At 48.3% G+C, this 72,089-nt stretch overlaps 1 pseudogene; it reads left to right on the top strand.

The window, feature by feature from the left end:
• Positions 1–12,787: 12,787 nt before the first annotated feature.
• LOC112577644 lies at positions 12,788–70,142 on the top strand (annotated as a pseudogene).
• Positions 70,143–72,089: the final 1,947 nt, after the last annotated feature.

Here is a 72,089-nt window from a genome sequence, read left to right as displayed (position 1 = left end):
ATGAACTTTAAAAAATTATAAATTTAAACTGTGAAAAACCTCATTCACACAACTTAAACACAAGCCACAGAAAAATGTATTGACAAAATACATATATGATAAAGGATCGTACTCCAAATATACCAAAATATCTGGAACAAACAACCTCATTAAAAGTGTATAAATCTGAATGCCTGGCCAAAGAAAAGATACAGATAGTAAATCAGCATATCAAAAATACTCAAAATCATATATCATTAGGAAATTACAATCTAAAACAGCAGTGAAGTAGCACTGCACACCTATTAGATCCAGTAAGCTCAAAAAGGGGAAGGGGGCACGGGGCTTCTCTGGTGGGTCAGTGGTAAAGAATCTGCGTGAATGAAGGACACTCAGGTTCGATCCCTTACCCAGGAAGATCCCACCTGCCAGAGAAATTTAGCTGGATTTTTCCACAGCTAAACAAGGCTCACCTGTGACCTGAACACTACACGTCTAGCACTTACTAAACAGCTTTGAAAAAGTGTCCAGACAAAAAATATCACACAATTATACACAGCAGCTCTACTTCTAACAGTTAAAAACTTTCAAATATCAGGATGTCTTCGGGCGATGACTGTGTAAGCAAATTGGGATACATCCAAAGTGAAGGGGAGCAAATGCCACCCCAAAATATACCACTTCAGCATGAGAATTAGTTGTACCTAATTAACTTTCTTTTCTTTAAGAGGACACATGCTCATCTCTGACACCCAAGTTCAAGACGGCTCTTCTGTGAGTCACATTTACAAGAGAAATCTCATTTCAAAGGAATCCTCGGTATATACCAGATAGAAGGATGACAGTCTTGTGAAACTCTTTTTTTTTTTTTTAATCAATAGGGAAAGCTAAGATGTAAATCTGTACAACAACCATACCCTGCATTTTCTTTGGTTTTATTTTTATTAAACATAGTTTTTTTTTTTTTTTTTGTATTTGGCTGCACCAGATCGACCTTCGCTGAGGCCAGCCAGATATCGTTGTGGCATGGGAAATCTAGTTCTCGGATCAGGGATTGAATCTGGGCCTCCTTCTTTGGGAGTGTCCAATCTTAGCTACTGGACCACCAGGAAGCCCCTGATTTGGTTTAAGATGACGATGGTATCTAAGGTGATATCTTGGGCCATTTCAGTCACTGACTCAGTTTCTTGAGTTTCTTCAAAGCACGCACAAGGTACACATTATTAAACCGGTTTGCAAAACAAGGAAAGGTAGTTCATACTACAACACTGTATGCTTACAAATATCTAAATGGTAAATGGCATGTTATTTATTTTTAATTACTGTGCAGAAAAAAAAAGAATGCAGGATTCACACATTTTACAACATGAATAAACATTAAAATCATCTTTAGTGAAAAATATCCATATAGAAAAGGCCACACAGATCCCATATTCGCCGTCTGCTTTGAATTTATCAAATTTGTCCAAATCACTGAAAATCTCAGTAACATTCTTAAAAAAAAAAAGATGGGAAGAAAAGTTATATTCATACAATTGAACAATTACTGAAAGGGAAGTGGGGCTGTGGATTACATTATACTGTAGAAACCATATGATGTCCTGATTTTGGAGACTATGTGCAGGTTCTGCAGGAGAATGCACCCATTTTAGATAAAACACATAGACTGTTTTAGATGATGTGGCAAATGTGAGCACTTTTTCCCTTTGTTAGAAGTTTTCTGTACATTTTACCCGAAAGGAAATTATGTTTCAAAACAAACAAGTCAGATGAGACAGGCATGAAAATTTTCTATAGAGTTCAGACTTACCCAGGCAAAGTTCAAGGAAAGCTGTGATGCTCCACTGCCCTTGAAGGAGTCCAAATGGAATGAAGAAGTACTGTGGGAAGTCTATTAGTAACCACCATGCCTTGGGTCTGCGGGAGAAACAGATTTTATAAATAAAATTTTCCCCATAACTTCACAAAAAGTTGTTAGACTACATTCAGTAAAGTTTAAAAATTTCTGATCAATTGACAATCATATAAAGTACTACAACTTACAATCCCAATCAATATACAAAATTCACTTGCATTTGTGTACACTAATACCAATCAGAAAAAAAATAAGAAAATCCCACTTATAATTGCATCCAAAAGAATAAAACATTTATCAACAAACTTAATCAAGGACATAAAAGACCAGTAGTCAGAAAACTAGAAAGCACTGATAAAGAAACCAAAGAAAAGACAAATAACCAGAAAACTATTCCACGCTCAGGCACTGGAACAATGAGGAATTAAAATGTCCATTGCAAACAAAGCCATCAACAAATACACTGACTGAAATCAGAAAATGTTATTGAATTCCCTTTTTCACAGAAACATAAATACTCCTACTAGTAGGCTGCTAATATTGAACAGGACCTTAAAGGGCCAAGAAGACTGAGAAAGAAGAACACAGCTGGAGGCATCCTCCTCTCAGACTTCAAACTACAGCACGGCCCTGTAGTAACCGCCACAGTGAGGAACTGGCAGGAACACAGACACAGGGACTCCAGGAGAGAAGAGAGAGCCCAGGAATGAACACATATGGACGTGGTAAGTTCATGAAAATCAAACCACGAATGAGCCAAGAGGAAAGGACAGTCTTCTGAAGAAACAGGGACAGGAAAACTGGCCACCTACTCGGAAGAACATCCGTGAAGGTCATCCTCTAGGCCATCGAAAAGAAATCGAACTGAAAACCCGCCATTTGCACATGGAGCTCTCCCCCCCAGCCCCAACCCCCGAGTCTCAGAGATGGACCTCCAGTCAGCGCTCAGCTGGACCCAGGAAACGTCTACTTCGTCCTCATTTTCCCCTCTTGCAGCGCCTCCCTGCTGGCGGGCACTGAGGCAACCCCGCTCCTCTCAGCTGGGACGCAGCCCCGTGACCCTGGAGCCCGAGTCCTGAGGGGCCTGAGGAGACAGAGCTCCCGCCAGAGAAGAGCGGGCAGCCCCGTGCTCACAGACCTCAGAGGGCTCACCAACAAGCAGTTCTGCTGTGAGCACTAAGGCTGGAAGCCCAAACTGAAATGGAGCACAATGGCTCCATGACCCTCCTCAAAACACGGCTAAGGAAGAGTCAGAGCCTGGATGGAATGCAGCCATAAAAAGGAACACATTTGAGTCCATTCTACGGAAGGGGATGAACCGAGAGTGTATTAAACAGGCAAGTCAGTCAGAACGAGAAAAACATGGAATTGAGAAGGATGGGTCTGACGAATCTGTTCACATAGCAGCACCGGAGATGCAGACATAGAGGACAGACTTAGGGACAAGAGTGGTGAAAAAGAGGGAGAGGGTGAGATGAATGGAGAGAGCAGCATGGACGCCAACATTTGTAAATAGACAACCAGCGGGAATTTGCTGTTAGGACTCAGGGAACTCAAACTGGGGCTCTGAAATAACCTGGAGAGGTGGGGATGGAAGGGATGTGGGAGGGAGATTCCAGAAAGAGGGGACTTTCGTGTGGATGTATGACAAATTAAACTGATATTGTAAAGCAGTGATCAATCAACTAGAAATAAATAACTGTTTTAAAAAGAGAGAGAGATGAAATGAACAGAAGCACAAACATTGCAACTAACAACGGAGTTCCATTTAAAAAACTATACAATTTTAGAAAACAACAAAAGATCTACATGGCCTTTGGTCTGGTGATGAGTTCTAACACACAACAAAAAAGCCAACCTACCAAATTAGGAATATACATTATTTCAAACATTGACTTTTACAATTTTATACATTTACTCTGAGAAGGACCTTTTTCCAGAGAACCAAAGGACAGTCTGTTAAATGAACCAGTGACCACCCACCCTTGCCAGGCAACAGAGAAGAGAAAACACCTGCAGGAGTCATCTTACAACAGGAGGTCCTGGTAAGGAACAAGGAACTAACAAGCTCCCACAAACCAGGATTCTGGAGAGGTCAGCAAGAGGTCAACAAGAGATGGGAGACTGCAGTCCAGAGGTCCTAGCAACTTCCACCTAGCAACAAAGACCCAGCATAGTCAAAACGAATTCAATGTTACAAAAAATAAATAAATAAAAGGACAGAAGCTCTTTGAACACATGACTGAGATTAGGGGTGAGGCAGTACATGTATGTGCCAGGATAATCTTAAAGTATGAGAAAGGAAAGAAAGTAAAGACAACTATCAAGCTGTCCAAAGTGATGAAAATGAATGATTACACAGTTTTATCTGTATACACTAGCAGATAATAATCTGAAAAGGATTTAAAAAATTCCCTTTCAATAATGTCAACATGAATAAATTGCTTTGCCATGGATGTAACGAGGATGACAAGACTGGCACACTGGAAATTCTACACCATGGCTGAAAAATATCCTGAATACATGGACTGATATTCCATAATGATGGAAAGACTTAAGATGGCAATACCATGGAATGCATCTTCAATCTGAAATGAAGATTCGATATGACTTGATCGTTCAGAGCTTTTGTGTCATCAAGTGTTATTAAAGGATGAAAGACATAGAGAAAGCTGCTGACATAGACTTGCGGCGGGGTGGGGGTGGGGGGGCAGTAAGCGTACCCCCTGCTGGTCTTTAGCCAGATGTTATACAGCCACTAGCATTCTGCTAAGGAAAGAAAGGCAATGTCTCAGAGCATGGCACCAGGCCCCCTCACCCACTACATGCATTGAGATAACATGGGCAGCAGGTGAGTCATCCCAGGCAAAAAAATGATTGATATGAATCTTGAAGAAAGGCAGATTTCCAGGCAAATATATCATTTCCTTAACATAGATTAGGAGAACAAGGTAGGAGGAAAACATACTGTTTTGTTCAAGTCGCTTCTGAGCCTTTTGGGGAAACCAACCTGAAGCCAGAGTCTAGCAGAAATACATAGGATATTAACATCGCTTAAGACAAACATTTCCTTAGGAGAAAATGCATTGCTTAGCTCAAGGTTTGTCTGGGAAATTGTTAAACATCAGGAAATGGCTCCAAGCTGGATTTCCACACACAAGAACATCCATGCAAAGGACAAGCCTGCACAGCCCATCTGCCCCACCCCACAGCCAGCAGCATTTCCAAGTGACCTCCTTAGGCCTTCTCCAAACTACAGGGGCACCTCTGGGTTTCCTGTTTCCCTCATTTTTCAGACTCTTTTCTTAAAAAAAAAAAAGAAAGAAAAACAAAAAACAAATAAAAAAGCACACACATTTCTTCATATAATGCCACAGTGGAAGGAAAACAGGCCTTCAATATTTAGACCTCAATTTGCTTTATTTTTTTTTAATTACACCACCACATAATTTAAAATTTTTACAAGTTCTAATTATTCAGTTCCAAAACACCAAACTTTTATTGCACAGGGTCCCCATGAAAAGTCCCACGCAGCTGGACAGCCACAGATTCTGCCATGAAAGGGCAGCAAGGTGCCCTCCTCCCTTCTTTTCTGCCTGGGCGGCCACCGCGTTTTTAAATCCATGCAACCTACTAAGTTTCTAGGGTGCAATTCGTGGACCCTTCCCTTTCCCATCCCAGCAGGTGGTGAAGGGCCCACTGGCATACAAAATGCCTAAATGGGCGTTCCCTGCCGCAATGGCTACCCCCGAGAGCACAACTGGGGAATACCCCCACCCACTGCTGCCACGACCTGCCTCCCAGTCTCGCGCCGGCCGGGTTTGTCCGCCCCTGGCGCGCTCTTGGTGCGTTCCCAGCCACAGTGGCGACAACCGAGAGCACAACTGGGACCCCCACCCGCGCCCCGACACGACACGACCCCCGCCCCTCACCGCCCGGGGTTCGCCCCGCCCCCACGCCCAGTTCCAGGAGAGGCTTTCGGACCTATTTCACCTACTGCCGCCAGATGAAACCCAAGGACAAGTAAATCCACCCCACAGAGACAATCCAAGCTGTCTATGATTTAGGGATAAAACGATGACTACAGAAAGGATAGATGACCTGACCTAGGAGGGCCATGATATTCTACAGATCCAGACAAAATTGGTTACCAAGGAACCTTTTTTTCTTGGAACCCAGAAAGCTGGTTCTTTTCATATGCAATTACACACAATGAGCTTGTTACCAAAGCCTGCTTTGCCGCCACCCCCCACCCCCCAGGAAAACGGCTCAAAGAAATATTTTAAATCTCAGGTGGAAACCTGGAAGATCTCTTGGCTGTCTGTCTGGATTTATGTATGTCTCAGTGTGAGCCTTGTGGTTTTTGATAATATTGCTCAAGTTCTGAGTTCTTATTTAAATGGTCTCCAGAAAGGGTAGCCCTTACATATCAAACTGTTGGAAATACAAGAAAACTTTGACCCAAATGAATGTCAGAGTCCCGTGAACTGGGAAATAGTCAATATTAAATATGTAGTATTTTTGTTTTCGCTACTCTACTCTAGACATATCTAAGAGTCTTCATGACCCAGATAATCATGACGGTGTGATCACTGACCTAGAGCCAGACATCCTGGAATGTGAAGTCCAGTGGGCCTTAGAAAGCATCACTATAAACAAAGTTAGTGGAGGTGATGGAATTCCAGTTGAGCTATTTCAAATCCTGAAAGATAATGCTGTGAAAGTGCTATACTCAATATGCCAGCAAATTTGGAAAAGTCAGCAGTGGCCACAGGACTGGAAAAGGGCAGTTTTCATTCCAATCCCAAAGAAAGGCAATGCCAAAGAATGCTCAAACGACCGCACAATTGCACTCATCTCACATGCTAGTAAAGTCATGCTCAAAATTCTCCAAGCCAGGCTTCAGCAATACGTGAACCGTGAACTTCCTGATGTTCAAGCTGGTTTTAGAAAAGGCAGAGGAACCCGAGATCAAATTGCCAACATCCACTGGATCAGGGAAAAAGCAAGAGAGTTCCAGAAAAGCATCTACTTCTGCTTCATTGACTATGCCAAAGCCTTTGACTGTGTGGATCACAGTAAACTGTGGGAAATTCTGAAAGAGATGGGAATACCAGACCACCTGACCTGCCTCTTGAGAAATCTGTATGCAGGTCAGGAAGCAACAGTTAGAACTGGACATGGAACAACAGACTGGTTCCAAATAGGAAAAGGAGTACATCCAGGCTGTGTATCATCACCCTGCTTATTTAACTTATATGCAGAGTACATCATGAGAAACGCCGGACTGGAAGAAACACAAGCAGGAATCAAGATTGCCGGGAGAAATATCAATCACCTCACATATGCAGATGACACCACCCTTATTGCAGAAAATGAAGAGGAACCTAAAAGCCTCTTGATTAAAGTGACAGTGTAGAGTGAAAAAGTTGGCTTAAAGCTCAACATTCAGAAAACAAAGATCATGGCATCCGGTGCCATTACTTCATGGGTAATAGATGAGGGAACAGTGGAAACAGTGTCAGACTTTATTTGGGGGGGGGCTCCCAAATCACTGCAGATGGTGACTGCAGCCATGAAGTTCAAAGACGCTTACTCCTTGGAAGGAAAGTTATGACCAACCTAGATAGCATATTCAAAAGCAGAGATATTGCTTTGCCAACAAAGGTCTGTCTAGTCAAGGCTATGGTTTTTCCTATGGTCATGGATGGCTGTGAGAGTTGAACCGTGAAGAAGGCTGGGCGCCGAAGAATTGATGCTTTGGAACTGTGGTGTTGGAGAAGACTCTTGTGAGTCCCTTGGACTGCAAGGAGATCCAACCAGTCCTTTCTGAAGGAGATCAGCCCTGGGATTTCTTTGGAGGGAATGATGCTGAAGCTGAAACTCCAGCACTTTGGCCACCTCATGCCAAGGGTTGACTCATTGGAAAAGACTCTGATGCTGGGAGGGATTGGGGGCAGAAGGAGAAGGGGACGACAGAGGATGAGATGGCTGGATGGCATCACTGACTCGATGGACGTGAGTCTGAGTGAACTCCGGGAGTTGGTGCTGGACAGGGAGGCCTTGCATGCTGCGATTTATGGAGCCCTGAAGAGTCGGACACGACTGAGCGATGGAAATGAACTGAACTGAACTGAACTGAAGAGTCATCAACATTAAGCACAAAATGTTCATAGTGCCTAGGTTTATTCTACGTTAAAAACTGCTATATTGTTATATCTGTCACAAGCTTGTCAACAACAAAGTACCTCTAAACAACAACAAAGCTAAAAAATGTAACTGTGATATGAGCTTTTAGAGAAACCATTCACAATAATTATACTCTAAAATATCTGCCTCTCATAGTCTTGATTGAAGGCAGAGGAGAAGGGGACGACAGAGGATAGGATGGTTGGATGGCATCACTGACTCGATGGACATGAGTTTGAGCAAGCCCCTGGAGTTGGTGATGGACAAGGAAGCCTGGCGTCCTGCAGGCCACGGGGTCCCAAAGAGTCAGACACGACTGAGCAACTGAACTGAACTGAACTGACAATCGTTTCTCCAGGTGTTTTGGGTACCTGAGTTTCTATCCTTGTGCTAAACTAAGTGACGACAGTGTATTGAATAGCTAGGTCATTTCCAAATAAATTAAAGTTCTGAAACATTCAAGACCTGAAAGGACGCAGAAACAAGAGATTTTTGACTGTTCATGAATAGTGTCCGGCACCATCCTGACATGTTCAGTGTAAGAAAGCAATTTCTTTGTGTTGTTTTCTTTTGTTCTTGTGGGTGGAGGGTGGGGGGCGAGGGCGGGGTATTATCATTGATACGAATGTTCACCAATCTATAGAATGCCAATATAAAAGTCAGTTCTGGGTTGCTGAAGGGAGATGTCTGACTTGTTCTGAAAAGAAGGTATGTGGAATGAAATCGCATTTTATGAAGGAAACCGAAGTAGTTCTCTCTTACAGGCGGCAGTTTCAGGATGGGAGAAGCACAGGAATGGGTACAGAATGAGATAAGGAGGTTGTAGGGAAAGTGGACGCCCAGAAAAGAGTTTTGTGCCTAGCACAAGTTTTCTTGAGATGTTGAACTGCCTTTGCTAATGGATTTTAAGTGTCTTTACCTCTTAAGTAATCTGTTCTAGGTTGACCTTTGAAATCTTTTGTTAGCTTTGGCTAAGTGGAGAAGTATTGTGTCACGGTGATTTATGTGATCCTACCTGACTGTTGGAAATGCTTTGGATATCTATGCATAAGCCTGCCTAAATAATTGCCTTCTAGCGAACTTCTGGATGCTTCAGAGGGCCCCTGAGACTTCCCAAAGAGAGATATGAAACAACCTGAGTTCATTTGGCATGTGAAACTACATGGGAAGTGCTGCCAGAAAGAAGGATGAATCTCCCCCAAGTTATATTATACGCTGGATGTTACTGGAAGGTATAGTTGGGGCCGAGGCAGAAAAGGAGGAGAGCGAGATGGCATTTGTAGTTGGGCAGGGGGTGATAAGTCCCACTGACTGAAATCACAAAATGATATGCAATGCCCTTTTTCACAGAAACAGAAATACTCCTACTAGTAGGCTGCTAATATTGAACAGGACCTTAAAGGGCCAAGAAGACTGAAAAAGAAGAACACAGCTGGAGGCATCCTCCTCTCTGACTTCAAACTGCAGCACGGCCCTGTAGTAACCACCACAGTGAGGAACTGGCAGGAACACAGACACATGGACTCCAGGAGAGAAGAGAGAGCCCAGGAATGAACCCACATGGATGTGGTCAGTTCATGAAAATCAAACCAGGAATGAGCCAAGAGGAAAGGACAGTCTTCTGAAGAAACAGGGACAGGAAAACTGGCCACCTACTCGGAAGAACATCCGTGAAGGTCATCCTCTAGGCCATCGAAAAGAAATCGAACTGAAAACCCGCCATTTGCACATGGAGCTCTCCCCCCCAGCCCCAACCCCCGAGTACTCGGAGATGGACCTCCAGTCAGCGCTCAGCTGGACACAGGAAACGTCTACTTCGTCCTCATTTTCCCCTCTTGCAGTGCCTCCCTGCTGGCGGGCACTGAGGCAACCCCACTCCTCTCAGCTGGGACGCAGCCCCGTGACCCTGGAGCCCGAGTCCTGAGGGGCCTGAGGAGACAGAGCTCCCGCCAGAGAAGAGCGGGCAGCCCCGCGCTCGCAGACCTCAGAGGGCTCACCCACAAGCAGCTCTGCTGTGAGCACTAAGGCTGGAAGCCCAAACTGAAATGGAGCACAATGGCTCCATGATCCTCCTCAAACACGGCTAAGGAACAGTCAGAGCCTGGATGGAACACATTTGAGTCCATTCTAAGGAAGGGGATGAACCGAGAGCATATTAAACAGGCAAGTCAGTCAGAAAGAGAAAAACATGGAATCGAGAAGGATGGGTCTGACGAATCTGTTCACATATCAGCACTGGAGACGCAGACATAGTGGACAGACTTACGGACCAGGGTGGGGAACAAGAGGGAGAGGGTGACATGAATGGAGAGAGCAGCATGGAGGCATGTACACCAACATTTGTAAATAGACAACCAGTGGGAATTTGCTGTTAGGACTCAGGGAACTCAAACTCGGGCACTGTAATAACCTAGAGAGGTGGGGATGCATGGGATGTGGGAGGGAGATTCCAGAGCTGGGGACACACGTACATCTATGGTTCATTCGTGTGGATGTATGACAAATCAAACCGATATTGTAAAGCAGTGATCAATCAACTAGAAATAAATAACTTTTATTAAAAAAAAAAAAGACATGAACAGAATCACAAACTTTGCAGCTAACACCGGAATTCCATGCAAAAAACTATACAATTTTAGAAAACAACAAAAGATCTACATGGCCTTTGGTCTGGTGATGAGTTCTAACACACAACAAAAAAAGCCAACTTACCCAATTAGGAATATACATTATTTCAAACATTGACTTTTACAATTTTATACATTTACTCTGAGAAGGACCTTTTTCCAGAGAACCAAAAGACACTCTGTTAAATGGACCAGTGACCACCCACCCTTGCCAGGCAACAGAGAAGAGAAAACACCTGCAGGAGTCATCTTACAACAGGAGGTCCTGGTAAGGAACAAGGAACTAACAAGCTCCCACAAACCAGGATTCTGGAGAGGTCATCAAGAGGTCAACAAGAGATGGGAGACTGCAGTCCAGAGGTCCTAGCAACTTCCACCTAGCAACAAAGACCCAGCATAGTCAAAACGAATTCAGTGTTACAAAAAATAAATAAATAAAAGGACAGAAGTTCTTTGAATACATGACTGAGATTAGGGGTGAGGGAGTACATATATGTGCCAGGATAATCTTAAAGTACGAGAAAGAAAGAAAGTAAAGACAAATATCAAGCTGTCCAAAGTGATGAAAATGAATGATTACACAGTTTTATCTGTATACACTAGCAGATAATAATCTGAAAAGGAATTAAAAAAAATTCCCTTTCAATAATGTCAACATGAATAAAATGCTTTGCCATGGATGTAACGAGGATAACAAGACTGGCACACTGGAAATTCTACACCATGGCTGAAAAATATCCTGAATACATGGACAGATACTCCATAGCAATGGAAAGACTTAAGATGGCAATACCATGGAATGCATCTTCAATCTGAAATGAAGATTCGATATGACTTGATCACTCAGAGCTTTTGTGTCATCAAGTGTTATTAAAGGATGAAAGACATAGAGAAAGCTGCTGACATAGACTTGCGGCGGGGTGGGGGTGGGGCGGGGAGTAAGAGTACCCCCTGCTGGTCTTTAGCCAGATGTTATACAGCCACTAGCAGTCTGCTAAGGAAAGAAAGGCAGTGTCTCAGAGAATGGCACCAGGCCCCTCCCCCACGACATGCATTGAGATAACATGGGCAGCAGGTGAGTCATCCCGGGCCAAAAATTGATTGACATGGATCTTGAAGAAAGGGAGATTTCCAGGCAAATACATCGTTTCCTTAACATGGATTAGGAGAACAAGGTAGGAGGAAAACATACTGTTTTGTTCAAGTCGCTTCTGAGCCTTTTGGGGGAACCGACCTGAAGCCAGAGTCTAGCAGAAATACATAGGATATTAACATCGCTTAAGACAAAGATTTCCTTAGAAAAAAAATGCACTGCTTAGCTCAAGGTTTGTCTGTGAAATTCTTACACGTCAGGAGATGGCTCTGAGCTGGATTCCACACACAAGAACATGCATTCAAAGGACAAGCCTGCACAGCTCTGTGCCCATCTGCCTCCCCACAGCCAGCAGCATTTCCAAGTGACCTCCTAAGGCCTTTGCCAAACTACAGGGGCACCTCTGGGTTTCCTGTTTCCCTCATTTTTCAGACACTTTTCTTAAAAAAAAAGAAAAAAGAAAAAAAAAAAACAAAAAAACACACGCACATTTCTTCATAGAATGCCACAGTGGAAGGAAAACAGGCCTTGAACCTTTTGACTTCAATTTCCAAAAAATTTGGAGCTTGGTTGTTTTTTTTTTAATTAAACCACCACATAATTTAAAATTTTTACACGTTGTAATTATTCAGTTCCAAAACACCAAACTTTTATTGCACAGGGTCCCCATGGAAAGGCCCCCTCAGCAGGACAACCACAGATTCTGTCATGAAAGTGCAGCAAGGTGCCCTCCTCCCTTTTCTGCCTGGGCAGCCACCGGGTTTTTAAGTCCATGCACCCTACTAAGTTTCTAGGGTGCAATTCGTGGACCCTTCCCTTTCCCATCCCAGCAGGTGGTCAAGGGTCCCCTGGCCTACAAAGAGCCAGAAGCAGGGCTGGGCCAGCTGGCCAGAGTTCAGGGTTCTGTCCCTTGGACTTCCAGCGGACACTACACTGTTGGAAAAATCACGCAGCTCTGAGCTTTCCACAAAGGGGTGAAGCGGTAAAGGCCTTGACCCCAAAGGCAAGGCCTTTCTGCGACTGCCAGGTTGGGGAGCTCCGAGAATGGAATACGTGGTTCCCTGCTCCACGCAGTCCCAGTTCCCTTACCTGTGGTCCGCACCCCTCCGCTTCGCCCACTGGATGCCGATCCAGGGGGACCCAGGAGCACACGAAATGGGCTTTCCCAGCTACAATGGCAACCCCCGAGAGCACAACTGGGACCCCCACACCAGCCCCGACATGACACGATCCCTGCCCCTGGCGTGCTCTCTGTGAGCTCCCAGCCACAATGGCGACCGCCTAGAGCACAACAGGGAACCCCAGCCCACCCCGATTGGAACCCCGACCAGCCCCTCCTGTTTTTGCCCCGCCCTTGTCATGCTCACGGTGCATTACCAGCCACAGTGGTAACCCCCAAGAGTATAACTGGGACCCCCATCCCTGCCCCGACACGACACGACCCTCGCCCTTTGCCGCCGGGGGTTTCCCCGCCCCTGGCGCTCTCCCAGTGCCGTCCCCTCCTTCACCATAGGCGCGCAGTGAGCCCCACCCCAAAGCCCGGTTCCAGGAGAGGCTCTCGGACCTCTTTCACCTACTGCCGCCAGATGAAACCCAAGGACAAGTAAATCCACCCCACAGAGACAATCCAAGCTGTCTGTGATTTAGGGATAAAACGATGACTACAGAAAAGAAAGATGACCTAACCTAGGAGGGCCATGATATTCTATAGATCCAGACAAAATTGGTTGCCAAGGAACCTTTTTTTCGTGGACCCCGGAAAGCTGGTTCTTTTCATATGCAATTACACACAATCAGCTTGTTACCAAAGCCTGCCTCGCCGCCACCCCCCACCCCCCAGGAAAACGGCTCAAAGAAATATTTTAAATCTCAGGCAGAAAACTGCAAGATGTCTTGGCTGTCTGTCTGGATTTATGTATGTCTCAGTGTGAGCCTTGTGGGTTTTGATAATATTGCTCAAGTTCTGAGTTCTTATTTAAATGGTCTCCAGAAAGGGTAGCCCTTACATATCAAACTGTTGGAAATACTATAAAACATTGACCCAAATGAATGTCAGAGTCCTGTGAACTGGAAAATAGTCAATATTAAATATCTAGTATTGTTGTTTTCGCTACTCTAGTCTAGACATGTCTAAGAGTCTTCACGACCCAGATAATCACGACGGTGTGATCACTGACCTAGAGCCAGACATCCTGGAACGTGAAGTCAAGTGGGCCTTAGAAAGCATCACTATGAACAAAGCTAGTGGAGGTGATGAATTCCAGTTGAGCTATTTCAAATCCTGAAAGATGATGCTGTGAAAGTGCTACACTCAATATGCCAGCAAATTTGGAAAAGTCAGCAGTGGCCACAGGACTGGAAAAGGGCAGTTTTCATTGCAATCCCAAAGGAAGGCAATGCCAAAGAATGCTCAAACGACTGCACAATTGCACTCATCTCACATGCTAGTAAAGTCATGCTCAAAATTCTCCAATCCAGGCTTCAGCAATACGTGAACCATGAACTTCCTGATGTTCAAGCTGGTTTTAGAAAAGGCAGAGGAACCAGAGGTCAAATTGCCAACATCCACTGGATCAGGGAAAAAGCAAGAGAGTTCCAGAAAAGCATCTACTTCTGCTTCATTGACTATGCCAAAGCCTTTGACTGTGTGGATCACAGTAAACTGTGGGAAATTCTGAAAGAGATGGGAATACCAGACCACCTGACCTGCCTCTTGAGAAATCTTTATGCAGGTCAGGAAGTAACAGTTAGAACTGGACATGGAACAACAGACTGGTTCCAAATAGGAAAAGGAGTACATCCAGGCTGTGTATCATCACCCTGCTTATTTAACTTATATGCAGAGTACATCATGAGAAACGCCGGACTGGAAGAAACACAAGCAGGAATCAAGATTGCCAGGAGAAATATCAATCACCTCAGGTATGCAGATGACACCACCCTTATTGCAGAAAGTGAAGAGGAACCTAAAATCCTCTTTATTAAAGTAAAAGTGGAGAGTGAAAAAGTTGGCTTACTGGGCAAAGCACGCACTGATCACACGGCTGAACAGGCACTGATCACTGGGCAGAGCAGGTACTGATCAGGAGGTGGCTGAGCAGGCACTGATCTCGTGGTTGACAGGCGCTGATCAGGCGGCTGAGCAGGAACTTATCACGAGACTGACCAGGTACTGATCAGTTGCTTGATCAGTGCCTGTCAGCCGTGTGATCAGTGCCTGCTCAGCCACGTGATCTGTGCCTGCTCAGCCATGTGATCAGTGCCTGCTCTGCCCAGTGATCAGCGCCTCCTCAGCTGCGTGATCAGAGCCTGCTCAGTCGCATGATCAGTGCATGCTCAGCTGCATGACCAGTGCCTGCTCAGCCACGTGATCAGTGCCTGCTTTGCCCTGTGATCAGTGCCTACTCAGCTGCGTGATCATTGCCTGCTCATCTGTGTGATCAGTGCCTTCTCAGCCCAGTGATCAGTGCCTGCTCAGTCTCCTGATCAGTGCCTGCTGAGCAATGTGATATGTGCCTTCTCAGTCATGTGATCAGTGCCTGCTCAGCCGCCTGATCAGTGCCTGTCAGCCACGTGATCAGCGCCTGCTCAGCCGCGTTATCAGCGCCTGCTCAGTTGCATGATCAGCACAGGCTCAGCCACGTGATCAGCGCCTGCTCAGCCCTGTGATAAGTGCCTGCTGAGCAATGTGATATGTGCCTTCTGAGTCACGTGATCAGTGCCTGGTCTGTCGCGTGATCAGTGCCTGCTCAGCCGCCAGATCTGTGCCTGCTGAGCCCTGGGATCAGTGCCTGCTCAGCTGCGTGATGAGTGCCTGCTCAGTCGTGAGATCAGTGCCTCCTGAGCCCTGTGATCAGTGCCCGCTGAGGCATACGATATGTGCCTTCTAAGTCACATATCAGCGCCTGGTCAGTCACGTGATCATTGCCTGCTCAGCGGCGTGATCACTGCCTTCTCAGCGGCGTAATCAGTGCCTGTCAGCCGCTTGATCATTGCCTGCTCAGCCACGTGATCCGTGCCTGTCAGCCGCGTGATCCGTGTCTGCTCAGCCACTTGATCAGCGCCTGGTCAGCCACGTCATCAGAGCCTGGTCAGCCGCGTGATCAGTGTCTGCTCAGCTTCGTGATCAGTGCCTGCTTAGCCCTGTGATCAGTGCCTGCTGAGCCATGTGACATGGACTTTCTCAGTCACATGATCAGTGCCTGTCAGCCACGTGATCAGCGCCTGCTTAGCCCTGTGATCAGTGGCTGCTGAGCCATGTGACATGGGCTTTCTCAGTCACGTGATCCGTGCCTGTCAGCCACGTGATCAGCGCCTGCTTAGCCCTGTGATCAGTGGCTGCTGAGCCATGTGACATGGGCTTTCTCAGTCACGTGATCAGTGCCTGCACTTGCATGATCAGTACCTTCTCAGGCCCGTGATCAGTGCCCGATGAGCAATGTGATATGTGCCTTCTCAGTCACGTGATCAGTGCCTGCTTAGCCCTGTGATCAGTGCCTGCTTAGCCCCGTAATCAGTGCCTGCTGAGCAATGTGATATGTGCCTTCTCAGTCACATGATCAGTGCCTGGTTAGTTGGGTGATCAGTGCCTGCTCAGCCACCTGATCAGTGCCTGTCAGACACATCATCAGCGCCTTTTCAGCCATGTCATCAGCGCCTGGTCAGCCATGTGATCAGTGCCTGCTCAGTCGCCTGATCAGCTCCTGTCATCCGCATGATCAGTGCCTGTCAGCTGCGTGATCAGGGCCTGCTCAGCTGCGTCATCAGTGTCTGCTCCGCAACGTGATCAGTGCCTGCTGAACCATTTGATATGTGCCTCTCAGTCACGAGATAAGCACCTGCTCAGCTGCGTGATCAGTGCCTGCTTAGCCCTGTGATATGTCCCTTCTGAGCAATGTGATATGTGCTTTCTCAGTTACGTGATACGGGCCTGCTCAGCCGCATAATCAGTGCCTTTCAGTCGAAGATCAGAGCCTGCTCAGCCGCGTGATCAGCACCCGTCAGCAGCGTGATCTGCACCTGCTCAGCCGCGTGATCAGGACCTGCTCAGCCACGTGATCAGCGCCTGACAGCTGCGTGATCAGTGCCTGCTCAGCCATGTCATCAGTGCATTTCAGCATCAGAGCCTGTTCAGTCCCGTGATCAGTGGATTCTCAGCCTCGTGATAAGTGCCAGCTCAGCTGCATGATCAGCGCCTGCTGAGTCGCGTGATCAGCGCCTGCTCAGCCGTGTGATCAGAGACTGCTCTGCTCAGACCCGTGATGAGTGGATTCTCTCCCCATGATCAGTGCCTGCTGAGTCATGTGATCAGACCCTGCTCAGTCACGTGATCAGTGCCTGGTGAGCGGTGTGACCAGAGCCTGCTCAGTCCCGTGATAAGTGGCCTGTCACCCCCTGAACAACTCAAGAGGCAAGTGGAGTTCCATTCCTCAACACAGACGAGGCCTGACTCTCCTGTTCCAACTCTGCAGAGACCCTGCAATCGAAGTCAGAAATGGAGAGGAACCCTGAGGTTCCCGCCTTAACTCGAGATGAGGCCCTCTTACATTGAACCAAACCCAGGGGAGTCCTGAGAGGCCCCTCCCAACTCCACAGTATCCCTGACTTTTCATAGGAACCCAGAGAAGCTCCCTGAGATCACTGGCACAAGTCGAGGGAACCCAGGGTTTCCTGCAGCAACTCGAGAAAGACCTCGAGAGTCCTTCTTCAATGCATCTTGAGGCCCGATTCCCCTACCGTGACTCGAGAGCAATGCCACTCTCCTCCTCTAAACTCGAATGGAGACTGGACTTCCCTGGCGCCACATGAGAGGCTCTCCCTGAGTTCCCCGTGAACTCGTGAGAAACACCACACTCCCGCCGCAGCTCGAAAAAAACCACGAGATTCCACCGTCATCGCGAGATGAGGCCCTTCTTTTCCTGCAGGGCCTAGAGAGCAATCCCGAGTCCTCTCTGAAAACTCCACAGGAGGCTTGACTCCCTTTAGGCCACTCAATGGGCTCCAAAAGATACCCATCGCAACTCAAGAGGAGAGTGGAGTTATTTGCTTCCACTCGAGACGAGGCCTGACTCCCTAGGTGAATCCTGAATGCAACCCCTAGATCCCTGTCGCCACTGGAAAGGAACACGTAGTTTCTGGACACAAGCCTAGATGAGGTCTATTTGCCCTGCAGCGACTCGAGAGGAATCCCTAACTCCCTCTCGCAACTCGAATGGAGATTGGACTTCCCTGGGGAAACATGACAGGTTCTCTGAGTTGCCCGTCATAACTCGAAAATCTCACCGCAACTCGAGAAAAACCACGAGGTTCCCCCATCATCGTGAGATGAGGCCTCTTCCCACTGCAGCATATCAAGAGAAATCCCACGTTCCCTCTTGAAATTCGAAATGGTACTTGACACCCTTGATGCAACCCAAAAATTTCCCCAGCATACCGGTCTGACTCGAGAGGAACACCAAGTTTCCTGGCACAACTTAATCTGAGCCCCTTCCCTCCTGATCTCAACATGAGGGTCTATTCCCCTGCTTTGTCTGGAAGGGGATATCAACCTTCATGTCCCACTTCAGGAGGAGGCCGGTCTCACACTGAAACTTGAGAGGAAGCCTTGTGTGTCGTGCCACATTCCGAAAGACACCGATTTCCCCGTCCACTCAAGAAAGGTCCGATGCTCTGGCACCTCGTCGAATGTAACCCTGAGGATTAAGTCACATCATGAAGGGGAACTCACAACCCAGTTGCATCGTCCGAAAACAGCCGCAGGTTTCAAATACAACACGACAAGTGGCCTGTCACCCCGTGAACAACTGGAGAGGCAAGGGAAGTTCCAACCTCATCACAAGATGAGGCCTAACTCTCCTGTTCCAACTCTTCAGAGACCTTGTGATCGAAGTCAGAAATGGAGAGGAACACTGAGGTTCCCTCCTCATCTCGAGGTGAGGCCCTATTCATCCCTGTAGCAATGCGCGAGGAATCCTAAGGTGGCCCTTGCAACGCCAAAGGAGATCTGACTTCCCTGAAGAAACACGAGCAGTCCCCCAGGTCGACAGGCAACTCGAGAGGAACCCTAAGCTTCCCGCCACAACTCCACGCAAATGACGAAATTCTCACCTGCATGCTTGAGGAGACCCTTTTATGCTGCAGCGTTTCCAAAGAAAGCCCACATTTCCCTTGGAGCTTGAAAGGGTCCTCGACATGCTTTACAAAGCTCCAGAAGTTTCCCAAGATACCCGTCCCCACTCGAGAGGAATGCTGAAATTCCCACCACAAGTCAAGAAGAACCCCATTTTCCTCACCTCAAGTCGAGATGAGGGTCGATTGCCCTGCTTCACCTGGAAAGGAATGCCAACGTCCCTGTCGCACCTCGAGAGGAGGCTGGTATCTACTTGACACTGGAGGGGAGCCCGGGGACTTTGTCACAATTTGAAAGCCACTGATTTCCCCATCCACTCGAGATCAGGCCTGATTTCCTTGCAACCGATTCGAATGTCAGCCAAGAATCCACTCACAACACGAAGGAGTTCTGATGCCCTGGTTGTTAATCCGAAAAGAGCCCCAGGTCCCAAATTCAACTCGGCTGGAGGCCTGAAACACCTTTGACAACTCGAGAGGAAAGCAGAGTTCCATGCCTTCACACACGTCGAGACCTACCTCCCTGTTTGAAACGGCATACACAGCCCGAGACCCACATCAAAACAGGAAAGGAAACCTGAGGTTCCCGCCTCAACTCGAGATGAGGCGCTCTTCCATTGCACTAAAACAAGTGGATTCCTAGAGGCCCCTCCCAAGTCCACAGTATTCCTAACTTCCAATAGGCACAAGGAGAAGCTCCCTGAGGTCACCGTCACAAGTCGAGCAAACACAGGGTTTCCTGCCAGAACTCGAGAAAGACCTCAAAATTCCCCCTTCAGCGCATCTTGAGGCCGGATTCCCCTGCAGTGACTCGAGAGCAATGCCGCACTCCACCCTCACAACTCAAATGGAGACTGGACTTCCCTGGGGCCAAAAGAGAGGCTTCCTTAGTTCCCCATCGTAACCGGAGGAAAACCCCTCATGTTGCGCTGCAGCTCGAGAAAAACCACGAGATTCGCCCATCATTGTGAGATGAGGCTCTTCTTTTCCTGCAGGGCCTAGAGAGCAAACCAGAGTCCTCTCTCAAAACTCCACAGGAGGCTTGACTCCCTTTAGGCCACTCAGTGGGCTTCAAGAGATACCCGTCGCAACTGGAGAGGAGAGCGGAATTCTTTGCTTCCACTCAAGACGAGGCCTGACTCCCCGGGTGAACCCTGAATGTAACACCAAGATCCCTGTTGCCATTGGAGAGGAACACGGATTTTCTGGACACAGGCCTAGATGACGTCTATTTACCTGCAGCGACACAAGAGCAATTCCCAGTTCCCCCTCACAACTCGAATGGAGATTGGAGTTCCCTGGGGCAATACGAGAGGCTCCCTGAGTTCCCATCATCACTCGAGAATCCCGCCACAACTTTAGAAAAACCACGAGGTTCCCCAGTCATCTTGAGATGAGGCCCCTTCCCACTGAGGCGTCTCAAGAAAAATCCCACGTTCCCTCTTGAAATTCGAAACGGTACTTGATGCCCTTGATGCAACACACAAAGTTCCCCGACATACCGGTGTCACTTGAGAGGAACACCGAGGTTCCCGGGACCACTTCATCTGAGCCCCTTCTCCCCTCCTGATTTAGACATGAGGGTCGATTCCCCTGCTTTGTCTGGAAAGGGATCCCGACCTTCCTGTCACACTCAGGGGGAGGCCGGTCTAACACTGAAACTCGAGAGGAAGTCTCGTGTGTCGTGCCACATTCCAAAAGACACCGATTTCCATGTCCACTCTTGATAAGAACCCGATGCCCGGACACTTCTTCGAATGTAACACAGTGGATGAAGTCACAACACGAAGGGGCACTGACATCCTAATTGCATTGACCGGAAAAACCCGCAGGTCCATAATAAAACTCGACAAGTGGCCTGTCATCCCGTGAAAATCTCGAGAGTCAAGCAGAGTTCCATTCCTCAACACAAGACAAGGCCCGACTCTCCTGCCCCAACTCTGCAGGGACCCTGTGATCGAAGTCAGAAATGGAAAGGAATCCTGAATTTAATGCCTCAACTCGAGATGCGGCCCACTTCCATTGCACCAAACCCAGGGACTCTGGAGAGGGCCCGCCCCACTCCACAGGACGCCTGAATTCTCAGAGGCACCCTGAGAAGCTCTCTGAGGTCACCGGCACTAGTCGAGGGAATCACGGGTTTCCTGCCGCAACCAGAGAAAGACCTCGAGAGTCCTTCTTCAACGCGTCTTGAGGCCCGATTCCCCTACCATGACTCAATAGCAATGACACGATACACCTCACCATGGGCATGGAGACTTGACTTCCTTGGCGCCACACGAGAGGCTCCCTGAGCTCCCCGTCGTACCTCGTAAGAAAACACACACTGGCGCCGCAGCTCGAGAAAACCCAAGAGATGCCCCCGTCATTTCGAGATGAGGGCCATCTTTAACTGCATGGCCTAGAGAGCAATCCCGAAACTTCTCTCCAAATCCACAGGAGGCTTGACTCTTTTAGGCCACTCAGTGGGCTCCAAAAGATACCTGTCGCAACTCGAGAAGAGAGTGGAGTCCTTTGCTTCCCCTCGAGATGGGGCCTGACTCCCCAGGTGAGTCTGGAATGCAACCCCGAGATCCCTGTCGCCCATGGAGAGGAACATTAAGTCCTGGACACAAGCCTAGATGAGGTCTAGTTTGCCCTTCAGTGAATGGAGCCCAATCCCCAGCTCTCCCTGGCAACTCGAATGGAAGATTGGACTTCCTGGGCCAACACAAGAGGAAGCCTGAATTCCCCGTCGTAACTCGAGAATCCCACCGCAACTCGAGAAAAACCACGTGGTTCCCTCGTCATCGCAAGATGAGGCCCTTTGTCCGCTACAGCGTCTCAAGAGAAGTCCCACGTTCCATCCTGAAGTGCGAAACGGTACTTGGCACCCTTGATGCGACCCCAAAAGTTCCGCGACATACCAGACTCACTCAAGGGGAACACCGAGGTTCCCGGCACCACTTCATCTGAGCCCCATCTCCCCTCCTGATCGCGACAGGAGGGTCGACTCCCCTGCTTTGTCTGCAAGGGGTTCCCGACCTTCCCGGCGCACCTCAGGATGAGGCCGGTCTCACGAGGAAGTTCGAGACGTAGCCTCGTGGGTGGTGCCACATGCCGAACGACCCCGATTTCCCGGTCCGCTCTTGATAAGAACCCGATGCCCGGACACCTCTTTGAAGGCAACCCTGTGGGTGAAGGCACAACACGAAGGGGCACTGACACCCCCGTGCATCATCTGGAAAAACCCGCAGGTTCCACACACAGCTCGACAAGGGGCCTGAGACCCCCTGAACGACTCGAGAGGCAAGCAGAGTTCCATTCCTCAGACAAGACGAGGCCTGACTCTCCTGTCCCAACTCTGCAGGGACCCTGCGGTCGGAGTCCGAAACGGAGAGGAAGCCTGAGGTTCCTGCCTCCCCTCGAGATGAGGCCCTCTTCCATTGCGCCAAACCCAGCGGAGTCCCGAGAGGCCCGCCAACTCCACAGGATCCCTCGCCTCTCAGAGGCACCCTGGGAAGTTCCCTAAGGTCCCCGGCAGAAGTCGAGGGAAACGAGGGTTTCCCGCCGCCACCCGAGAAAGACCTCGAGAGTCCTTCTTCAACGCGTCTCGAGGCCCTAGTCCCCTCCCGTGACTCGAGAGCCAGGACGCGCTCCCCCTCGCCACGCGCATGGAGACCTGACTTCCCTGGCGCCGCACTGAGAGGCTCCCTGAGATCCTCGTCGTGCCTCGGGAGAAAACCCCCACGGGCGCCGCAGCTCGAGGAAACCCCTGAGACGCCCCCGTCCTCGCGAGCTGAGGGCCTTCTTTTCCTGCATGGCCTGGAGAGCAATCCCGGGTCCTCTCTCCAAACGGAAGAGGAGGCTGGACTCCCTTGAGGCCGCTCAGGGGGCTCCAAGAGACCCGCGTCGCGACCTCGAGAGGAGAGCGGAGTCCTTGGCTTCCCCTCGAGACGAGGCCTGACTCCCCTGGGGGAGCCTGGAATGCAACCCCGAGATCCCTGCCTTCCCTGGAGAGGAATATTAGGTCCCGGACACACGCCTAGGTGAGGTCTCTTCGGCCCTGCAGTGACTCGAGCGCAACCCCCAGCTTTCCCTCGCAACTCGAGGGGAAGATTGGGCTTCCCAGGGCCAACCCAAGAGGAAGCCTGAGATCCCCGTCGTAACTCGAGAATCCCGCCGCAACTCGAGAAAAACCACGTGGTTCCCACCGTCTTCGCAAGATGAGGCCCTTGCCCGCGACGGCGTCTCAAGGGAAGTCCCCTGTTCCGCCCTGAAGGGCGAAACGGTCCCTGACAGCCTTCATGCGACCCCCAAAAGTTCCCCGACACGCCGGTTCCCTCGAGGGGAACACCGAGGGTCCCGGCACCGCTTCCTCTGAGCCCCTTCTCCCCTCCTGATCGCGACAGGAGAGTCGATTCCCCTGCGTGGTCTGGAAGGGGTTCCCAGCCTTCCCGGCGCACCTCAGGATGAGGCCGGTCTCACGAGGAAATTCGAGACGAGCCACATGGGTGGTGCCACATGCCGAACGCCCCCGATTCCCTGGTCCGCTCTTGAGAAGGACCCGAGGCCCGGACCCCTCCTTCGAAGGCAACCCTGTGGGTGAAGGCACAACACGAAGGGGCACTGCCACCCCCGTGCATCGTCCGCAAAGACCCGCGGGTTCCACACACAGCTCGACGAGGGGCCTGAGACCCCCTGAGCAACTCGAGAGGCAAGCGGGGTTCCCTTCCTCAGACAAGACGAGGCCTGACTCTCCTGTCCCAACTCTGCAGGGACCCTGCGGTCGGAGTCCGAAACGGAGAGGAAGCCTGAGGTTCCTGCCTCCCCTCGAGGTGAGGCCCTCTTCCGTTGCGCCAGACCCAGCGGAGTCCCGAGAGGCCCCGCCACCTCCACAGGATCCCTCGCCTCTCAGAGGCACCCTGGGAAGTTCCCTAAGATCCCCGGCAGAAGGCGAGGGAAACGAGGGTTTCCCGCCGCCCCCCGAGAAAGACCTCGAGAGTCCTTCTTCAACGCGTCTCGAGGCCCTAGTCCCCTCCCGTGACTCGAGAGCCATGAAAAGGAACAATACGAGTCAGTTTAACTGAGGTGGATGAACCTAGAAACTGTGATATGGAGTGAAGTAAATCAGAAAGAGAAAAACAAATATAGTGTATTAATGCATACACATGGAATCTTGTAAAATGGTACTGGTGAATATTTGAAGAGCAGAAATAGATACACAGATGTAGAGGAAGGTCTTGTGAACTCAGCTTGAGAAGGAAGGGTGGGACGAATTGAGAGTAGCATTGAAACATCGCCACTAGCATATGTAAAATAGCTAGCTAGTGGGAAGTTGCTATATAACATGGGGAGCCCAGCATGGTGCTCTGTGACGACCTAGAGGGTGGGATGGCGGGAAGTGGGAGGCAGGCTCACCGAAGAGTGGATAATATACTTATGGCCTATTCACGTTGTTGTATGAGGAAAACCAACCAAACATTGTAAAGCAGATATCCTTCAATTAAAAATAAATAAACACAAAAAAATAAAAAATAAATACAATCTGAAAACTATCATTCAACACATCTGTACTGTCATCTAAAGCTATATGGGATCATCTTCTATTCCCAACTATTTTTCCACTATAAGTACTTATAAATGTCATTAAAGGTTTTGAAAATATGATTTTAATAGCTACCCAGTATTGCTTAATATCTCATACATAAATAATAAAATTTCAGTCTCAACATAGAAACATAATACCAAAAAAGGTTTCCATTCTAAACTAAAGCTTGAATTTTAATCCAGTTCAATGAGAATTCCTCTGAAGAGCTAAAATTCTTATGAAAAGGAAATTATGTGGAGTCCTTCTTGCTTTCATCTATTATACCTTATTCTCATCTACTTCTAAGGACTCTTGGACTTCTGACATTTTTGCCTTAGACTGTAATTTTTGACTGAGATAAAATCTTAAATTTAGATATTAAGAATGTCAAGAAGCACTCTTGTAAGTGTGAGTCACTCAGTCATGTCCAGTTATTCATGACCCATGGACTGTAGCCCACCAGGTCCTCTGTCCACAGAATTTTCCAGGCAAGAATATTGGAGTGGGTAGCCATTCCTGTACTCGAGGGGATCTTCCTGACCCGGAGGTCAAACCCTGGTCTCCTGCATTGCAGGAAGATTCTTTACCATATGAACCACCAGAGAACACTGACCCTGATGTACACAGATGTAAAAATCCTCAAAAGAATATTAACAAACCAAATTGAAGATACATTAAAAAGAATCATATACTATGATCAAATGGAATTTATTCTGTGCCTACAAGCATGATTTATTATCTGCACATCAATCACTGTGATACACAATATGAGCAAAATTAAGAATGAAATCATGTGATCTTCTCAATAATTGCAGAAAAAGCTTTTGACAAAGTGTCACATCAATTTTGGTACAACCTCTCAATACAGTGGTTATACATGGAACATCCTAAAGGGTATATAAGACAAGACCACAGGTAACATCCAACTCAGTGGTAAAGAGGCGAAAGATTTATCTAAAAGATCAAGAATAGTACAAGGATGTCCACTCTCACCAATCTTGTTCAACATAGTAGTGGAAGTGTCCTACCCAGAATAACTAGGCAAGAAAAGGAAATAAAAGCATCCCCATTGGAACAAATGAAGTTACACTGTCACTATTTGATTATGACAGGATTTATATGAAACCCTAAAAACTCCACCAACTAACAAGTATTAAAACTAATAAACTCAGCAATGTAGCAGGATATGAACCATCAGAGAGAGAACAGAACAGTACCATATACAAATGCATCAAAAAAAAAAAACATGAAATAAATTTAACTGAGGAGCAGAAACACCTGTACAGTCACAGGCTCCAAGACATAGAGTCTGGGTTCAAATCCCACCTTACACTGACCTGCAGAGTGACCCAGGGAAAATCACACAATTATCTGAGGCTCAATATATTCAACTGTAAAATGGACAGAAACCCAGTTATCTCCTCCCAGGGCTGTGAAACTCCAAAGAAATGCTTATTTAGGCCCGGGCATTGGAGTATCTCCAGGAGCCTCTCCTTGTATGAAATTCCTCTAGAACTCGGCTCTCCTGATCCTGTGGGTGAGGGTCAAGTGTAGAGCCTGGGAGCCAAATGGGACTAGACAAGGACGAGGACAAAAAAAAATGCTAGTTCTGTGTCAGGGAGGGAAGCCACCTCCTTTTCAGATCTCAGAGTGGGGCCTGCACCGAGGGCCTGGGTGTTGAACAATCAGATGTGAACCCTGAACCCCCCACAGCAGGGATGGAGCCTTCCTGGCAAGAACCTTCTCTCTGGTCCAGTCTCCAGTGTGATGTGGTGCTGCTCCCTGAGTTCTCCATGTCTCCACCAGGCAAAGAGCTCTTGGGACTTGGAGGTCTATTAAACCACAGGTGCCTGAGAGTCAGAATGACACAAGGACTAACAACATTGAAAATTAGCTATATTAAAAAAAATGACAGAAGTACAGACGAGGTGGAATGAGAAGCAGAAGGATTGACTACCTCTCAAGCCTTTAGCAGAAATATCTCCATACCAGCTCAGCAGAGCCCACAGGAGGAAAATATAATGGAAAAGCAGGCTATGGGTATATCTGTACACTGCTGGACCCAGGGACCCAAGTCCCAATCCACCAACATCATTTTGCATATCCAGACACCAAGAGGAAGAAACACAGACCTTGCCTTAGGAAGTCTCAGCCAGACTTAATATTGGGGTTGCTGAGCATGGTCACATGGTCACTATGGACTCAGCCCCTCCTCCGTGCTCACATCCTCTGTCCTCACAGAAACATACATGGTTCACTACAGAAAACCCTCTGAGGGTACTTGTGTATACTAGAAACAGGCAATGGTGAAGTGTGAAGGCACAGAAATGGAAACATGCCTCTTGGGTGCTGTACAAATTTCCAAAGATCTGAAGTTCTTGATACTTGGAATTTTTTTAAAAAAGGTTCTTAATGTGTAAATGCAGAAAGGACATTTCCAGGAGAAAGGACAAAGGAATCGTCCCATTGGGAAAATTTGGTATCCATGTGGGAAGATAAGTTGGATCCCTACCTCAAAAAACACCACCAAACCAATTAGACACATACTAAAAACCAACAATTGCAGGAAAAACTACAAAATTTCGAACCATTTTTGATGAGGGAATATCTTTTCTTTAAATTGAGGTATTGTTGATTTACAATAATTTGTTTAAGGTGTGCAGCAAAGTGATTCAGTCTCTCAGGTACTTCTTTGTACAAAATTCATTCCCTTTGGGAGGCCCCTGGGCCATGCCCTCTACTCAGAACAGCTAAGAATCCTGAATAGGCAAAGCAGCATGTGGTGGTGCTCAGTGGGGGGTTTTAGACTGAATAAATTATTCTAACATGATACAAGAAACAAGCCCAGAGTTTAAGAAAGGATCTCCAAACCTATCTTCCAAAAGGAGGTCTTGCTCTCTTGATTGTCCGTACGTGAAAAAGCGCTTGGAAAGGGAAAAGGTGTGTCATGAATATTTGGTCTGCAGAGGGGACAAAGCGGTGTGTAGAGAGGATGCGCAGGCACGTCGTCCCAGTACACTCAGCACACAGACACAGTGACCAGACTCTCAGCCCTGCTCTGGGGGCATTGCACTGTCTTCACCCCTGACAGACTGTGAGCAGCTCACACTTGTCCAGGAGAGTAGGTCACATGACCTGGATCTGGCCAATCAGTGTATTCCATCCTCCCCGTGATTGGCGCTGACCAATCGGGACCCAGGGCCGGGCCTCACGCTGGAATCAAGGGAAGAGGAACTCTGGTTCTGCCAGAAGGGGTGGGGCCATGTGAGGTCAGGCCACAGCAGTGGGAGGGGCGTGAGGTCAGCCTGGGGCAGTTGGTGGCCTTCCCGCGCCCATCAGGGCAGAGCCACCAGCCTGAGAAGGAGGGCACTGCTGAGCCCGGGGGTTGAGAGCGCCGGTTCCTGCTGTGGTCCTGGAGCTCCACCTGAGACCAGAGGGAAGCCATCTGCCCGTGAGTCCTCTCCTGCTTGTCTGTCAGTTTGTTTGAACCACGCTGGATTTTCTGTCCAGCTGGCTAAGTGGAAACCCTGGAAATGCACCTGTGTGGGTTTGGGCTGGCTTCAGGGAAGAAATGCCAGATGATACTGGGAGATATCTCTTGAAAGTGAAGTGAAAGACCCTCAGTCGTGTCCAACTCTTGGCGACCCCATGGGCTATACAGTCCGTAGAATTCTCCAGGCCAGAATACTGGAGTGGGTAGCCTTTCCCTTCTCCAGGGGATCTTCCCAGTCCAGGGATTTGAACCCAGGTTTCCCTCATTGCTGACAGTTTCTTTACCAGCTGAGCCACAAGAGAAGCCCAAGAATACTGTAGTGGGTAGCCTGTCCCTTCTGTAGCGGATCAGCATTCCCGACTCAGGAATCAAACCGGGGTCTCCTGCATGGCAGGAGGATTCTTTACAATCTGAGCTATCAGGGAAGCCCAGTATCTCTTAAGGCCAGCTATTCATTGTAGGATTACCCTAATTAGTCTTCATGGGATTAAGGTAGCAACCTGCTAAAGTAGCAATCGATGTCCTTTTTCTAGAGGACAAAACTGGGGCTCAAAGAAGGGGGTAACACAGCTACAGCAAGAAAGTGTATACCTAGACAAAACCCCCAGATCCTGCTGTTAGAACTCAGGGAAGCCATATGGTGTGGCTTGTCCTACTGTGGGGACCTGGCTTGGTAACTGCCTTCTGGCAGCTCTGAGACCCAAAAAAGCAATTTGCACTGGAGAGAGGAAGGACACGTCCCTCCATCCACCCCACCACACCCTCTGGGTACTCCCACACCCTGCCCCCTTTCTCTTGCTTTGTGAGGGAATAAGCGTCACACTCATGTGACCACAATGGCTGTCCACTGTTCACGAACTACCACCTGGAGCTGCTACCAGAGAGGCCAAGAGCCTTTGCCCCTGAGTATCTCTCTTTCCTTTGCACCGTGGGGGCCCTCCTCCACACCTGCACACCAGAGGCCTTTTCTGAGACATGCAGGGACCCTCCTTCAGTTTGCAACAGGTTGCATCCATCGCTGTCCTTTCAATGCTTCCCTTGACACTCAGTTCCTGAGCTCCTTTGTCTGCAATGAATCCAAAGCTTGGATCTGACAGGCAGGAATCTGTGTATAAATGACCTGATTAATCACTCTGTAGAGGCTGTAGTGGGCTCCAGGGATCCGTAAGTAGGGCTTGGACCAAAGTGACTCCACAGCTGTTTTAATGCCTGGGGAGGGTCTGGCTATAGTGGGGGTGGGATGAGTCTCCTGAGGTTCTGAAGGCCCACTGTGTGCAGGTCCATGGTGCATGGAGAAGAGAAGGTGGAGTTCTTCCCTGGAGGTGGTCACAGCTCATGGATGAGCCAGACAGGCAGGCAGGGCACAATAGCACCTGAGTTGTCTTCATGAGTGAATGGTGTAGGGGCAGAGGAAGAGAACCAGGTCTGCTCCCTTATTGGAGCCCAGGGCAGGTTGTCACCGGACTAAACACTTATTATGGTGATGATCGTCACTGCTGTCTGCAAAGGGTTTACATTGGTGTGTGTCTTCATCAAGCGGTCAGGCCGTCTCTAACCTACACTGGCCATGGGCATTGCCTCTCCTTGGACCTTGACATGTTTCGTCTCTTCCTTACTGACATTCATTTCCAAGAGGGTTTTTGGGCCACAAGGATGTTGGGTTTTTCTCTAGCTTTGTCTCACGAGGAACACTTTTCCGCTTGTTGGTGTGGTTTGTTTTCCCAGCTCTCTTTCTTGGCTTATTTTCTGAATTTGTTTCTGCCAGAGGAAGAGCTCAGAATTTGCCTTCTGGCTGAGATGTGACACTTACAACAGCAATGCCTACCTGGCTATTATGACCAGATTTGCTGAAAGGGCTTTGTTTTGCAGAAGACACCTTGAAAGTATCTACACTGTCCTTTCAGATACCCAAAGGCTATTTGAAATGAAATAAAAAACAAGAATTCTCAAGTTTAGTCTTACAATATGTGGTTCAAGTGAACTCACTCAGTCGTGTCTGACTCTTTTTGATCTCATGGACTGTATCCTACCAGGATCCTCTGTCCATGGAATTTTCCAGGCAAGAGTACTGGAGTGGTACATTTCCTTCTCCAGGGGATCTTTCCAACCCAGGGATCGAACCCAGGTCTCCCACATTGCAGGCAGACACTTCACCATCTTTGCCACCAGGGAAATCCCCTGGAGAAGGGAAGCACTACCCACTCCAGTATTCTGGCCTAGAGAATTCCATGGAGTGTATAGTCCATGGGGTCACAAAGAATCAGACAAAATCTGATGACTAAACAACAACAACACTGAAGCTTCACCATTTGTCAAACAGAGATAACAACAGTATTTACACGATTGTGTGCATTTTAAGTGGCTCATTCGTGTCAAACTCTTTGTAGCCCTGTGAACCATAGCCCCTAAGATCCTCTATCTGTGGAATTTTTCAGGCAAGAATACTGAAATGGGTTGCCATTTCCTCCTCCAGGGGATCTTCCCGACCCAGGAATTGAACCCAGGTCTCCTGCATCTCCTACATTGGCTGTCAGGTTCTTTTCTGCTGAACCACCTGGGAAACAAGTCATTACATCACTGGGTTATCCTAAAGTACTTAACTTAGAGTCTGGCACTCAGGAAATTCTCACTGGTGATGTGAATATTCAGTCATATATCATTATCGTTCATATGATAATGAAATGGCCATGCTCACAAAGGAGAAAGTAGAGCCTTTCCAAGTCCAATTAAATCCTTTGCCACACATATCTTTTTAAAAACTTCTTGACTTTGAAATGAACATCAAACATAAGTACATTGATTATGGCCTCCAGAAAAGATCAAGCTGTACCAATAAGTGACAAGGATTCTTCTCCCAGTTCCAATATGCATGCATTGTTTCCCCGGCACCACCAAGCACTTCTCTGGTGGGCTCAGAGAGGCTGAGTCACTCACCAAAGACAACACAGCAGCAGACCAGGACTCCAGCCCAGGTCGCTTAAACCATGGCTCCCTCCTGTGCCCATCTGACCTGCCCCTTGAGGGCAGCAGGAAGATCTGGGCTCCCTTGGCCTGAGCCCCCAGGCCTGCCTCCCCTCATCTGCGCTGGGATGTGTCCATTCCCAAACCATGTGCTGTGTCCCCCAGCCCTGGGCCATCATGTCAGGCTCCAGGATCCCTGCAGGTGAGCCCCATGCCTACCACCACACCTCTGAGCCCTGCCCATCTGGTCTCTGTGCCTGAGTGTCCTGATCCTAACTGTTTTCTTGAGGCAGCCCCAGGACTGAGCCCTGCTTCTTCGAAGCTCCCTGTACCAAGCCCAGTGAGGCTCTGTCCTGTGGCCTCATGACAAGTGTGGTGGACTGAGTGGTGGCTCCGAAAGCTGTCCATCCTTCTGCAGCCTCCAAAGGTGGCCTTATTCCAATGAAAGGTCTCGGCAAATGGAAGTAAGTTACTGACCTCTGCACCAGATCACCTGGGATGCATGTGGACCCTAAATCCAATGACGGGTGTCCTTGGAAGAGGGGAGGGGGTCCTCTGAGGCACAGAGCCACCCAGGGGAGAAGGATTGTGCAGATGGACGCAGAGGTCGGGGTGATGTGGCCACAAGCCCAGGGAGGCCTGGGGTCCCCCAAGGGCTGGGCCAGGCCAGAGGGACCCTCCTCTGGAGGGAGCTCAGCCCTGCCCACACCTTGACAGGTTTCTGACTCCAGAACTGGGGGGCAATGAATTTGTGTTAAAGCTGTCCAGTCTGTGGCCAGTGGCTGCAGCTGCCCCTGGACACTGAGAGTGAACTTGCCAGGTCCAAGGTGAGACCAGTGGCAGGACCCGCCCCCCCACCCCCCTACCCCAACACACAATCTTGTCATGAGGTTAAATGAGTTAATACGCCCAGATGCCTGAATCAGGGACTGACACTTGGATCTCAGCCCCTTCACTTCCTCCTCCTCGTCATCATCACCATCATAGTAAGCGGCCCTCATCCACTCATTCAGTAGACACTCAGCCCTCCTGCAAGGCCCTGATGCGGGCAATGAGGCCAGCGAGCTGGGAGGCTCCGCACAGGATTCACCCTGCCTGCTGGGGCCACATGGACAAGGCCTGTGCAGTGACACAGAGGCCCCGGGAGAGGCTGGATCCTCCAGTCGTGGGAGGCACAGGCGCCTCAGCATCAGAGGTGGAGAGTTGAGCCAGGTTCATCCTGGGGGGTGCAACCCTTCACTCAAAGTGGGGGAAGAACCCCACATGGCACCCGGTGTCCAGGAGCCTCCCCTTGTCCTGGTAGGCTGTGGGCAGAGCCATGGATGACCAGGAGTCTGCATCTCACTAGGGGCTGAAGCTGGCACTGAGTGAATCCCCAGTGAGGATTTAAAAAAAAAAAAAAGCATCCTAAGTGACTTCGGCTCCATTGCTTTTTGCCAAAAACCTACAATGGTCCCAAGAATTTTGTACACTCCAAGGGTGGTGACTGGACGTGGAGCCCAGCACAGACCCAAGTCAGCTTTGCCCTGAGTCCCACGGGCCAGCCACAGCATCCCCCTTCCATGGCCTGGCTTTCTTCTGCCAGGACCCCCAGAATGGTGGAAAGGCAAGTGTGGCCTCAAGCTGAGGGGCCCAGCGTGGGCTCCAAGCCCCTGGGAGTCCCCTTGGAACGTCTGGTGGACCTAGTTCCCACTGCCGTCGGGCAGCTCTGTCTCAGGGAATGTTGTGTTTCTTTGCTTTCTGTTGTGATGGGGCACCCCAGTTATCTCGGGGCGATTGGGAAGTCTGCTGGTGTTACATGCTCCTACCTTAGATGGGGAAACATTATTGCTGCATTGACACTGCTCACTCGATACTGGGAATCTGTTAAACACAAATGGCAAGGGGAACAGAGAAAAACAAAAAAAGAAAAATGGAGAATTGCTGGGTTGCTTCAGGTCTCACCTGTGATTAAGAGTGTGTACAGCCTGCACGTGAACCTGGGTTCCCACACCTACCAGCTACCAGGTCCCAGGCGCTGATTTTAGACCCCCCAGGTTCACTAAGGAGTCATTGACAGATACAGTTTGTGTGTATTTTAAGTCTACATTGTGATGACTTGATGCCCATAGACATCGTGGACTGATTGCCCAACATTTGCATCGCCTCACACAGTTAACTCTGTGTATGTGTGTGTGTGTGTGTGTGTGTGTGTGTGTGTGTGTGTGCGTGTGTGTCTTTTATGTTGTTCTTATAATCCATGAGCACAATATAGATAGCCCTCCATTTCTGTAGATCTTCTTTATCTTAGAAGTTTATACTTTGCTGTATGTTTTGCACATGTTTAATTAGATATCTTGATATTTTCAGTGCCATTATAAATTCCTAATAGATATAGAATTGACTTTTCTATATTCACTTGCTAAATCCATTTATTTCAAATAATTCTAATTGTATTTATTTATGTATACACAATTATGTCTGCAAATAAGTGCTTTTTTCCCCCTTTGCAACTATAATAACCCTTTTCTTTTTCTTGCCTTATTGTACGGACTAGGATCTCCAGTACAGAGTACCTTGGTGAACAGAAGTAGTGAGAATAAGTATCCTTGCTCTTTCCCATTATCAGAGGAAAAGCTTTCAGTATTTCACCATCACACATGATATTAGCTTTTTTGTAGATATTTTTATCAAAATATGTAAATTCTTGTTAGTTTACTAAGAGTTTTTTCCTAGTCATGAACTAAAATTATTACCTTCAATTTTCTTAAGTTTATTTTCTGCAGATTTTGAAACAGGTGATTTTTCTTTAATGTGGTGATTTAACTTTTAAAAAATTTTGTGATTCTAAAACAACCCCAACCTGATCTCGATGTATTCTCCTTCTGTTGGGCTTTATTTGTTAGTGTTTTATTTAGGATTATTTCATCTATACTCAGAGTCTGTAATTTTACTTTCTTGTACTTCTTCCTTGTTGGTTTTAGTATCAAGGTTATGCTAGTCTTATAAAACAAGGTTGGAGAGTGTTCCTTGTTTACTCCAAGAATTCCTGTGAGATTGCTGTTTTCTTCCCTAGAGTTTTGGAAGAATTGATTGGCAAAACCAGTTGGCTTCATTGTAGTGCGGCTTTTAATTTCAGATGTAATTTTTTTCATGCAAATAAAATTTTCTGATTTTGTATGTCTTCTTGGGTCTATTTAAGTAAAGCATTTCCCCCCTGCTAGGAATTTATTGAGGCGAGCAGACTCTCCAATTAGTAAGTGAACTGTGGTTCATAATATCTTTCTTATCTGCAAGATGTATTGTCTCCCCTTTTAAAAATCCCTGATGCTGGGGATTTGTGCTTTGTTTCTTTCTCTTAATAAGTCTCTCTAGGGGTTTATCAGTTTTATCAGACCTTTCAAAGAGCCAACTTTTGGCTTTGTTTTTTAAAATTTTCATATTTACTTTCTGTTTCCTTATTTTCTGCTCCTTTTTTTCCCATCTACCTTGTGTTTCATTTGCTTTGCTTTTTTTCTGGTTTCTAGGAATAGAGGCTTAATTGATTTTTAGCCTTCCTTCTTTTCCAGTATATGTGTTTAAGGCTTTAAGTTACCCTCTAAACACAGTTTGCTGCATCCCACAAGTTTGAAGAAGCCAGATTTCATTATCTTTTATGGAAAAGTATTTTCTAATTTTCATTGTGTTTTTAAAAATTATTATTTATGAAATTATTCAAGCAGTATGTCATTTAACTTCCCAATGTTTGGGGAGGTTTTTCTAGTGACCCTTTTTTGATTTCTAGCTTAATTCAACAAAGAGCCCTGTCTTTGTCTTTTTGGGCTACTGTTATAAACACCGTAGGCTAGCTGATAAACCACAGAAAGTTGTTTCCCATAGTCCTGGAGGCTGGGGAGTCCCAAGATCACCAGCAGCTGCCATGTCTGGTGAGGCCTATTTCCTGGTTCCTAGACTGCCTGCTGTTCTCCCTGTCCTCGCAGCATGGGAGCCCATTCCCCTCTTGACCTGACCCCTCCCAGAGTCCCTGCCCCCTAGGAAGATCACCATGTGTGGGGTGAAGTTTGAGGGCACATAAACCATCAGCCCATTGCAATCCCTAAGTATACTCTGCATTATTACAGTCCTTTGAAATAATTTGAGCTTTCCTAATGGTCCAATATATATTCTTTTTGTTATATGTTCCTTGAGCTCTTGAAAATAATATGTATCAGTGGGAATGCAATGTTCTGTGTGTATCATTCAGATCAGGTTTGTCACTCATGTAATTCAGATTCCGGTAGCCACGTTGAGTAAAGGCAGAAGTAGGTGAAATTACCTGTAATATATTTTATTTTAACACACCCAAAATATCATTTCAGTGTGTAATCAACATGATAAAACCTAATGAAATAGTTCATATTCTTTTTTTCATGCTAAGTCTTTAAAATCTAGTGTGTGTTTCATGCTTGCAGCACATCTCATTGTAGAGCCAGCTGCATTTCAGGTACTTCATGGCTGCAGGTGACTTCGTACCAGGGAGCCCAGTTCCACGAGAAATGTGTCTTTAACGTCTCCCACTGGGATTATGAGCTTGGCTGTCACTCCTTTTCTATTTCTGTCGATTTTTATGTATTGATGTTAGGTACATTCAAATTTAGAATCCTCATATTCTTGCTATACTGAGCTTGTATCAGTATGAGATGCTCCTTTTTATCGCTAGTAATGCTTCTTTCTTTAGACACTATTTGACAGTGATATTGCCACATCACTTTTCTGTCCTTGTTTGCCTGGGTATCTTTTACTTTCACCTGTCTAAAAGACCTTCCATCTTAACATGTACCTCTGTGAATAGTGTATGGTTTTCATTGTAATCAGTTTGACACTTTATCTTTTAATGAGAGTATTGGCTCTGTTTATAATGTTGATATTTCAGTGTATAGACACCATGTTGCTGTGTGTTTTGTTTGTCCCACCTATTCTGTGTTCTTTTCTCTTGTCTTCTTTTAGAAGTATAAAGTGTTTTTCTAGTTCTGTGCGCCTCTGTCAGGTTGTTGGATGTACATTCACAGATACAGTGTGTGTTTTACATTCAAGTCTAACTTAGTACTTTTACTGCCTCCCTGACACGACTGTTTCCTCCTTGTCACTGTTACACTTTAAACTGTTATATATATTTTTGGCATTAACATCATTGTTTTGTAGAGTTAATATTTACCTATTTACCCTCACAGTTACCTCATTGTTGGTCTTTTTATATTTCCATCAGAGACTACTTTTCTTTTTCCCAAAGCACTGCCTTAATATTTTTTTTTTTTTAGTTCATGTCTATGGGTGATGAGATGTCTCATTTCCATTTGCCCTAAAAGTCTCTATTTTGCTTTCACTTTCGAAGAGTGTTTTTGTTGGGTATAGAATTCCAGGTTGGTGGTTATTTGTTTTTCAGCATTTTACAGATGCCAGTCCATTATCTTCTGACTTCCTTCTTCTTGAAAAGTCAGCTCTCAGTGTTGTTGTGCCATTAAAAGCCACACCATTTTTCCTCTGAGCGCTTGAACATTTTCTTCTTGCCTTAGGCACCCGCAGAGCTGCTGAAACCAATGTGTGGTTTTAATTTTTGAGTCAGTGGTCAGATTCTTGAACCAACTCTTGCCACTGTCCCTGTCAGTCAGTCCAGTCGCTCCATGTCTGACCCGTTGCAGCCCCATGGACTGCAGCACGCCAGGCTTCCCTGTCCATCACCAACTTCCGGAGCTTGCTCAAGCTCATGTCCATCGAGTCAGTGATGCCATCCAACCAGCTCATCCTCTGTCATCCCCTTCTCCTCCTGCCTTCAGTCTTCCCCATCATCAGGTTCTTTTCCAATGAGGCACTTCTTTGCATCAGGTGGCCAAAGTATTGGAGCTTCAGCATCAGTCTTTCTGGTGAATATTCAGGTCTGATTGCTTTAGGATTTACTGATTGGATCTCCTAGCAGTCCATGGGGCTCTCAAGAGTCTTCTCCAACTCCACAGTTCAGAAGCATTGATTCTTCGGTGTTTAGCCTTCTTCATGGGCCAACTCTAACATCAGTACATGACTACTGGAATTTAGTAGTCAAATACTATCATAGCTTTGACTAAATGAACCTTTGTTGGCAAAGTAATGTCTCTGCTTTTTAAAATGCTGTCTAGGTTTGTCATAGCTTTCCTTCCAAAGAGCAAGCATCTTTTAATTTCACTATGTGCAGTAATTTTGGAGCCCAAGAAAATAATGTCTGTCACTGTTTCCATTGTTTCCCCATTTATTTGCCATGAAGTGATGGGGCTGCATGCCATGATCTTCATTTTTGAATGTTGAGTTTTATGCCAGCTTTTTCACTCTCGTCTTTCACTTTCATTAAGAGGCTCTTAGTTTCAACCCCTGGAGACATTTCTAATTCCACTTTCTGTCTTTTTTCCACCATGAGGGTCCCCACTTATAGTTTTAACAACGTAGTTTAACAATAGGCTCCTTCAATATATTCTATACTTTTTTTCCTCTTATATATATTTTAACCGATCCATCCTTCAGTTCACTGATCCTCTCTTCAGCTACGTACAATCTGATGTTAAGCCCAGAAACTGAGTTCTAAAATTCAGTCACTGTTATTGTAAAGTTCTAGAGTTGGTTTTGATTCTCAGAAATTTTTCCTTTTGTCAAGTGTATTTTTGAACAGGTGACGTTTGCATCTGATACCTCTAGCATACCTCTGATATGCTGATATACATCTGATACCTCTGGATCTGGTTCAGTTCTTTTTCTCTTGGTCCTGTTTGTTGTTACACCCTTTTTTGCTTTTTTGGTTGCATGTTGGACATTAAATTTGGAAAAGCCTAGAGGTTCTGAGTGATGCTGTCTTCTCCAGAGTTTCCTCTGACGCAGAGCTGCAGTGGGGACAGAATTGTCTATTCACTCAGGTCCTGAGAGACTTGAGGCTGGGGGGTCCTTGTAAGCTCAGTCTTAGCAGCCTTCACCCACCTCCCCCTCCCCGACCCCAGGGAGGAGCTTACCAGTGTCAGCGACACCCTGAGCCTCCACCGTGCATCCCCCACAGGGCAGAGCAGTCTGGCAGCCCAGGGTCGAAGTTAAGAGGGCAAGTTCGCAGGAGGTTGAATGAACCCCTGTACCCACTGTGGGTTCATTTTAAGTGCCTGGAGCGAGGTTGGTCAAGCCCTTGCTGAGCATGAGTAAGGGAGTCAGTCAGGAAGGACTGTGCTCAGGGTGAGAGTGAGGGGCAGCTAGCGTGGTGAGTCCTCCTCAGCTGGGTGGGTTCTGGGGATGCACTTGAGTTCAGGGGTGCCCTTTCAGTAGCCTCACTGGAGGCTTGTTTCGGGGTAGAGGGGGCAGAAGCCCACTTAGAAGATGTGCTCATTCCCGGGGTGGTGGTTTCTGAAGCAGTTTATACTGGTTGGTTCGACTGTGACCCAGTACCTTACAGGGTCATGTTTGACAGGGGGCCTGAGCTGTGGGCACGGCCTTCCTCCCACACCCCACACTCACCTGTCGTCTTTTTGGCAGCCCCTTCCCCCTCTCTGCACCCTTAACGGTGGGCCTGAGCCAGGTCCCCTGTTACCACGGAGCCCCTTGTGACTGAGTGGGTTCTGGTTCCGGGCTCCTGGGAGACGTGCTGGAGGCAGAGCCTTTGTGCCATTTCTCCTTGAGACAGCTGTGCTGGTGGTCATAGTGTGAGAGCAGTGGTCACAGTGTGAGAGTGGTGTCTGAGAGCGGTAGGTGTGAGAGTGGTGGTCGTAGTGTGAGATTGGTGGTAATAGCTCGGGAGCCAAGGTATCCTGCCATGAAACAACGGTTGCCCCCGAGTGGAGACGAGGTAGAACGTGGCCTCGGCTCAAGTCCTGGAAGCAGAGTGGCCTGAGGTGAGAGCAGCCGGGGGGCTGGGCCCGTCGGATTGGCCCTCACCTGGCAAAGCGTTGAGGTTGTGTTTCATTTTGTTAGCATGGTTGTGGGCCCTACCGGCCAGGGTGTTTTGGCCTTAGTGGGCAGGATCGACCCCAGCAGGTTTACCTTGTGAGAGGTTGTGCAGGTGCTGTGTGGAGGATGGGCAGGGGCCCCACAAGAAGGGAAACACTGGCTGGAGGAGTCACTGGGGCACATGGACAGCTATAGAGTCAGTCCTTGAAGCAGAAAGGCTAAGCCCCTTAATGTCTCCCTTCTTCCAAAGAAAGGATATACTGGCTGGAGGAATCTCTGGGGCATGAGGATCGAGCTAGAGAGTCAGTCCTTGAAGTAGAAAGCCTAAGCCCATTAATGTCTCCTATCTTACAAAGCACAGACCAGTGTGTCCAGTATTTTAATGACAGGTACCTAGTGCTTACGTGTATCACATACACCCTCATAGCTTTACATGTCCACCACATGCCTCTTACAAGTGCTGGGCACTGTTTTGGGGGCTGAACACTCAGTATGTAGTAGGGAATATATAGCCCAGGATCTTTTTATTTCTGCAAAGAAAAATAGAAGAATGAAAGACTCTGTGTGGTTCAGTTTGAGCAAGTTCACCACGTGGATGGCCCTGTGTGCACACAAATTGTGGTAAAGTACATATAACATAAATTTAACATTTTAACCAGTTGATTGAATGACTGGGTGGCTTCAGTGGAGTCAGGCTAACAGATGGCCTTGAGGTGTCATCCGCCTTTTTCCCAGAGGAACACTCCAAAGCCTAGTGGCCTTGTAGACCTTCCCTTTTTTTTTTTTTTTTTTTGACTCTCCCCAGTGGTTCTAGGTCACTTGTCTGTGTGTCGTTTAAGAATCTCTTTATCCACTTTGTTGTTAGGTTTATGTTTTGGAAAGTTTCTCAGATGTCCCTGGGTCTTGAGAAGGCAGGCTTGGATTCCAGGTTCTCCCCTGCCGCATGCCTGCCCGGTCGAGGTGGAGGCTGAAGACTGGTCTGAGTTGTGGTGGTCTGTGTGGTCTTGGGGTCAGTGGACCCCCTCTTCTCTGGAGGGGCAAGGAGATACTTTGTGTAGAGCCTGGAGAGACTTGACAGGGTCAGTCTTCACAGTCTCGCTCTCTTTTTAATTTATGTTTGCATTTAGTTTCTCATTTAACTGTTTTCTAGGAGTTTCCAACTCCTACTGAAGAACTAAAAATATGCAGGGAGCAGCTTCTTAGAAGAAATTGCTGAGCTGAAAGCAGAAAGAAGCAACACCAGGGTCAGTAAGGGGATTCTCATGTGTTGACATTTGCCCCACGGGGGTCACCACTGGTCTCCGTGTTGCTGTCTTTAAATTCCATCTGATTTTCTTTTTTTTTTTTTTTTTCCAATTAATTTTATTTTTTTTAATTTAATTTTATTTTTAAACTTTTCATAACTGTATTAGTTTTTCCAAATATCAAAATGAATCCACCACAGGTATACATGTGTTCCCCATCCTGAACCCTCCTCCCTCCTCCCTCCCCATTCCATCCCTCTGGGTCATCCCAGTGCACCAGCCCCAAGCATCCAGTATCGTGCATCGAACCTAGACTGGCAACTCATTTCATACATGATATTTTACATGTTTCAATGCCATTCTCCCAAATCTTCCCACCCTCTCCCTCTCCCACAGAGTCCATAAGACTGTTATATACATCAGTGTCTGTTTTGCTGTCTCGTACACAGGGTTATTGTTACCATCTTTCTAGATTCCATATATATGCGTTAGTATACTGTATTGGTGTTTTTCTTTCTGGCTTACTTCACTCTGTATAATAGGCTCCAGTTTCATCCACCTCATTAGAACTGATTTGTTTTCAAGTCATTTTTCATATCTTCCCACTGAGCAAACCAGGGTGGATCAGCTCAGGGTTCTCATGAGTGTGAAGTCGCTCAGTCGTGTCCACCTCTTTGCGCCCCCGTGGACTGTAACCCGCTAGGCTCCTCTGTCCATGGGATTCTCCAGGCAAGAATACTGGAGTGGGTTGCCATTTCCTTCTCCAGGGGATCTTCCCAACCCAGGGATCGAACCTGAGTCTCCTGCATTGCAGGCAGACACTTTATCCTGTGAGCCACCAGGAAAGTCCTCATAACTCGCTTCAAATGTATGATGAGAGCTAATGTAATTTTAGTACATTTGAGGCGGGAGTTCTCTTAACTTACATTTTTGTCCATGCTACACTTTGTGTGGGATCTTAGTTCCCCAATCAGGGATTAAAACCCATGACCCCTGCAGAAGTGCGGAGTCTTAACTACTGGGCCACTGGGGAAGTCCACTCTAACTTTAGACTAAACTTGTGGGATTCCGATGTGCCTTAGCATGTTTCCAGCTATACCGTGAGGCTGAGAGGAGTTATTGGCCCTGAATTCGAGCATGAGGTTGAAGGTGCTCCTTTGGCCCTGCCCTGCAGCTGCTGCTGGAGCACCTGGAGTGTCTGGTTTCCCAGTACATGCCATCCCTCCAGATGACGGCGGGCAAGCAGCAGGCTCAGTCCACAGCTGGCATGACCAGCGAGATGGAGGTGCTCAGGGTGCTGAAATTGCTGTTTGAGCGCCACAAGGCCCTGAACGAGAAGATACCAGCCACCCGGCCGTCCTGGATTTGTACACTTGCTGTCTTGTTAGGTGGATAATGCATGTATTTATGTAACTAGTTGATTTTGAGCTTCTTGAATTCTTGTATATACATTTTTTCTGTAAGAAGTCAGAGTTTTATATGGTTAAAAATCATTGCCTGTGTACATGCTCAGTCATGTCCAAATCTTTGCGACCCTGTGGACTGTAGCCCACCATGCTCCTCTCTTCATGGGTCTTCCCAGGCAAGAATACTGGAGTGAGTGGCCATCTTCTACTCCAGGGGATCTTCCCAACCCAGGGGTCGAACCTGCCCTCTTGCATTGGCAAGCGGATTCTTTACCACTGAACCACCTGGGAGGCCCCCAGTTAAAAAGTATTAGTTGGCATGAATGTCTCAAGATTTATTATATTCTGTATATCAATTTGCAGTTAAAAACTGGGTAATAGAATTAATTTAGGATAACATTTTGTTCTCTCAAACTTAGAATTTAAAGCTGTTAACAAGCAGATTTTCTTGACGTTAAGATCAATGAGAGACATTAAAGGTATTCTGTTACAGTATCCATGTATTAGGGTGAGTATACACTAAGAAGTGTACTAACATATATACACACATCAACACACAGTGACTCGGCCCCTTTTATTTGAGTTGAGAGCGTGATTACGAGTAGCACTCGAAAGGTGTAGTTTGTTAGAAGAAGAATTAGGTGCCACACATAAAGAGGTAAGTTTGATCAGTCATCGTGTAATTTCAGTTAAGGGTTTGTCATTTGAATCCTTTCATTTTAAAAAAGAATAAAGGCTGTAGTGGTGGGCATCAGATGTTATTTATCTTTCTGATTGAGGCCCCGCCCACCTGGGTTATTTTAATGACTAGTAAACTAGACTTGTGGCTCAGAGCTGCAGGATCTCTTAAGTACCCCTTTGTCCAGTAGAAGACAAATTCTGACTCTAATCACCTTGTTGTATTCGGGATGGATAGCATCACCATGTATTTTCTTTTTATGTTGTGTTTTCAGTTTTGAGTTGAGTTTTTCCAGGTGGAGTTTTGCTGTCTTTAGTTATTTCTTTACTCTGATTCGATTTTTTGGTTTTAGCAGATGATTCTTAAAGAGGAGAATAACCAGGAAAAGATACTAACGGACGGGGTGCTTGATGTAAATCACGAGCAAGAAAACATGCCAAGCTCCAGTGGAAAGGCAAGTCCTTGGTCTCTCTCTCTGTCTAGTTCTCGTCTTACCATCCAGTCTGTGTGAGGCTGTTGGGACCTCTCACCAATGCACCATGTAGGTCTGAGTGGCCATGAGGGTCCTGTGAGCTCCCAGTTTGACCTCACTGATTGCCTGGAAGTGCTGTATTCCCTCCCTCCCAAAACTAGGCTATCTAAGGCATCGTTTCCCCCTTAGAGACCCTCCGACGACTCTGTAAGCCACGAGGAAGACCTGGCTAAGGTGATTGAGCTCCAGGAAGTCATAGACAAGCAGTCTCAGGAGCAGAACCAGATGAAGGAGCGCCTGGCAGCCCCCTCTGCCCATGTGACAGAGCTGGAGGAGGACCTGGACACGGCCAGGAAGGACCTCCTCAAGTCCAAGGAAGTGAACACAAAACTGCAGTGGGATGTCTGCGAAGTGAGTGACGGTGGCCATGTCTGTTGTCCTGAGGTGGAATGTGGGTCCCTTGTTCTCCCGGTGATCTCAGCCTTGGGATGGCTGTGTGAATAAGAGCAGAGCACTGGCAGGACCGCGACTGGCTGCCTCCCCGCCTCTGCATCGAGGTCTCTGGGGTAGAAGAGGCCTGGTCCAGGCGGTCCATTGACAGTGGACCAACATGAGGGCAGCCCTGGTGCTGTGCTGCACCCTGGGTGTGGACTTCTCATTTCTACAAGTTCTAGGGGGCCCAGTATGTTCCTTTCTTTAAAATTCATTCATCCATTCATTCATTTATTGGCGTATAGTTGCTTTACACTGCTGTGTCAATTTCTGCTGTACAGCAAAGTGGATCAGTCATATCTATCTATCTATCTATCTATCTATCTATCTATCTATCTATTTATCTATCTATCTATCTCCCTGTCTTTTAGATTTCCTGCCCATTTACTTCACCACAGAGCACTGAGTAAACTTCCCTGTGCTGTACACTAAGTCCTTACTGTTGACTTTATGTGTAGTATCAGTACTGTATATGTGTCAACCCCAGTCTCCCGGTTCATCCCCGCCCTCCACCTGCCTGTCAAATGTGTCCCTGATGATGCTGAAATTTCCTTCTGATTCACTCAGGCGAGTCTGGTGACGTCTGTGGAGCCTGTTCTCTCAGAGAAATGGGAGCATGCTGCATGGGCTCTGCTGAGGCAGCTTGCCTGGCCATCTTCTCTAGTTTTCTGAGGTTCCGCTCCTTGAAGGGATGTGTGACAGTGATACTGGTGGTCAGACAAGTCGAGTGGCGCTTGCTCACCCTCAGATCCTCAGGCCCAAGCTCTGTGACCCATGTGGAATCATGATGTTTCCTGTGGTCGTGTCTGTGGGTGTCATGATTTATGAGAAACTCCCTAGGGGTCACTGTGAAAACAGAAGAGTGCTGGGGGCTCAGGCCTCCCCCTGTGAGCCTCACCTCTCCTCTGTGTGCAAACAGAGTACCCACCCTGCTCCCCCTCCCCCGTGAGACCGTCTCAGAGAGAAGCCCTCGAACGTGATACAGCAGGTGTACTTGTTTAGTAGCTTGGTGTGAGTGATTCTGTGTGAGAACTCAAAACAGAAATATTTGCAATGTTTGTATAACCTGTTCACACTACTCTTTGGCAACAGGAGATTAGGTGGCAGAGTTTAGTACATATAGAATTCTGGGAAAAGCGTTTTTAAGACCTTTCAACTTTTAATGTTAGGACTTCGCCCACATTGGTTACTTAGTGACCAGGGAGGGACCTGAAATGGATTTTGAGCTGGCGGACAGGAGTTGCACCAGCAGCAAGTTCTGGTCCTGGTTTGATTGTTTCATACATGTGGTGTAACTCTGCTTTAAGAACTAGGCTTGAGAAGGCTGCTCCCAGTTGTGTTAGACTTTGACTTCTGTTTCCACTCCTTAATATTCTTAGTTTAATTCTGAGGAAATTGCATGAGATTTTTCCAACTTTTACCCGAGGAAACGAGACTCAGAGTTCCCCATTGGATCTGTTGAAGGTCCCTCCCTGTTCTGGGTCAAGCCTGCCTGTATGGTGTTGCAGACAGAGGTCCTGCCTTCATGCCAGATACCTTTCCTCATGGAATTCTTGCAATAACAGGGTAGTTTAGTATACTTTTTGTTTGCTGTTTGGGTTTATTATGTAGAAAAGAAGCTTGGTAAACCGAGTGGCTGGACAGAACATTAAGACAGATGGGTGCCAATCGTGGCAAATGTGACCTTTGAGGTAGGCGCGTTTTTGCTCACATCTGAGAAAACTGCCATATCTAGGACTTTAATTTTGAGGACATTAACTTTGTTTGATTTGAAACTTAGGACGACATCAATGATAAACTTGAAAATGAAATTGCAAATAAGGATTCTATGCATCTACAGGCAATGGCCTTTACTGAACTGTGTCTGACTTTTATAGTAGTGAATTACTGAGGAAGGAAGGTAAAGACCTTTTCATGTGACCCCCACGTTGGAAATCAAATCCCAGTGTAAAGTTCCTATGACCCTAAAATATTGCGTTCAAAAGTGTGGATGTACTCATGGTAAATCAGCTGTACTGGAAGGAAATACATTTTTAAAAAATTGGGGGTGACTGCAACTTACAGGTTCAAATTATTTGGGACTTGGTTTAACCATTTTGTGGGATTCCATTCCTGACTCTTTTGTTTTACTTGAACGTGAATCTGTTGGCTTGTTAGTGTTTTTTACTGAAAGAGCAGAGAGCAGCAGGGAACTTCACGGCAGCTGGCTGCCTGTTGGGAACTGGGGTCACTGTGACAAAAGGCAGGGTTAGAGCTCCGGTCTGATTAGGGTTTGTACTTCCAGTGATTTGGTGAGCCTTACTCGCTCCTGTTCCCATGTGGTCTCAGATAATCAGGACTTAACCAGGAAAACCAAATCTGGCTTCTCCAAAACAAAGTGAGTCAGTCTGGTGTGTGCCAAAGTGTATCATTGTCCCCACCACAAAAATAAAATACTAGAAAGCCATTGAAATGTGTGATGTGGAATGCTAATTAAGAGCATTACGATATACAAAATAATGGCTGTAAAAGGCAGATCAGAAAATACTACATACCATATGTTATTGTTTTCTGAGGGTTTTAAAGCATATCATATTGTTTGTGTATGCACATAGAGTAATACGCACACAGAAAAAGTAAGAAAGCTGCTTAGAAACAAATGCTAACCTCTTAGGAACCTGAGCTTATAGATACTTTATTATTTTTTTCTTTTTTAAAAAAGAATATGTCTAAATGTTCTACATTGAAAGTTTTTAAGAGTAAGAAGATATGTTAAAAGAATAATCGTGCATTTACAAATGTTAGTTGACTGGCATTTCACCAGGCACGCTCTTATCAGGTCTGTATTTCAGAGAAGATGAAAGCCATATTTTGGCTTACACACCCGTGGCCATCTGCAATCGGTAGGGTTCCCTTCAAATGATGATTCTGGTGATGTTTTAAGAAGGGTCTGTAGTGAACCCTTCTTCCCTTAACTTGTCAATAAGAATGAATAAGATTCTATAGAAAACTGATCTTCTGTAATATATAAAAACTTTTCTGTTGTTTTTTAAAGACGTATTTGGAGAACGTTTAGGAGAAGCAAATACTGTGGCAGGAGGTGTTCTGCTCACTGAGACCAAGCCCAGGAACACTGAGAGAAAATGTACCCTGACACAGCTTCCAAAACAGAACAAATCCAGTAGACACGTGCATTTAGGTTTTGTCTCAGCTTACTTAAAGTGACAGTGGCTACACCACTCAGCCTGTTTTGATTCTCTGCTCTCCCTTTGTAGACAGAGGATAAGAACCTCCAGTTGCAGGAGTGCCTGGAGCTGGTGGAGAAGCTGCAGCAGACTCTGTGGAGGGTGGAGACGCTGCCCGAGGTGGAGGCCGAGCTGGCGCAGAGGGTGGCCGCGCTCTCCAAGGTGCTGCTCTGGTCCCTGGGGGGTGGGGGCGGGGAAGGCCTGTTCCCGTGCTGTTCCACTGTGCCCCTGCCCGTGCTGCTCAGTCTGCACAGGAGCGCAGATGCGGGGGTTGTGCTGCCCGTCTGAGATGGGAGCGCTCCCTGAGTGTCAGGCAGCCCCCGCTTCTGTGTCATCCCTACCTTAATTTCCCTCCAGTTTTGTCCTATGTTCTGTGTGTCCCCAGTACGCTTCAGCTCCGAGTCACTGCTGCTCAGATTTGAGTCAGCAACTCAAAGCCTAGCAGGATAGAGACCTAGAAAACTCCCATTCTTGTTTAAGAGATGGCCAAAATAGCTCTGTAATGAACACAGTTTTAAGTCTTTATCCATACACTTGTTGAAGAAGTCACAGCGGGGCACGTGCAGACCCAGGGTCCCACTCCCAGCTCGCCATCCCCGGGAGCCCATGGGTGAGAGGACGCATCCTGGGGATGTGGTGCTGCTGGGGGCATCATCCCCACTGCCAGCCAGCAAGCCATCCCGTCCTTCTCATGGGAAAGGTGTTGCCCCGCGCTGCCGATGGGCACTGGCTGGGCATGGAGAGTCGGGCCGGGCCTGTGCTGGCGCGGCTGTCAGGATCGTTGCCCAGAGCTCAGTGAGCAGCTGAGGGGCCATCCAGTTGGCTGTGTCGGGTGCTCACAGACCCTCCCAGAGCAGGGTCACTAAGAGCCACCAGGTTCCAGGAGCCAGCACGGGAATCCCCACCCATGACAAGGTCATGTGGGAGAGCTCTGATGGGCAAGGCAAGTCGAAGCTCGAGGGCCCCGCCCTGGACCTGCCTGAGCGTCTACCCCAAAATCAGAATCTGTCTGTTTTACTTTCACCAACTCCTCTGACATTCACGGGGGGCTATCCCCGATCACTTTTCTCTGTAAGAAAATCAATTTAGAGCTCTAGTTAATAATTCTCCTAGGCATAAGAGGAGTGTTTCAATTCAAACCCCTCTGATGACTTTCTAGCTTGCCTGACAGGTTTGTTCAGATTCACAGCCTCCCACGCACAAGAGGCATGGGAAGCTTAAGATATTCTAACAATGCAGAGCTTCTCAGAGAGTTAAAATTGTTAGAATAGAACTAGTAGAGGATTTTTTTGTTGAGCTAATGCTTGCTGCCAAGTTTCCATATCCCTTACCTACTGTGTCCCTGGGAGTGTATTGATTAATATAGTTGGTGTATAGAAATGTAAGTAGTAGCTTTAATGTTTGTAACTTTGGACCCTTGAGTTAATTCTTTTCTTGTTATAACCCACCACACTTTTGCCCTATAGGAATGCACATTTATCTAATGCTTTCAGAGGGTGGCACCTGACTTTAGAATAATCACCTTTAGAGAAAAATAAGTTTTCTGAAGAAAGGGTCATAAAATGTTAACAGGCCTCCTGGCCAGAAGATGATGTAAATCACCTAAAGCTTTTGCATATGATAAGTTTGCAAAAAGAAAGCCTGGCTTCAATAAAGGTCAAGGACTGCTGACCTTGCATGACTCTACCACCCCCTTCCCATTATCCTCTATGCACAACTTAAGGTATAAAAACTACTTTGGAAAATAAAGTGTGGGCCTTGCTCACCGAAGCTTGGTCTCCCTGTGTCGTTCTTTCTCTTTCCTTTTCCTTTTCAGGCTGATTCCCTGGAGTGCAGGGGCCCTCTGCGTTCACTTTCCTGCCTGGGCTTCTAAGACCCACTAGAGAAGGTGCCTAAGGTGGGGCACCTTCCACTATTCAAGAGGGTGCCTGCGGCCTACGTGAACAGAGCAAGTCCTGTGCTGGGGCTTTATTGGCTTTCTGCATAAACCAAGGAATATCAGCCTCTTTTCTCTCCTCTATTTTCTTAACTGCAAAATTCTTTCCTTATCTCTTTCTCTATTTCTATCAGTCACAGACGCCATCCTCCTGAGGGAATCCCTGGATCCATCCGGGCCTGGACCCCGGTAGCCAGGGGGCGCCCTTCTGCCTGTGATCTTCCTCTCAAGGCTTGGTTTCTTCTCTCCCCCAGCATCTCTTCTGTCCGCCCCCAGTCGGCCTTGTAGTCAGACCTTTAGTCTTCTGGAAGTTCTGCCACTAAGGAGGCTAAATGGTTCGAACTTACCTCCCAGCTTAGGAAGGTAGAATATGTGCCTCGCACGTCCTGTGCTTGCTGCTGCCTGCTGCCCACGCTGACTTGCCACAGGCAGTCCGAGGAGGGGCACATTGACCGCGGGTGTGGGGCCCAGGGCAGGGGCAAGCACATCTCCTCTCACAAGCCGGTCACCAGCACCCACCATGACCCACGTGTCACATATGAAGCCACGCACGCTGCGTGAGCAGGCATGTGGGCGTGCCCCCTGAAAACCCAGGGCCCGTGGTCTGCACAAAGCATGGCCCGCTTGCCACCCCTGTGGTCACAGCCCGTGTGCTGTCAGGACAGGGTCCTTGTGAGCGGAGCTGATGCTGTTCTTTGCCAACAGGCAGGAGAGAGACACAACAGCATTGAGGAGAGGCTATGCCAGATGGAGGCCCAACTGGAGGAGAAGAACAAGGAGCTGCAGCGGGTGCGTTTGCTGACAGGGAGGCAGTGTCTGGGCAGGAGACACGGCTTGGGCAGGGGCCAGCACTGCCTTTCTCCACCACTCCCGTCTCTGCCACCAAGTGTGTGCACGTGTGGCCTCATCTGCTGATCCAGGCACCCACCTCCTCGGGAGCAGGGCCAGAGGTGGTCACCCATAGGCGGTGGGCAAGGGCCAGGGCGTCCCCACGTTCAAAGAAGCTGCTTGTTGCTCTGACCAGCCAGTCTGGGGAGCTGCTTGGGATACAGGTGGACCTCATGACTGCCCCTCAAACAAACCTGAGGGAGCCAGCCCGGGGCCCATGAAACTGAAGGCATGGCACCCAGGTGTGGAGCCTGCTTGCCTTGGACGTGGCACTGGAGTCCCATATGCCAAACTGCTGGTCCAGCACGGTGTGTGTGTTGGATGGCTGCTCCTGGGCAGGAGGAGAACCATAGTTGTGCTGTGACAGAAGGTGCATCAGGAAAGGGTGATGCGTGGAGGCTCGCATCACTGAGTCCTGAAAGAGGTTTCCCAGAAGGATTGGCCACACAGCGATACAGACCATCCAGGAAATGGAGTGGAGATCCCAGGTCCAGCCTCACGTGTCAGTACTGTCCCCACCATGCCTGTGTTCTTAGGCCTGGACTGCAGAGCCTCACAGGTGGGGTCCCAGGGGGCAGTGGTTCTGACTCCCATCATGAGACCTGCGGTGAGGTGCCCTCCCGCTTAGGCAGAGAGCTCAATGTCTCCCGATCAGGGGTGCATTTCCTTACTTTCAGAACTTCTGCTCAGAAGCTGTTGAGATCGGGATGCTGTTTATGACTAAGCCAATTCAAAGTCGACTTTTGTTTTGCTTTAAAAATATTTGAATGCCGATGCCTTATTGTGGAAGCTGTGACAGGTTTTGTTCCCTTGGGCTCAAAAATCACTGCAGATGGTGACTGCAGCCATGAAATTTAAAAATGCTTGCTTCTTGGAAAGCTGTGACAAACATAGACAGCATATTGAAAAGCAGAGACATTACTTTGCCGACAAAGGTCCATATAGTCAAAGCTATGGTTTTTCCAGTAGTCGCGTATAGGTGTGAGAGTTGGACCGTAAAGAAGGCTGAGAACTGAAGAATTGATGCTTTCAAATTGTGTTGCTGCAGAAGACTCTGTTTTAACAGAAAATAAACTGTTTTTAAATGTATTGCAATGGAAAATTTCAAATATGCACAAAAGTAGATGGGCATGTCAATTAGTCTCAGCAATTTCTAACACAGAGCCAATCTCAAATAGATCATTCTTTTGTCTTCTCTCCATTTTTTTTTTATACAGTAGGTCCTAAAACAGCTTTTTAAACCTTGAAGTTGATGTTCATTTTATAAAACACAGACTTGCCAACTTTGTTATTACATTTAAAAATTGTTTGAGGTAATTATTTCCAGTTTTTTAATATGACTTTTCATATTGGAACAGACCCTGATGCTGGGAAAGATTGAAGGCAGGAAGAGAGTGGATGACAGAGGATGAGATGGTTGGACAGCATCACCAACTCAATGGACATGAGTTTGAGCAAGTTCTGGGAGTTGGTGATGGACAGGGAAGCCTGGCATGCTGCAGTCCATGGGGTCACACAGTCAGACACGACTGAACAAGTGAACTGAACTGAATATGAATTATCATTGGAAGAAAAGCTATGACCAACCTAGACAGCATATTAAAAAGCAGAGACATTACTTTGCCATCAAAGGCTAGTTAAAGCTGTGGTTTTTCCAGTAGTCGTGTATGGATGTGAGAGTTGGACCATAAAGAAGGCTGAGCACCAAAGAATCAATGCTTTTGAACTGAGGTGTTGGAGAAAACTCTTGAGAGTCCCCTGGACTGCATGGAGATCAAACCAATCAATCCTAAAGGAAATCAGTCCTGAGTATTCATTGGAAGGACTGATACTGAGGCTGAAGGGTCAATACTTTGGCCACCTGATGTGAAGAACTGACACATTGGAAAAGATCCTGATGCTGGGAGAGATTGAAGGCAGGAGGAGAAGGTGCGACAGAGGACGAGATGGTCGGATGGCATCACTGACTCGATGGACGTGAGTTTGAGCAACTTCTGGGAGATAGTGAAGGACACGGAAGCCTGGCGTGCTGCAGTCCATTGGGTCACAAAGAGTCAGACACGACACAGGGACTGAACAACAGCAATCATTACAAAGAATTCAAGTAATGTTGCATGTAAAGAAAAATATGTGAAAGTCTATCTCCACTGGCTTTTTTCCCCAAAATGAATTTTCTCACCTTTTGCTTTATAAATTGAATTCATTTTACCTCCTTAATCCAGACTCAAGCTTCTGTTTATATACTGGGAAATTCCTCTACCAACGTGTGTGTATGCTGATCCCCTTTAAAGTCTGCTTGTTTCTGAGTGTAAATCTGCTTGCTCCCCGAGCCCCTCCGACAGGTAATGGCTGGTGACAGTAAGGTCCCCCAGGTGCTCTGCCAAAGAGAAGTGTTGGGAGTGACCTTTGACAAGTGAAGTCCCTGCCTCCCTCTGCACCTGTCCGTCTGCTCTGGTGATGCTCAAGAGCCCACCAGAGGTGGCCATGGGAGGGGACTGCCTCGGGAACCAGGGCACAGGCCACAGTTCCCTGGTGCTTTTAAAAGAAGGACCATACTTTGCTCTTAAAGTTTATGAGTTTTTGTTTTTCCTGTTTTAGGCAAGACAGAGAGAAAAAATGAATGAAGAACACAATAAACGCTTATCAGATACCGTGGATAAGCTTCTGTCCGAATCAGATGAGAGGCTTCAGCTTCATCTGAAGGAGAGAATGGCTTCTCTGGAGAATAAGGTGAGCCAGCCCCATGGCCCCTTTAGAAAGAGGTGCATCTGGCCTGGCCTGGCCCAGCCCGGTCTGTGTGTGTGGGAAATCTCTAGGACAGGAGTTGGAAAACTGTTCCCATAGAGGGCCCCAGAGTCAATGTCTTTACTGGTTATGAATAATTGAGTAACAGCATTTCATGCTAGTCAATAAGCATGACAGCATCCACAGGCAGTGTGTAAAGGAACACACATAGATGTGTACTCACAACCCTTACAGAAAGCATCAGAGAGCTGGATCCACTGATGGCCCTGGTGTTACCAGCCACCGTGCTAGAACTTTCTTCTAGGCCCACCCTCACCCCTTCGTTTCTTTCTTAGAAGTTTATTTCTGGGGCTTTGCTGGCAGTCCAGTGGCTGAGAGTCTGCCTTGCAAGGTCAGGGACGCAGGTTCGATCCCTGGTTGGGGAGCTAAGATCCCACGTGCCACGCGGCAATCACGTCAAAGTAATCCCGTGTGATGCAACTGAGGCCTGATGCAGCCAAATCAAGAAGTTTAGTTCAGGATCTTTCATATAATGTGATAGAAAAGACTGAAGCAAGTAAAAGCAAGCATTTTCATATTCCAACTCCAGCCTTCTCTCTTTTCATTTGCTTTGGAAAATGTCTGAGAACCTCCACCAGAGCAGCTTAGTGGGCAACACTTTGGTTCAGGTCTGGTGAAAACCTGTCCCAGCTGCACCATTGCCCTGAAGACGAGGCCCAGAACCTTCCCCGAGGTCAGCGCTTGGGCAACACTTGTCTGAGAGAGACCAGTGGTCACTACAAGTTCTGCGGCACATTTTCCCCCCACAAAACCCAAGATGAAACACACACCTCACTAGAGACCACACAGGGTGGTCCCCTCACTTCACCCTGACTTGTGGGCTGGCTCTGAGGTGGGGATAGTTATGTCTCAGGTTTGAATTTGGCATGTGAAACATGTGCCAGTTTCCTGAGTGACCACTGAACTGCAAAAGCTGAAAGCAAGTATAAAGCAGTTTCACTTAACCCAGGGACCTGGCCTCCTTGTATTTAGAATATCAGTCGAGCAAGGAGATTGTCTGTGTACAAGTTAGTGTTAAACGTTGTCATCTGGCCGCGTGCCAGCACTTCACTCTGGGCACGAGGTCCACCCCTCCTCCGGATGTGCTTTATGCTTTCAGACAGAAGAGTAGTCATCTCTCAGTCCATGCAGCATCTGTAAGAATTGACCTTAAAGCACTGTGTGTATCTTTTTCAGAATTCTCTCGTATGGGAAGTTGAAAAAGTGAAAAGGCAATTAGAAGAAATGCAAAATGACAAGGTACTTAAATCTCTAAATCGTTTAGAAATTTGTTAAGAGCTAAATTGAGCTGGGTTCGTTGTTACAGTCACTACAGACGCTTAGCAGAAGTCAAGTTACATTTTCCTTATGGCTAATCCACTGCGGTAACACGTATAGCATTCTGGTTTTGAACACTGAATGTGTTTGCATTATAGATGCATTTAGAGTATGTGGCCATTGTGTGTGGTTCAGAATTCTGAGTAGTCCTTTCTGGGTTCACCCAAAAGCTGAGACAAAGTGTGAGCCTTTCATGTGGACTGTGCTGTGTGTCAGAAAGATAATATGAGCTACATACACAATCTAAAATGTCCTAAAAACCAACGGGCTACTTGACGTCCTTCTTTCACCGTGAGCCTTGAAATCTTCTGTGTGATTTCCACATCGAGCTTTGCACAGGCCTGTCTCATGTGCTCAAGGGCTGCGTGAGGAGAGTAACTGCTGTGGCCGACAGCACAGAGCTTCCAGGTTGAGTCGAGTGACTCGGAAACTTGGCCCGTTTGACTTGTTTTATCCCATGAGGAAGTGAATTGCGCTGTAGAGGAATGAATCTGAGCAATGCCCAGGGATGCAGGTGAGCTCCGTGGAGACAGTTTAAAGCAATGAGAGGAGCAAGGGCAATAGAGTGAGTCCTGTCCCTGACCCGAACCCCCGCCCCAAGTCCAGCTTCTGTCTACAGACTTCATCGTTGTTAATGGCTTGCCACGTTTCCTCCAGAGAAACCTTTTCTACACCTGAGATGGAACTTCCTATTCATTATGGTTTATAACGGTTAATGTTGAGTGTTTATATTTGCTATGGGACTCTTAGAGAACATCTTCTCAGAATTAAAATGTTCAGAGTTGATAACTACTAACATAACCTGTTATGCACATTTTGGTGCAAGTCATTTTACGTCTGGAAAGCAAGTGGTGCAGGCTGTGTCATTTGCTGTTTCGTAGGACCAGGTGATTCTAAACCTGGAAACCCTGAGAGCCGAACTGGACCAGATAAGGCTGCAAGGGGCTCCCCTCCACCATGGGTAGGCCACTCCCCCGGGCAGCTCCTCTCAGCACTGTTGAGTGTGACAAGGGCCTGTCTGATGTGTGGACAGTATGACTGGGTGTCACTCATGTTCGCACCTCAAGGAGCCTGTAGCTTCGTGGCCAGTGAGAGGGAAGAGACAAGCATTGCTCCTTAGGGTCGATCTTGGTACCAGGGAGAGTGGTGGTCACTGCTAAGTCACTTCAGTCGTATCCAGCTCTGTATGACCCCATAGATGGCAGCCCACCAGGCTCTGCCATCCCTGGGATTCTTAAGGCAAGAACACTGGAGTGGGTTGCCATTTCCTTCTCCAGTGGTGGTCACAGTATTGACAAAACTCAAAACCACAGGCGGAGCTTTGGAAGTGGGGGGCCGACTAGTTGATATTTGAGTGTATTCATTTGAGGGGCCTGACAGACTGTGACAATGATGTTTCTGAAGAGTCTCAGAAGGTTAAGGACCTGTAGTCTTTTTTACGTGATTGGAGACTGAGACATGACTTGCCTTTGGCTGTGGTGGGAGGAATCACCTGGCTTGTGAATGAGGTGAGCAGATTACTGAGCATCCTGACTTTTTCTTACTCGTTGTTATAGGGGCAGTAATTCTTATCAAGTATTTAAATGTTTCTTTGACTTCTACATGGAAAATGGTCACAAGTGAGAGATAAACTTTAGCAAAGGTTATTAAGTGCTTAACTGGTGGCACTCATTCACCTGTAGGAAATTGACTACTGCTTGAATCCTGAGTTAGGAGACAGTTTGGAGCCCATACGCATATTTCTTTGTGTGCTTAGAGGATCCTCGCAGTCCAGGGCCCCCACCCAGCCTTCTTCTAGAGTAAGGAGATATCATTTGAGACAAAGGCCGAGCCAGAAACTGGCCCTATGTCCAAAACCACGGCAGGTGGAGTTCAAGGAGAGCACATTCCCTGAAGAATGGATAGGTGACATGGCCAGATTTGCTGGCAGAGCTTCTCCAGGGTGAAGGGCTGGTGCTTTCAGAGGTGGAGAACCCCTGCTCCTGGGGTGGACCAGGTGAGTGTGAGGAGGACTGTGTAGACAGTGGAGGAAGAGGAGTTGGACACGGCCTCTTGCTCTTGGGGGGTTTGGATAAGGAGGGGGGCGCTGGTGCCCGGGCCCAAGGCCTGGCATGGTTAGGGGGTTCAGATGGAGAAGCCTGGGGCCTGGTCACCAGTCCCCTGTGTGTGAGTGATAGTGAGAAATGAGAAGAGGAAGCAGCCGTGGGGCGGGAAGGTCTGCTGTGCTTTGAAGACAGTGGGCCACAGTGGCTGGTATGAGGGAGGGGTGTCTCCAGGAGGCAGCTCTCAAGGGGTCATGGCAGTGACTTAGCAGCGCAGGTGGGGCCTTGGAGTGGGGCTAGCAGGCAGTGTGGGCTGGGTGGGGAGCACTATGCTGGCTCAGGAGGGAGGGAGTGGGGACTGAAAACCTGCCTCACAGGCAGGGCAGGCACAGCATATTTGGTAGGACCTCCCAGAGGAATTGGTCACCTTGTCTCTGAGACCTTCTTCCAGAGGAAAGAGCTTCAGGTGAGGAGGGGGAGAGATATGGAGGCTGCACTCTGTGAGGGGACTGGGAGGTGATGGTTGGCGCAGGGTGGAGGGCAGGGGGGCGCCCCAACCCAGAGGCCTCTGTGGCCCTCAGAGACCCAAGGGGGTCTGCAGTGCATGGCAGGACTGTGTCGTACCCCTACCCAATTCCCAAGTGTGCTCTGGCCCCAGGCCCTTGGGTGGAAGTGAAGCAGAGAAAGGAGCGGTTCCGTCAGGAGGGAGGGGAGACCAGAGGGAAGACAAGCGTGGCTCAGGGAGATTCCAGACTTCCATCTCCTATGCAGCACAGTTTTCCTCTCAAAACCATCAAGCAGAGCAGTATGTGACCCCAAGCAGGCTGAGCTGGTGGTTGACCTTGGCCACTCTGCAGACGTAAGGGGTGTCCTGTCCTCGGAGGAGGGCTCTGTCTCCCGGGTTTAGGGACTCCTGCACGTGAAGGTGCCACCCTATTCCCAGAAACAAGACTGAGCAGAGCCCAGGTGGTCCTGCAGTGCAGGGGGCTCACAGTCAAGGGGGGGCCGCTCTGCCTCTCAGCAGGCCCCTGCTGAGTGAGTTCTTGGCACCAGTAGGCCCAGGCCTTAGTGCTCAGGGCCTGAGCATCTGTGCTGAGCCTCATTCATCCCAGAGTCTGGTGACACGCTCACCTCTGCTTTAATGGGAGACACCAATGCGGCTCAGCTCCGAGCTGTAGGTCCGAGGCCTTTCTGCTGTGAGTTGTCTGAGGTGCCTTTAGAAGCACTGAGAGCGGTGCAGACAGTGTTCCAGGCAGACAGGTGATTGTGATCCACGGACTTCATGCAGGAGAGGGAGGTCAGAGCAGGCATGGGCCAGAAGGGAGGTGGGGTGCCAAGGAAAAAGCAGAGCAGGTGCAGGCCCCACCCTGGGACCTGAGAGTGGGTTCCAGGGGGACTCTGGACGCCCCAACCCCAGACAGCAGATCCTGTCGTAGTCAGCTCCACACCCTCACATCAGCGCTGCCTTCCCCACATACGGGAGTTTTCCAGCTGGTGGGGCTGAGCCCTGAGTGTTTGTGGGGCAGCGGGCAGCCTGTTGCTGTTGGAGCCAGGAGGGCAGGACCCTCCCAGGGGTCCTTTTGCTGTGAAATTGCCAATCTTCCAAATTGACAGGCTCTGGCTTGACTGACAGAGTGAGCTCTCATTTCTTCTAACAACGCTCTTCTTTCCCATGTGTTTCAGCTGACCCCACTTGGGCAGCACCCCAGATCTCAGGTTCCCTGTGGCGGACCAGCTGGCAGACTCCTCCAGCAATGGGATGGTGCTGCGGCGCCCCCAGAAAGGCCGGCTGGCAGTGCTGCACAACAAGCTGTCCAAGGCAAGGACCCCCGCCGCCCCCTTCCAGTCCCTGGTGGGCACCTTGTGAGGCACCTGCCCACTCACACTGTGGTCCTGAAATGGGTTTGGAGCAAAGCATTGATAGGTCACTTTACGTCTTCCCATTTTCCTTTTTCTGGCTAAGAGTTTACTTTTAAGGCATGCTTTTTTTTTCTTAAAATAACCAATTTTGATAACTTGTGGCCTACTGTGAGGCCCAGCATGGTACTAATTAGCACAGTTTTTAAATCGTCCTACAAGTAAATGGATACACATATCCATCAGCTTATAGTGAGAAGAATTCTCATTGGAAGTTTAAGTGCCTTTACATTTTCACCTCATTCATGGCATGTATTTTTTCATACATGTATGTGTTTTGAGCTTCCATATTCAGTGAGCAGCTAGTTTGGTCCAGACATCGTCAGAAGTAGGACTCCAGCAGTGAATTAAAAACCATGTGCATTCTTTATCCACTGCTATATAACGAATCACTGCCAAGCTTAGTGACTTCCCAGTGAGCAGCTCACAGTCCACAGTGCCTGTGCATTGTAGCAGGCGGGCCTGGTTCAGGGACTCCTGAGGGCACAGACAAGGGAAGGCCCCCCAGGGCTGGATAGCAGGCTTTCAGACTCACCTGGTTGCTGGGGACAGGCCCAGGTCCCTGCCGTGTGGACTTCTTCATGGCCTGGCTTTCCTCGGAACACCCTCTGACAGCAAGAGCACAGGGTGTAGCCCGAGGCCTTTAGTGCCCAGGTCTCAAAGCCCCACACATTCACTTCTGTTTGTTAGAGTGAGCTACCAAGTCCTGCCTTGCTCAGGGGCTGAGCGTGAGTTGCCCCTTCTGCCTCTTGAAGGGAGGAGGATGGAAGAATTTGTGGACCCCTTTTTAAACCCGCACAGCCTGTTGGACAGTAATGAGCAGGGAAAGGAGACCAGAGTGCCCGAGTTGTCCAAGGAGGAGGGGACGATCATGTGTGAACAGGGTGGCCAGCAAGGTGACACCAGGAAGGTGACCTTGAACCAGAGACCCAGAGGCAGGAAGAGAAGTAGCCACTCGGAGATAGAAAAAGGGTCGTGTCAACTAGCGGTGACAAGGGAGAGAGCGGGCCACATCAGGGAGGACCCCGGGATCAGGCCTGAGCAGCTCGAGGCTGGAGCCTGTTTCCTGAGGTGAGGAGGGCTGCCAGGATGGGAAGCTAAGGGCCGGGCCTCAGCCCTGTTGAGGTGGACGAGCCCATGGGGTGTCCAGGGGATTGTCAGGAAAGCAGCTGAGTGTTCTGGCCTGCATCCAGGAGAGGACTCACTCAGCTCAGGGTGGACTTGGGGTCGTGGGCACACAGATGGCATTTAAAGGCACGAGCACGGTAAAGTCACCAGGCAGGTGCTGGTGGAGAGAGATGGGGTGCAAGGGTAGAGCCATGGGGTACCCTGCATTACAAGGTTGAGAAGGGGTGCAAGGAACTAAGGAATAACCCAGGGAGGGTGGGCCTGGAGCCCAGGGAGAGACATGCTGGGGGGGGGGGGGGCGTGGGGGAGGGCAAGGAGGGGAGGGGGCTTAATAACATGTGTTCCTCGAGACCCCAGGGAGCTACCCTGCAGGGCGGGGCACACTGCCTACTTGCAGAGAGCTGGAAACTGGACAGGGAGTGGGACAGTAGAGGCCGCTCCCAGGGAGCTTTCAGAGACCCACAGTGGGTGCTGCAGGGAGCCCTGGAGGAGGAATCTGCTGGTTCCTGTTGTGTGATTGGAAGGCGAGACAAGGGAGAGGACGTGCTGACCAGGCTGATGGGGGTGAACCCATAGGCAACTGCTTCACTGGAGTGGAGCAGGAATGATGGCAGGTGGTTCTGGAGCCAGCGAAGGGGGTGGCCCAGCCCTGGGGTGGGGTCGTGACGAAGACAGGGAGCAAGGGCACTGGCCATGGGGGACAGGGAACTGGCAAGCCAGCACCTCAAGGCTGCCCCTCGGTTGCTTTGAGGTCATATCTGGGAAAAGAAGGCAGGACCTGGGTTGAGAGTGTGGCAGAGGGGAGGTTTGCACAGAGAAGAGTGTGAGGTGTGAGAGCGGGAGGGCGGCACAGGGCCCTGCAGGCACTCTCCCTTGTGTCTCTGATGACATAGCCACCCTTGCGGTGTGAGGGGCTGTCCCCCAGAACAGCCCGAGGGTCTGTGCCCTGAGAGGAGAGCTGCAGGGGGGCTCGCTCTCCCATCCCCTGGCTGTCCCTGCTTGCTCCTATCTGTCGGTGTTCAGACCAGCCTGGGAAATGGAGGGCTGGGAGCCTGCAAGGATGGCACTCCCCGGTGAACTAGTGCCAGTGCTGACCACTGAGGGGGACCCAGATGCTGTGGAGCTGAAGGATTCTTTTTTCTTATTTTCCTTCAGCCTGGCTGATGGAGGGATGGATGTATTTTTTAATTTTTTGTTTTTGTCTCTGACTCCATCAGCCCACCCTTGTGAATAACCTCATAGGATTGCCTTCCATCCACACTAAGACCTGAGTGTGACCAGGCCATCTAGGAACTGGATTCTCCTCCTGCCCGTTTCTTCAGTACTGCTCAGTTAAGAGATGGCAGCGTCTCATAAGCATGGCCCATTTATCCACAGTCAGGGCTTCCATGTAAAATTGTGTTCAGTTCCTGTCGACTTGAGCTGCCTGGAATGTCGCTGATGAGACATGGCCCTCTCATGCCCAGGTGCAGACCCTGAAGGAGCCGGACTGGGAGTGCATGCAGCAAGCCAGCATGCTGGCCAACGTGGCCCAGGCATTCAAGAGTGACGAGGGCATGTCTGACAGCGAGGACGACAGGGTCACCCTCTTCAGCTCGGCCACTCAGCTGTCGCCCAGTGGGCAGGCTGATGCCAAGACTCTGACTGTGATGCTGCAGGAGCAGCTGGACGCTATCAACGAAGAGATCCGGTAGGTGATCCTGAGCTCAGCTCCCCAGAAACTCAGTTTCTCTGAGGAACTGTCTTCTCCTAGGGAAGTCTGAGTGTTCCATAGTAAGAAACCTGACTGCAGGTCTGCTTCAAGAATTTTCAGTTTTGAGATTGCCCTTGATTATACAGCTTGGTCAGCCAGGGCGTTCTGTCCATGGTGTGGTGTCAGCACTCTGTGGGGGTGTGTTGTGGGGTGTCCCCCCCAGCTCTGAGCCCCTAGGTGTGTGAGGTGCCAAAGCGGTGTCCCCTGTGGCCCGTGCACCCTCCTGTGTCCCTTGGAGCCTCCCACGTTCTGGTGAAAAGCCACCTGGAACAGAAAAGCTGGGGTTTTGGGGTTGGCAAATTCCCACTCAGATCTGCATTTTCCTTTTTAACTTAATACAGTGTGAAGATTGGCTTTTGTAAGACAGTGGTCCAAGGACATGTGTTTGAGTTTTTCTCATCTTATCAGTATATTTAAGATGTTTTCTTTAAACACTGTCTTGGCAGTTATAACAATTTACAAAACGGGATAGAATCCAAAGGCCCACCTTGGGGTGAGCAGGGGTCCTTGGGTCTGGGTGCAGCCAAGCGGCTGAGGGCCCCAAGGCCTGCCTGGTGCCACACCCGCACAGCTATGCCCATGTCCCAGGTTCACGTTCAGAGTGGCCGCAGGCTGGTGACCCTGCACAGGACCTGGCAGAGCTAATGCTCAGACAGTTCTCGTCACATCAGCCCAGGCCGAGGCGCCCACTTCTGTCAGCCGAGTGTGGGGGGCCTGGGGAAAAGGCAGGGGGTGAAAGGGACAACCAGCAAACACAGGTGGTGCCGCCTGACCATTTGACGCTGAGACAGACAGCTTTGTGGGCCGTGTCTGAGCACAGACGAGCTCAGAAAGATTGCCTTTCCCCATCCCCAAAGGAAATATGGAACGGCTATGTATTAATGTTTTTATTTTTACAGCATGTTGTCAGGTAAAAGTGATTTTTCCTTATGCAACAAGTTGACTTGATGTAAATGGTAAATTCTGTCAATCAACTTACTATCAACAGTGAAAAACTTTCAAGATGTATAAGTAGAAGTGAAACTGGAGAGTTTACTTCCTGTAAGAATCTTGTATTTTAATTTGAAAATCATTTTATTTGCATAATTATGTATTTAAACTGCTATATCAAATCATCCATAACACATTAGGGGAGAAGAGCAGAAACCATGAATTCTAGGTTAATGCAGAACATTGACATGAATCCAGAAACTCAAACAAAGCTGGTGGAGAACTTCATCAAGTGATGCATTAGTACATATACAACCTTAAAAAAAAAAAAAAAAAACAAGATCAACTCAGCATTTCATCTTGTCTGGAGACTTGTGTTTAGAAACTCCAGCTTGTTCATGAATTGCTGTTTTGATTGTACAGAGTTCCCGATTCCCAGTGGAAAAGACTTGAGGCACTGACGTGCATCTCTGCCCTGAGAGCAGGGAAGGTAAAGGTTGTCAACTTCAGGTATCTCCTCACAGGAAGACAGTCGCCACCAGGGCCCCTTCAGAATGTTAGAGTAAAGAAGTGAAATCAAACGTGAATGATCAGGGGCCAGTTTGTAAGACTCAATGCTAAGTTATTCTAAGTTTGAGAATATTCAAAAGAGGGAAAGTCGAACCTTTTTGCTGAGATGTTAATTGAGCAACTGTTTCTGGAATTTGCTAATCATGACACAGAATGCCAGCCCAAATTTGTTTTCCAGACACATTCCTCTGCTGACAGAGGCAGGTGGTGGGTTTTATTCTATTTTAGGTTGATTGAAGAAGAGAAGGACAACACGGAGCAGTGGGCTTAGGAGACTGAGAGCATGGAGAGAGAGCTTAGGCAACCTCCGTTGTTTTAAATCAGTGAGCTCCCTCAACCTGTATCCTGCCTCCTCGCATGCCGGCTCCTGCCCGCCCAGCAGTGGGCGCTTCCAGCCCCAAAGGAGGCAGCACAGCCAGGCACGGGAGGGAGACATCATGACTGGGCATCATGACTCTGGTATGTGTCTGCCTCCTCCCTGCCACATCCTTCCTCCAGGACACTGGTTTTCTTTTTTGTTTGTTTGTTTTTTGGTTTTTCTCTTTTTACCCAGAAGAAAATCAGGTACATTTGCTAGGCTCAGAGGTCTAAAATTTTTTAAACTGCCTAGTCTTTAATCATTCCACAATGGCACAGTGACAAATTAGTCTTGATATTTGGACCACCAGCTTAGCACGTCATCATGAACTCAGCCAGAGCCTGCCTCTGTAACGTTGGGCCTGGCCTGTGCTGGGCACAGCAGCTGCAGGGAAGTTTCTGTTCTCAGGGAGCAGACAGCTTCGTGAAAGTAACCATAGGCAGCTCTCATGGCATGGGAAAGCTGTGCAGCACATTTTCCATTGGGGATGCCTGGCTGTAGGGTGCAGGGAACAAAACCAAGAATCTAAACTGGTCTGCTTGCTGATGGACCTGGCCACGCACTCAGGCCAGCTCTGCATGTGAAACCAGGTTAAAAGCCCGGTGCCCCAGGGCTCCAGGGAAGACGTCAGGCTGCCTCACTTTTCCGAGTCTAAAAATGGGAAGACGACCTAGGCCTTTTGGTGACAGAGTGTGTGACTCTAAAGCACATGTTCCAGCTTTCTTGCGTGTTTAGCTTAGGTTTTGTGAGTACATTGCTATTTAGCCCATGAAATCACGTGTATAACACTCTGCTTTGTAACTGCACTTGTATTATCACTTTTTTCGGTTACCACCCATTTCATGTTAGCTGCATTGTTAGTCAATTTATAATTAAATTAACCGTGAATCATTTTAGCGGCATGTGAAGTGGTAACTAGTCCATTTTGTGATCTTTTGACACACTTTTTATAATTTTCATCATTGGCTAATGAGTTGATATTTAAAATTCTTTGACGATTTCTCTGTGGTTTCATGCTTGATTTCTTTCCGAGTATTTGTAAAAGAACAGTTCTATATATGTTTTCCTTGCTATTGGAGTTCTCTCACGGTGTGTCTGCTTTCAATATTGGTTTTGATTTCCTGTTTCATCCTGTTGTCTGCTTAGTCCTCGTCAATTCAGACTCCAGCCTCCTGCCCCCTAGGTTGTAGTTTACCCATCCATCTCCCCTCCCCCGTCCCCCCACTTGCTCTGGTAATAGCAGTGCTGTGGTCCACAGCGTGTGGCCCCTTAAGTCGGGTTTGTGCTTTGCCTTCATGTCTCATTAAATGCTGTTTTTCCCCCATAGGAGTAAGTTTGAATTGGTGTATCACTATGCAGTTACAGGAGAAGGCAATGGCAACCCACTCCAGTACTCTTGCCTGGAAAATCCCATGGACGGAGGAGCCTGGTAGGCTGCAGTCCATGGGGTCACACAGAGTCGGACACGATCAAAGCGACTTAGCAGCAGCAATAGCAGCAGTATGCAGTTACAAGCATAATGTAGATGGATCCTAAACTACATATCATGTGTAATTCATAAATGAGATTATCCTTACATAAAGAAATGATCCTCTTAAGTGTAGAGTTAATGGAGTTTTAGATATGCAGATGACACCACCCTTATGGCAGAAAGTGAAGAGGAACTAAAAAGTCTCTTGAAGAAAGTGAAAGAGGAGAGTGAAAAAGTTGGCTCAAAGCTCAACATTCAGAAAACTAAGATCATGGCATCCAGTCCCATCACTTCATGGAAAATAGATGGGCAAACAGTGGAAACAGTATCAGATTTTATTTTGGGAGGCTCCAAAATCACTGCAGATGGTGATTGCAGCCATGAAATTAAAAGACGCTTACTCCTTGGAAGGAAAGTTATGACCAACCTAGGTAGCATATTAAAAAGCAGAGACATTACTTTGCCAACAATGGTCTTTCTAGTCAAGGCTATGGTTTTTCCAGTGGTCATGTATGGATGTGAAAGTTGGACTGTGAAGAAAGCTGAGCGCTGAAGAATTGATGCTTTTGAACTGTGGTGTTGGAGAAGACTCTTGAGAGTCCCTTGGACTGCAAGGAGATCCAACCAGTCCATTGTAAAGGAGATCAGTCCTGGGTGTTCATTGGAAGGACTGATGCTAAAGCTGAAACTCCAATACTTTGGCCACCTCATGTGAAGAGTTGACTCATTGGAAAAGACTCTGATGCTGGGAGGGATTGGGGGCAGGAGGAGAAGGGGACGACAGAGGATGAGATGGCCGGATGGCATCACCGACTTGATCGACATGAGTTTGGGTGAACTCCGGGAGTTGGTGATGGACAGGGAGGCCTGGCATGCTGTAATTCATGGGGTCGCAAAGAGTCGGACATGACTGAGCAACTGAACTGAACTGAACTGAACTGACACGATATCCTTTCTTTGTTGGTGCTTGTATTTAAGACTGTAAGTCTCATCTGCTTTTGCACAGTTAATGTCTCTATTAGACTCTTTAAAAAAGTATCTTCTATGGTTAATAAAATGTAAAGCCTGCACCTGCTATTATGCTAGCTTTCATTCTTACATATTTTCACAGGGAACCTGCTTTAATGAATTTATTTTGAGACGTTTTAAATTCTATTTCAGGATTTTACATTAATGTCCAATAGGTGGTTAGATTTATTCAATGTTAAAATAGGTATTATGGTAACTTCCTCATCAGTTAAATTACTAATTTAAAGTATAACATATTTTTTATTAAGAGAAACTAACTTATAGAGAAGTTTGGCTGAGGATAGACAACTGTCACTCCAGTACTCTTGCCTGGAAAATCCCATGGATGGAGGAGCCTGGTAGGCTGCAGTCCATGGGATCGAGAAGAGTCAGATATGACTGAGCAACTTCACTTTCACTTTTCACGTTCATGCATTGGAGAAGGAAATGGCAACCCACTCCAGTGTTCTTGCCTGGAGAATCCCAGGGACGGCGGAGCCTGGTGGGCTGCCATCCATTGGGTCGCATAGAGTCAGACACAGCAAGGCCCTTTGTTGTACAGAATGCTGTGCTTTAATAAATCATGATGTTGTAATAGAATTGTATCTTCCTGAGTAATAATTTATAGTGTTTCTCTAGTAAATCTTGAATAGCTTATTTAACTTCTGTAGTCAAAAAAAAAAAAAAAAAGTTCTGTTTCCAGTCACATGTTCTCTAAATCTTCATCTCACTTATATGTTTGCCATCATTTTTGCTTTACTGCATTTGCCTATACTGATTCTTGAATTTTTAGCTTCAAAGTCACAATAAATCTGGTTTCTCTTCATTTCTTTGCGTGCATCTATCAGCCTAGTGATTTAAGGAAGTAGCATCGAAAGGTAAAATATTTAGTAATTTAGCAGGCCTTTGTCTCTCTGTGAAATATTAAAGAGTCCTTATTGCTTAACGTGAATGAACACTGTGTGGTCATGTACTGGTGAATAATTGACGTTTTAATGGAAGTAATGAAACTCAGATCAGATCAGTCGCTCAGTCGTGTCCGACTCTTGGCGACCCCATGAATCACAGCACGCCAGGCCTCCCTGTCCATCACCAACTCCCAGAGTTCACTTAGACTCATGTCCATCAAGTCAGTGATGCCATCCAGCCATCTCATCCTCTGTCGTCCCCTTCTCCTCTTGCCCCCAATCCCTCCCAGCATCAGAGTCTTTTCCAATGAGTCAACTCTTCGAATGAGGTGGCCAAAGTACTGGAGTTTCAGCTTTAGCATCAGTCCTTCCAAAGAAATCCTAGGGCTGATCTCCTTCAGAATAGACTGGTTGGATCTCCTTGCAGTCCAAGGGACTCTCAAGAGTCTTCTCCAACACCACAGTTCAAAAGCATCAATTCTTTGACGCTCAGCCTTCCACCACTTAAAATATGCTGATGGTTCTGTTGGAAAGAGGTCATTCGTTGGGACAATTGTAACAGTTTGCCTTTCTCCCACTTGTTTGCCTTTGAATCATCTCATGCTTGTTTATAATAGACATAGTATTATTTATTATTTTAAAATTTTTTCTTTACTTAGTTTTTTGGACATGCTGCACAGCTTATGGGATCTTAGTTCCCCAACCAGGGATCAGACCAGTCTCCCAGCAGTGAAAGTGCCAAGTCTTAACCTCTGGACCACCATGGAATTTCCGCTTAGTGTTTTCTTATAAAAAATGACTGAATCAGAGCCATAGATGTTAGATTTGAGGGAAGCCAATTTAATGATGGTGGGTAGCAGTGTGCAGGAGATTCTGTGTGCCAGACACGTGCTTTCTGAGTCTGTCATCTCATCCCCAGGTGAGGTCCAGGCTGCTGCTATCCCCATTCAGCAGACATGGACACTGAGGCTTAGAGAGGTCAGGCACCCTGCCCAGGCTCTCAAACCCAGCAGTGTGGTGTGGACTGGTCTGATCAGAGCCTGGACACTTAACCATGGTGCCGTCCACCTGCTTTCCTCCAGAGGCCCTCGTGTCCATCACGGCATCCCTGATGGAGCATCAGGAGGGAGCTCGCTGCCTCTCCCCTTGGGTCACTTGGATGAGCCCCTGTTTGGGAGTCCAGGGCCCCAAGGGCTGGCCTTCCTTGTCCCTCTCCTGCTCCCAGCCCACTGACCGAGCACTCCTGGGCCTTCCCGCAGGACTCGGGTGGCCACGCTCCAGTTCAGGCAGCTCAGTGCCTGGGAGCCCTTCTGCTGAGCACAGCAGAGCAGCGCCATCACCCTGGGGTTGGTGACCTCGGTGTGCCACTCGCCCACTCTGTGGCTTTGCCCTCCTGTTCAGTGAGGACACGGCACTTCCCATCCTAGCCACGTGGGCACCAGTGGGGCAGCTCCCATCCTGGGGGAGGGTGGCCAGGCTGGTGACCCTGAGGCCTTCCTCAGGAGGAGGCCTGGGGGAAGCGGCTGGCATGGGCCCTGACTCTGAGGCAGATGTTTGTCTCCACTGAGTCCATAGTCAACCCAGATGTGTCACTTCCCTGCTCTGTTCTTTGTTGTTTTCTGATTTTTATAAATGCTTATTTCAACTTGAATTTGAGACTGATCCCTGTTCAGTTCCATGTGGATAATTTCTAGCCTTTGTAGCCTTCTGTTATCTGAGGGTTCTTGTTAGAGCTCAGGGGAGGGTGCCCAGTTTATCCAGCTGCTATTAAATGAGTTCAGCTGTGTTTTGCACTAAGTCACTTTGTTGTCACCAAGCTCCTGTGGCGCTGCACTGGATCAATATTTTTTATAGAATCCCACTAAAAAGGCACAGGTTAGTTGGTTAAAACAACACACTCATTGTTTATAAAAATACATGCCATGCATGTTTCCTAAAACCTCCCCCTGGCTTAACCACACACCCAATGTATCAGTGAGACCTGTCTGGACCCTGAGGGGTTAATCTGTTCCCACACTGTTGCCACCACTGTCTTTCCTGTCCTCACACCCAGGACCAGCAGAAAAGCTGGGAGTCCAGGAGAGATCATCTCTCTCTCTCTTTTTTTAATTAGTTTATTTTTAAATTGAAGGATAATTGCTTTACAGAATTCTGTTCTTTTCTGTCAAACCTCAACATGAATCAGCTGTAGGTACCCATATATCCACTCCCTTTTGAACCTCCCTCCCATCTCCCTTGCCATCCCACCACTCTAGGTTGATACAAGATCATCTCTTAGTGAAGACCTTTATGTAAACCACAGTGAGCGAATTACACTCGAACTGCGTGTAAGTACTTGAATGTGTAGCCCCCAGTCTGTATGTTACTGAGAAATACGAGCCAGACACATGGTGTTCGTATGGAGGGGATAGGTACCTTTTCTGTGTTTCTCTTGTTGTCATGGGTTCCAGTAACCTGCATCATCACTACAAATGACCATGGGTGGTGGCACAAGCTGTGTCCTTTTCTCCTTCAAACAGAAAGGTCTGGATGGCTTTGCTGAGAGGTTTCTTACTCTAGCTGTGGTGCTTCTGAGCAGCATCTGGCAATGAGCACAGTCCTTTCATCAGGGCAGTTCATGCCATGCAAGGTTCACGGAGCCAGCATCGCTCTGCTGTCCTGCCCAGCGGGGCCATCTGGTCACTGGATTCCAGGGAGGGCAAAGCCCGGCTGCAGGGAGGCTCCCGTCCTGGGTCTCTGCACTCAGTCGGGTGCTCTTGCTGCCCCACAGCCCCGCTTCTCTTGAACAAGACAGCCCTTTAAGATGACATTAAGCTAGAACTAGGCACTTTTTTATGCTTGGCAGATAGCATAGCTAATAGATTTTCAAATAAGTTTCTGGTTATCATATGTAAAGCCTGTGTGATTGCCTTTTTCGACACAATCTATTGTTACCCAATTTTACACTTACATCACTCACTTAGCTGCCAGCTTTACGGGAAGAGGTACAAGATGACAAGAGCACCATCAAATGTGAAACCTCGACCCCCACCTTGTGGCGGGCCCTTCGGCTGGACCGGCTGCACGTGGGGGCGATGTGCACAGCCAGCCATGATGACATCAGGGATGCCCGCAAGTAAGGGGCCTGCACGCCTCGTTGTCAGTGTCAGGAGCCCTGCGCCTCTTGTCTTGAAAGAGTTGAAAGGATTGTTGCAAGGAATCCCACTGGGTTTGGTGTCTGTGTTTAGTGGTGAACTTCAGGTGCTGGGGGAGAAGAGCTCAGTGGCCTCAGTGATTTTAGGAAACGTCCGTCCCTATGGATTGACTCCTGTGGGAGCTTTCTTCCTGCTCTTGCTAGAGGTCTGCCCAGCCCGGGGCTCATTCCTGATGGTGACGGCCCCATGCCTCTCACGTTCACTTCTTGAGCGTCCCTCCCTTTTCCTCAGGGGTCTCCTCTCAGGAGACTCTGTCCCCTCCTGTGACCGACACTGTCTTCCTTCAGACCACCACCTGCTGAGCTCCTGTCCTGAGCCAGGCAGCGCTCGATGGAGGGCACGTGTGGTCACCTGACCAGCAGCCCTGCACGGTGACCATTGCTGTCCTGCCATGGGCGGGGATGGTGACCCTGCAGGAGGCGGGGGAAACTGCCCAGAGCAGAGTAGCTCGCCTTCTCCTGGAGTGTCATCACCTGCCAAGCAGGGACCCTGAGGGAGGGTCGGAGCGCCTTCTGCACCAGCTGACCTGGAGTCAAGCCCTCCTCGGGGGAGAGCTCAAGGCAGAGAATCTCAGCTTCCCGGAGTGGTTGTCTGTGGCTGGGAGCCTGCATTGCTTATGTGGAGTGTGGTTGGTGAAGGAAACTCCACTGTCTGCTGCGAGGTAGAGGCGCGGGTGTTGTTGGGTTCCCGTTTCTATCAGTAGGTCTTGTGGAGGGTGTGTGTTTGCACAAGGGTGCTGGTTAAAGGTTGATTTCTCTCCCTGTAGCTCGACAGGCTCTCAGGACGGCCCCGGGAGCAACCCCACCAGCAGCACCAGCAGCCAGGACTCGCTGCACAAAGCCCCAAAGAAGAAGGCCATCAAGTCCTCCATCAGCCACTTGTTTTGCAAGAAGGGAAAGGGCCAGCCTGAACATCCCGGCAAGAAGACATTAGGACCAGGTGGGTGCTTCACCATTCAGAGGGAGGAGGGCCTGCAGGCATGTCTCTTCTGTGTCTCCCCCCATCATCCCCACTAGGCTCCTTTCACTCATGCTGGGGGTCCTCCTGGGAGCTGGAGCAGAGGAGGCGTCTGCCTTCTCGGTGGGTCTGAGATGATCTGATGAGTTAATGAGTGGATGGGTGGATGGATGGATGGATTAGTGAGTGGATGGATGGATGAACAGATGGCTGGCTGGATGGGTGGATAAACGGAGCATGGAATGAATAAAGCAGATGATTGTACTCCAATGCTAGAAACGTATTCTACGAAATTGATTGAGTAGGAGCTGGGCAATGATTGTTTCTTCCAAAACAGTGACACGTGTTTGGAAATAGCCTTAGTGCTCATCAGTGAGGGGTGAGGTAAAATCTGTGGACAAGAAACAGACCCCCTCCTTCCTGCCACTTTCCTCATCCCCAGGAGCTCATCAGGGGTTCTGCCCATGCCCCCCAGCCCACCCCACAGCCACGCAGGTCCTCCTGGGGTCTCCTCATCACACAGGGTTATCATCAGGCCCCCATCTCGCTCGGCTTCATCTCCTTGAGCACAGGGTATGTTCCTGCCTCTTCAGCCACAAATTTGTTGAGTGTCTTGTTTGTGCTGGGTGTGGGATTAACAGGGGTAAGTAAAGTAGATGTGATCTGGAGCACAGTTAAGTGACAAGAGAGAAAAAGGAGCAGGTTATTAAATGTTATCCCTATTAATAAATACAATGCTGAGATGGATGGTGCATTGATTATATACCAGATGCTGTGTGTGCCCCTTACCAAGCAGGTGCTGCCCCCTCCCGATTTACAGAGGAGGGCACGGTGATGGTCACGCAGTCAGGGAGTGGTAAGGGCAGGTTCACACCCACACAGTGGGACCAGGCACTTTGCCGAGCCCCAGCCACCTCTCTGGTGGATGCAACAGAAATGAGATGGTTCTATGGCATGATGATTCAATGAACATGAGTTGGAGCAAACTCCAGGAGATAGTGAAGGACAGGAAAGCCTGGAGTCCACCGAGTGGCAAAGAGTCGAACATAACTGAGCGACTGAACTAAACCTGAGTATGTGCTAACCTGCTTCAGTCCTGTCTGACTCTGCGACCCCAGGGACTGTAGCCCACTAGCTCCTCTGTCCATGGGATTCTCCAGGCAAAAATACTGGAGTGGGTTGCTATGCCCTCCTCCAGGGCATCTTCTCGACCCAGGTATCGAACCCACATCTTTCCTTATCTCTTGCATTGTCAGCAGGATCTTTACCACTAGTGCCACTTGGAAAGCTCCAGTGAATGCTGACAACTAGGAAATGCAGAAAATAAGGGCTGCTCCTAAGTTAAACTGGAAGAGCAGCAAGCACAGGTTGTAAAGAGGAAAACACACAATGAGTGACAACAGCTCTGACAGAAACAAGCAGGGATGCGTTCACCCACATAAAGAAAATATCTGTGCCATTCAGAAGAGGAGCCCTTCAGCCCTTAGAGGGACAGTTGGAACCAGGATGAAAACCGAGGCCATGGTCAGCAGTGCCCACCCACACGGCCCGAGTGGCGTGGTGTCACTCACTGGGCTTCTTGCATCCCCAGAGCTGCTGGCAGTAACATCTCTGAGTGCCAGGCTGGGCAGTGTCCCCGTGTGAGCTAAGGGATCACTGCTGTCCTTCCAGTGCTGCTGTGGGGCCCTCTGTGGGCAGCCACCCTCATCCCCTGCCCTGCCACCCGCTGGGGCCCGGCTGTCCCGCTGGGATCCTTTCAGCCCTTGAGCTTGGGTGTTCCCAGCCCTCTGCCACACCGGACTGGGATGAGACTCAGGACTTGGGCTTGAGATATCAAGGAGACCTTGAATCTGGAAGGACACCACCCTGGGACCGGTGAGAGAGCAGGAGAGCAAAGCCCCCATGGGGAGGAAGCAGAGCTGGGGAACGTGCCCACGCCCACCACTGCCTCCAGCACAACTGCCTCTCCTTTGCCTCTCCTTGACCTGAAACAGACCGCAGCTGCTGCTGCTCTGCAGTTGATTCCTAAAGATGCACCTCCTGCAAAAGCTATTGTCCTGCTGCTCTGGGACTGCCTGAGTGTGCTCAGGAGCATCAGACAAGTGGGGCTTTCACACCTCATACTGGAGGTGAGGGGTCTGATACTGGGGAAGGGTCTGAGGGTGTGAGAGGGCATAATGCTGGAGGAGGGCCTCATGCTGGGGGAGGGTCTGTTGTGGGGGGTGCCTGACACTGCTGGATGGTCTGATTCTGGGGGAAGGTCTGATGCTGGACAAGAGCCTGATGTTGGGGGGGACATCTGATCCTGGGGGGGAACGTCTTATGCTAGACTAGGGTCTGAAGCTTGGGGAGGGCCTCTTGCTGGGCTAGTGTCTGATGCTGGACTAGTGTCTGATGCTGGGAGGAAATTCTGATGCTGGACTAGGATCTGATGCCGGGGGAGGGCCTGACGCTGGAGGAGGGTCTGATGCTGGGGGAAAGTCTGATTCTGGACTAGGGCCTGATGTTGGGGGGGAACCTCTGATGCTGGACTAAGGTTTGATGCTGGACTAGGGTCTGATGCTGGGTGGCCTGATGCTGGACTAGGGCCT

This window comes from Bubalus bubalis, chromosome 4 (assembly GCF_019923935.1).
Source record: "Bubalus bubalis isolate 160015118507 breed Murrah chromosome 4, NDDB_SH_1, whole genome shotgun sequence".
Taxonomy (NCBI): Eukaryota; Metazoa; Chordata; class Mammalia; order Artiodactyla; family Bovidae; genus Bubalus; species Bubalus bubalis.
The sequence above is the reverse complement of the archived record's forward strand: the minus strand, read 5'-3'. Positions and strand labels throughout refer to the sequence as shown.